The sequence below is a fragment of the Arachis hypogaea genome, chromosome 16, assembly GCF_003086295.3.
Source record: "Arachis hypogaea cultivar Tifrunner chromosome 16, arahy.Tifrunner.gnm2.J5K5, whole genome shotgun sequence".
Classification (NCBI taxonomy): Eukaryota; Viridiplantae; Streptophyta; class Magnoliopsida; order Fabales; family Fabaceae; genus Arachis; species Arachis hypogaea.
The window spans coordinates 139,967,261-140,028,208 of record NC_092051.1 but is presented as its reverse complement, the minus strand read 5'-3'; the positions used below and the strand labels follow the sequence as shown (position 1 = coordinate 140,028,208).

Below are 60,948 nucleotides of genomic sequence, written 5' to 3'. Positions count from 1 at the left end.
TTCCCCTTCCCCCAAAATCAACTAGAATTTCCTTCCCCTTTGTATTCTCTTTCTTTTTCAAATTCAACCAAAAACAAATCAGAAACAGCAGCAATAATGAAGTAACAACCCTTCCCCTTCCCCTTCCCCTTCTCCTTCCCCTTCTTCCTCAAATTCAACTAGAAACAAATCAAAAACAGCAGCAATAATGAAGCAATAATCCTTTCCCTTCTCCTTCTCCAGCCCCTTCTTCCCCAAATTCAACCAAAAACAAATCAGAAACAGCAGCAATAATGAAACAACAACAACTAACAGTAACAATAATAAAATCAGAAGCAAAATCAATGTAATAAAAAGCATAAACAGAATCAGAATCAGAGTAAAATAGAAGTATAAACAGAAACAAAAACACAAAGAAAGGCCCAATGTATTCAGAAATAAAATCGGATGACTATCTGTCTGGTGGTACACGACAGCAAGAGCAGCGTTGTAGCGGTGTGACGCTGCCCTCCCCCTTTCTTCCCTCCCCTCTCCCCATTCTCTTTCTCCCCTCTCATGGCGTTTTTATTTATTTATTTATTTTATAATTTTTTTGATGAGGGGTAATTTGATAATAAAAAAATAAAATTGGTAAAAAGGACGATTTTAAAATAAATTGAAATTTTTGGGATCATTTTGTAACGAAAAGAAGGCCAAAAACAAAATAAATTTTCAACTTTTTCGTTAGAGACCAAAATCGTACTTAACCCGTTATAATATATAGTTACCTCGTAATTAAGGGCAGAGGTTAGTATAAGTTAAAGGGGCAATGACCTCCCAAATAAAAAATTTTAATGTATAAAGGTCTTTAATTTTTATATTATTAGCCTTTTTTAGTCTTAATTTTTTTTTTTAAGTTATATTTTTATACTAATTTTTTCTTTTAAGAATCGCTCTAATTCTATTTCTGCATATAGTATCCTATGTAGCTAGCTAACATATAGTGTTGCCAAATGCACTCTAACGATCCCTTAGTCACATCTTTGAGTTCTTGTTCGACATTTTTTAACCTAGATTAGTGGTAGATCTCTAGAGAGGTGTACATTAAAAACTCAAAATGTGTTACCTAGTTAAAAAATTATAATTATATTTTAGTGAACCAATTTAATAAAATAATTTTAAAAATTATATCATATTTATTAAAATTGGTTAACCAAAACTAAATTTAAAAAACTTTAATTTCAATTTTTTAGATTAAAAATTTAATTTTAAAAACAAATTTTTGTAAAAAATCAGTTTTTATCCAAAAACTATTTTTTTGTCCAAAAAATGATTTTATTTTTTTGAAAACTAATTTTTCTATTTAAAAACCAGTTATTTTTTAAAATTAATTTTTTTATAACCGGTAAAAAATTATTTTTTACATTTTTTAATCGATTAATAACTAATTTATCATATAAAATTAATTTAGTTAATTAACTAAGATTCAATTTTTAATTAACTAAAAAACAGATTTAATTTTTAGATTAACCAAATCTTGTACAACCCTACTCTTTATAGATCTGTCTTATATGTGGCCATTTAAAAACCATTTTGGTTCTTGAGTAATCTTTTCTTTTTTTCTTTTTCTTAGCCTTGTTTTGATGATAGCTTTTTAGTGCATTTGATTGCTTAACTTGGTTTATAAGAATAAGAAAAGAATCCACAAAGTGAAAAAAGTGGTGAGGTTGCCACTTATCAAAAGACAAATCTTTAGAGTAACTACTTAAAGCAATCCTTGTCACGTATATATATTAGCAATAATAATATCAGAAAGAAATAAAGAATTTATAAAGTGATCGAACTTAAAATTGCTTTTGCTCGAGTGTTACTCGATCGATCATTTCTTCTATACAAAGCTTTCAGAAAGTTATGGAAGTCCTTTACAAGTCAATTATTATTACATTATATTATAAATTATATATATAATGAGGATTAGGGCTATCTTTGTAAATATATGTAGGCCATTTTGATCTCCGTAAATTTTATCGAATAATTAAAATAATTTTTGTAGGTAAAATATATGAGTCAAATTAATTTTTTAAATTGTATTTAACAGACTAATTTCTCTTATGTTTATTACTACAAAAATTATTTTAACTTTCTGTTAATATAAAGACTACTTTAACTTATTTAATTTACAGAGACCAAAATAATTTACATGTATAGAGATGAAAACCAAAATTAAACCATAAAAATAATCATAATTTTTAACAATGTTACGACCTTATATGGAAAAAAATAATTAGAAAACAAAATCAACCAGGCTTGGCGAATGGACTGCTTGGTTGTTCTTGAAACAAACAGAAATACTTACATAAACCAAGTTAGGTTGGTTTCGTCGTTAGCTTACTAGTTTGTTTAAATAAGTGTGAGAAGTTTGAATTTAATCTTGTTCATGCAGTAACTTATTGGTCAACGACAAATTTTTAAATAGAGCTCCAATCCGCAACGAATTAATCCTTAACTTGTCACACTAGCAGATAATATAAAAAACCAATATATATATATGGTGGTTGAGCAAATTAAATTAAACCAAAACCCTCTGCAAAGGTTTGCGAAGTATCTATCCCATTCCATTTTTGTTCTACCACTTTTTGAATTCCTTTTTGGCCATGTACTTTATTCTTTTTTTGATTCATCATGATGAATTTATGTTCCACCCCCAGTTATTATGTTTTTCATTCCTTAAAAAACATGAGCATTTCAATAATGATTCCTACTCCTTTTGAAGAAATTAAACTATACATGTATATATTTAGCCAAACGAACAAAGTTTTTCCTTCATTTATTTCAATTCTTTAAATCATGAAAACTTAGCGTAGTTGAGACATCTATATATTCATCTTTAAATTGCTAGTTGGGAGTTGAGACAAAATTTAATTTTTGATGTTTATACATAATTGTTATTGTTATTATGTTGGTATTTTGAAGTACGTACGTATGTTGTACATAATAATTGTAATACTAATAAGTAGTTGACTTCATTTCTCTGGTCAATTTCTGTTCAATATTTTATTTATGCTGAATTATTATATTTCTTAATTAAGTATGCAGAGATATTAAAATTCTAATTAAATTAAAGAAAACAGACAATTTTATCGTTGAATTAACTTTAAGGAGAGATTCGTTGTACCTTTTAATTTGACATGATTAAAATTCAGACAAGCTAAAGTTATCGTTAGGAAAGATAGCCTAATAATTAAGAAATTTATGCTAGCTTTATTTCTTTTTTCATCAATAATAAATAAAATCATAACATAACTAAATAACTAATTAAGATTTTTTTTCATTCTTAAACTATTTAAATTAGATATTATAAAATATAAAATTAAACGAAAACTTTCAAATATTGAAAGAATCAATTCTGATTAGCCATCCATAAAATTGCAAACATTATTGTCACTATCACAATCCTGCAGCCATTTGCAGTATTATATTAATTTTTTGTGCTTACAACTTGAATTAATTGCAGTGTCTAATGTAATTGCAATCATCCATTTTAATTGTATAATTAAATTATATCAATCACGTTAAAAAAAATATATATGATAAAATATAAATATATATTAAAAATAAATTAAATAATATATATTTATCAATAATATTTGAAAAATAATAAAAAATTAATTCAATATCTTAATTAGTTAATATCTATTAATTATCGTTAGAATAATTATACAATTTTAAATATAATAAATATATAATTACGAATATTATGTGTATAAAATTATAGATGTTATATTATATAAAATAATTTTAGATATTATTTTTTTAATATTATCATATATTTATATATAAAAATATAATAATTAATTTGATGACTAATTTTTTATCTATATTTATATATATATTTATATATAAATACATAATTATTACGATCGCATCACTTAATATGGTTCACAATTGAATTAATTTGAATCCATGATATAAAAAGTGAATCATGTATAATTTTGGGTGTTTATTAAAAAAAATTAACTAAATAAAAATACTGCCTTTTTCTTTTATGAAAAATCGAGAGTAAAAGAGGGCAGAACTATTAACTATATAGTTCCTAAACTTTATGAAATAGTATATACATTATTTATCATAAAAGATTGCAAACGTTATCTGAAGAATGAATAAGAGACACAGCAAAGGGATAGAGAAGCAAAGAGAGAAGAAGAGAGAGAGGAAAAGATGAAGAAAAGAAAGCACCTCTCTTTATTTGTTTGTGATCCCATTCCCACACATCCAGTGGACAACGCTCCATGTAGTATCCAGCTAATTTCCTCCTTCGACGTCGACGTCGCACCAACCAATTACTAAATTCTTTTCTAAACCCATTTATTATTCATTTACAAAGTGTGTATGTATGTTTAATTAGCACACTGTATTAAGTCAAAATAATACATGCCACACGCTTGCTAAAGTCTTTCACTCACTCCCACAAGCACTTTCTCCACTCTTCAAAAGCACCCTCATTTTATATAAACTATCAACTATCTAGTAGCATAGCCATATAGCCCTCCACATCAATGGAAAGAAACAAGTAACTAACACTAACACATTAATACTATACCTTCTTTTTTTATTCCCACATTCATTCATTTACTTTCATTTCCTTCCAAACCCAATTACCCTCACTAAACCTAATGGAGTTCGGTAGGATCGGACCCACCGACCCGGGTGGCTCTTCACGCCGTTCTACTGCTCCACTCACCGGAGCTTCTTCCGATTCCACTTCTTCCACAACAAAGAAGAAGCTCATCATGATCTCCCTCCTCGCCGCAGCCTTGATTGTCGCCTCCGCTGTCTCTGCTGCTCTAATTGCCGTCACCCGCTCCCGTGCCTCGGCCGGGAACTCGCCGAACCTCCGCCGGGAACCAACGCAGGCAATCTCCAAGACCTGCAGCAAGACTCGGTTCCCCACACTTTGTATAACCTCTCTCATGGATTTCCCGGGGTCTGAAACCGCCACGGAGCAGGACCTTGTCCACATTTCCGTCAACATGACCCTCCACCATTTCAGCACCGCCTTCTACGCCTCCACGGGCATCGCCTTCGGCGACACGGACACACGACTCCGTGCCGCCTACGAAGACTGCCTCGAACTCATGGAGGACTCCATGGATTCGCTGTGGCGGTCACTGAGCTCGGTGGCCCCGTCCTTGGATTCATCATCCTTCGGCGATGAAGCCATAAGGCCCGCCGCCGTGGGTTCCACCGAGGACGTGACGACCTGGCTCAGCGCTGCACTGACGAACCAGGACACGTGCTCGGAGGGGCTCGAGAACGCGACGGGAACACTGAAGGACCAGATGGTTAATAATTTGAAGAACCTGGCAGAACACGTGAGCAATTCTCTCGCGATATTCTCGGCCGGAAGTGGCACTGGCGATTTCTCGGGGGTGCCTATACAGAACAAGAGACGGTTAATGGGAACCGGAGAGGAGGAGAACAAATCCGATATCTCGCGAGATAATGATAATAATAATCATTTCCCGAGATGGTTGAGCAAACGAGATAGGAGATTGCTGAGTTTACCGGTATCGGCGATACAAGCCGATATAATAGTGTCGAAGAACGGTGATGGAACGGTGAAGACAATCGCAGAGGCGATTAAGAAGGCGCCGGAGAAAAGTAGCCATCGCTTCATCATATACGTTAAGCAAGGAAGGTTAGTAAAATTTCTCAGTTTTTATTTTCATTTTTTTTTCTTACTCGTAATAATAATACTCCAACTAAAAAATTTGGGTTCAAACTCTAAATATTATAAATTTAGTAAATTATTTTTTATAGACCTCAATATTATAAGTACCGTAATACCGTATCTCAATTTTAGATAAAAAGTTTTTTTTTTTTTTTCTGGTATTGGTTGAAAAATTTGGTACGTTAAGAATAACATGGGAGAGTATCGACTAAAGAGGTAGATATGGTTTCTGTGCAGAATGGGGTGTCTATCTTCCTTTTTCTCTTTTTCCAAGATAACGAACATCGCACTTTTTAGTTACCTTTTGTTTTCATTTAACGTACAAAATAATTGAAGAGGGTGATTTATATGATGGTAACAAGAAAAAGAAAGCATAGGGGTCGGTCATGACTCATGAGTCATGACTGAGGAGTTATATTATCGTTATTAAAATAATAAAAGATTTATATCCATCTGCATGCATTGGCATTTGGCAACACCCACCATGTATATCATTTTCATGAAGTCTACAATAATTTAATTTCTAGACAATATCTGTATTTTTTTAATCTTTGATTTATTTAAAGCATATTAACCTCACCTTTTTGGCAACAAAAAGGTGCAATTATTAAACTTTATTAAAAATATATTTTTTTAAAAAAGGTTTTAATAACATATTTTAATGGAATTATTGTTCTTTATTTTTTTTTATCAGAAATTAAGTACTTCTATCTATACTTTTGATTAAAAGCAAAACGAAACAAACGACAAATAATAATCAGAGTATTCAATCATGTTTGGTTCAGCAAGTGCAACTACTAGCTACTTCTTAATTTATTTTGCTCAATTGCTAAATAGAAAACAAATGAAAATCATTAATTTTCATGAGCTAGTTATGAAGTGTTTTGTCGGTTTGGACCTAGGTCCCATTACCTCACCAGAAAAAACAACTAAATTAATGTGATGTTTTCAACTCATTATAAATAATTGAATTCCGGTAATTACAATTTTAAAAACAAGAAATAAATGAAAGATTTGTTATTGGTTTATTACCCTTGCTTAACCAAGTTTAATTTTGTTGGTGTGGCCATGATGATGTATGATTGCAATAGGTAAAAGGCGTAATATGCGCACTGAGCATAACTTTTTGGATATGATGGTGATGGAATTTTCAGGTATGAGGAGGATACTTTGAAAGTGGGTAGAAAGAAAACCAACATAATGTTCATAGGAGATGGAAGGGGCAAAACGGTCATCACAGGAAAGAAAAATGTTGCTGATGGCATCACCACATTCCGCACAGCATCCTTCGGTAAATTATTCCTTTGCACCTTCCTCCATGCTTTTTTCTTACTTCTTAATTAGTCTTCCTCCTTTTCTCTCTAGTTACAACTACTCTAATAATTTCACTTTTATTTTTTCATTCCTAGTTATTTAAATGTAAATTATACTATCTAATAAAAAACCAGTTACTAAATTAATTATATATATAGAATACATATTAAAATATAATTTATATATAAATATATAATATCTAATTTTATAACTAATTTATTGTGGACATATAATATTTTTGTTTAAACGTAAATATATTAATTCCATTCTTTATACCATTTTTAGTATTCTGTAGAATTAAATTTGGAATTTAAATTTCACCAATAAATAACATTTAATAGAATTAAAATAAGAGTGATAATATCTATTATCTATTATTTTAACATTTTGTAGAATTAAACTGAAAAATATATAAAATTAAAAATATTGAAGCAAATCCATCCATTAGGTCTTGTTATGAAGGGGAAACGAAGACTCTTCTAATATGTACCATATAAACATATTAATTATGTTTGTACATACATACAATCTATCCAAAAAAAAAAAAAATTGTTTATAAAGAATTTTCCAAGAAAACAATGCATGAGACAGAGCAAGTGCAAGGTACACGTGGCAGGCGTTGTACATATTTTAGTAGGATTGGTATGTGTCAGTGGACAAGTCTATTTTAATGCCAAGTGAGAGTGTTCAGAGTTCAATGGCCAGCATATTTTTTTGGATGATTGAACAATAATGCACGACCCTATATGTTTTTATTAAAAATGAAAAATAGTAATTTTATTTCCTCCTTTTTTCAAAAATAGAATGTTCAGTTGTTTGTGACATTAGAGTATACATTATTCATTATTGATTATTGTGATAGTAGAATGCGTTTTAATCACGCAAGTCTAGTCAATTCCTTACTATTAATTCCTAACCATCAAAATCACAAAAACAAAAATGTACTAGCAAGATAATAATAATAATAATAATAATAATAATAATAATAATAATAATAATAATAATAAATAGAGTACTGAATCAATTTTACCGAAAAACAATTTTTTTTTCATTTTTAAATAAGTTTTTACTTTAAATCAATGTAATATTATTTTTTTTTCTAATACTCCTATAGTAATAACTTATTTTTAAATTTTATAATATTTTAATTATTTTCTTAACATACGGCTAAAGTGTAACAAATAGATACTTCCTTGAAAATGAAGAAAAAGTAGATAAAAAGTCTTGGTCAAGTTTTCTAGTTACTAATCATATATTACTATTGGGCTAATGGTTTCATAAATAAGATAAAGAATGGTAGATGGTGGTTGGAAATTAAACTTGAAATTTCAAGTATCATCCCGGTCAATAAATAAATAAATGAATAAAATTCAAGTATCATGACTCATCATCAGTCAACATAAAAACTATTTATTGTTAATATTTTAATTTAACAAAGCGTGACACATAAAGAAACTTGTGCGCGTTCTCTGTCTATCTCTATCTTTATAAACACAGATCATTCACTTATTGACTTTAATTATCATCATATTTTATATTCCATTATTCCATATGCGTACATGCATCATGCATGTGTCCTCTTAAGTCTCCATATTAATATTTCAATGAGAAATACTAGCATACATCCAATGAATGCCTTCAAAGTCCAAATGAAAGATAAAATATTATAGAGCTATCCTATTACGTGCATATGCATGATATATAATATAGATCTCATATTCGATTCATCGCCAGCACATTCAACTAGTCCACGGTTAAAATATTTACAAATTTTAATTTCTTTTATAACTTATTATTAAAGTACTTCCCATCTAATGATTAGTGCAAAGGAACATCTCTATCGCATTAATTGAGTTCTTAGGGATCTACCATTTTCCTTTTTTTGTTTAATTTGTATTGATGGTATTAGATATTCCTTATTTTTTATGGCTTTAAAGGTTTATCTAAGGATAAATTTTAAGGTTATTAGTAGAAATTTTTAAATTTTTTATTTAAATAAATAAATAATAAATACATTGAAAATTTTAATATTTATTCTTTTTCTATATAAACTTTTTTAATTGATAACATTAACATATACGTTTAAGACACATCTAAATCCTTAAAAAAACATTTATCCCTTCATTCATATACACATAACACTCATGTAAAAAAATATATATTATTCCAAACAATGTTCCTTTGTCTCATTCTTTACATCAAAGAAACCGAAAATAATACTTTCTCTAATAATATTGATTAGTTCCTCCTCAATCATTATTATAGAATTTCATTACATAACGCATTCCATTTATTGTGGATGTTACTAATGGTAATTGTTGTGCAGCTGCTAGTGGTGCCGGCTTCATTGCACGAGACATCACATTTGAAAACTACGCCGGACCACAGAAGCACCAAGCCGTGGCGCTTCGCGTAAGCGCCGACCACGCGGTGGTGTACCGGTGCAGCATCAAAGGCTACCAAGACGCATGCTATGTACACTCCAACCGCCAGTTCTTCCGGGAATGCGATATTTACGGCACCGTAGATTTCATATTTGGAAATGCTGCAGTGGTTTTCCAAAAATGTATTATGTATGCTAGAAAGCCCATGGCCCAACAAAAAAACACTATCACGGCCCAAAACAGAAAGGACCCAAATCAAAACACGGGCATATCCATCCACGATTGTCGGATACTACCCGCCCCGGATCTCGCGGCTGCCAAAGGCAGCGTTTCCACCTTTTTGGGCCGCCCATGGAAGCAATACTCAAGAACAGTGTACTTATTGTCTTACATGGGTGATCACATAAACCCAAGTGGGTGGTTGCCGTGGAATGGGGACTTTGCATTGGACACATTGTATTATGGTGAGTACATGAATTCCGGGCCAGGTGCGGCCGTGGGTCAACGGGTCAAATGGAAGGGGTACCGGGTTATCACGTCCACAGTGGAGGCAAGTAGATTCACGGTGGCCCAATTTATCTCCGGCTCGGCGTGGCTACCATCCACCGGAGTGGCATTCTTGGCTGGGTTGTCAACTTGATTTCCACAATAGCTTTATAGAAAACCTTGACATCCTTAAAAAGCCTAATAAACTAAAGTTGGGGAGTAAGTCACTATATTTCTCTAGTTCTTATTTTGTTGTAATTGATAAAAAGTGTAATTCTTATGGGCCTAATTTTTTCAATTGATGATAATAATAGAAATAATTGTTAGTAGTGCTATTATTTTTTTTAATAAAAATATGTGCCTCGCTTTTTTTTTTGTTCTAACTAGAAACTGAAGCCTGAACAAAAAAAAAACCTAGAAATGGAAGGGTGTATATAAATTATGAAATAATTGGAAGTGGGCGCACCCAGCAAACGTCCACCACCTTGATCAACAGCAGTTAGGCTAAACTGCTAAGCCAAAAGGGGGTATTGAGCGTCAATTTGGATAAAAAATTCAAATGGTTTTCCTTTAAATAATTTTATAAAAGTAAAATACAATAAAAGATAAACATAAATTTACATGCGTACTATATTATTGACTCCATCATCTTATGTCTTTGCAGAATAAATTGAGGATTTACAGCAAAATATACAATCGAAACCAATTTGACCCCCTCCGGGGAGGTGGAATCATTTATGTACATTGTCATGTCAAGTGTCAACCTTATTGTTGTGAACCTTTTCTTAGAAAAGTGTTAAGGCATCATTAATGAAGATTACTTCAACCGGTAACATCATAAGTTTTGAGAACATACTTGGAAAGAAATATACATACTAAAACTGAAAGGAATAGGGAGTAACGTGGAAGTTTCAAAATTATAGGGATGTTACACCATAGTGAACCGTGCTTCCGTGATTGTTCACGTTAATTTTACAACAAAATGACAATGAACAACACCTACTATAAGCATGTAAAGAATTGATATATGGGAGTGATAGTTAGCTACACCAAGAAAGAAAAACACAAGCTATACAAGAAAATATCTCTCGATGTATCAAGGTAAAGGCATAGGGAGTTCCCATTTTGGAAATTCAACTAAGTTCCTGTTTACAATAGATCCATTGTGCAACCAGAATGTTTCTGCCGAGTGGTGAAACCGCCTCACTTTCCTTTGGAGTTCCCACATAATTCCTCGCATTGCTGAACAAGGTTCTGAATCCGCAGCATAGACGAATAAGCACCTAATTTGTCGACTGCGGGCTAGTATTGCTTCTATTTCTTTGTCTGCATGAGAGAAAGAGAGATTTGATGCTGAAGGATGCATGAGGTACATTGTGTGTGGAATTTAGGAGGGCAGATCAACTCGTCGGATGGTGGGAGCATATGTATCTACTAGATTTTGATATTTTTAGTCATAGTATATACACATATTTTACGCCAATTATTCTATTGATTTTGAACCCGGATTAAGTAAAAATTAAGATAAAGTATACTTTTTGTCTTTGATATTTTTGAAAATTTTCAAAAAAGTACTTCTAAAATGGGTGAGAGGTGACAGTGGCGGTGTAGATGGTGGTGAGAGTTAGTGGTGGCAGTAGGGTGGAAATTGGGAGGCAAAGAGAGGTGGGTGGGTGAGGGAAAGAGTGATGTTGGAGGGGTTCGAGGGTGTGGTGACAGCGAAGATGATCACATGTGGAAGAGGACATGATTGTCGTGGTGGCTGTAGGTGTGTACTGTTTGGTTTGGGTGAGATGAGGAGGGTTTGAATGTTTGATGATGAAGATGGTTTTTTGAAAGGTAAAATTGGACAGGTAAAAAAAAAAGATCAGCTACCTATTGATTACCAAATTATAAGGATAAAATTGAAACTTACTTAAAATTAAGGATAAAACTGAACAAATTAAACGTTATGAATATTTTTGAAAACATCTAGGACAAAAGAATAGTTTGCCCTAAAAATTATATAAAACTACTTTTTATGGTCATCCATTCCATATCTTTGTGCCCAGTATCAAATTTTTTTAGTTTGCCACTAATGGAATTGGAAGGTAAATGAGGGAAGTATTCTGACCTGGTATAGACTCCAAATACTGCAATAATTGAGGACCTATTCGACTGGATGGCCATTTTATTGATACCTGGCTGTAATCGACAACGTTCTGGAATGGCAACTCTGTTTCATCAGATAATATAACTGGAACACATTCCTGTCAAAATGGAAATGGTTATTTCTTCCCAAGCAAGCCCCTCTATAGGATTACAAGATACAAGAAGGGATCGAGAATGGAGACAGAAGCATACCACAAAAAATGACTCATAAAAGCGGAGGGTCCAAGATGACTCCCCACGTGGAGCAAGGCAAAACTTTGCATTGCGCAAATGTTCAAAATATTCTTTCCTTCCCAACTTGTCAGGTCCGCTGAATTTCAAATCTGGACATTCCAACTGTTTATACCGTCAATACATGATGAATAATTTTTTGTATATAGTTAAGAATCCTTAGCGGGAAGAATATGTACATCATTTAAAGCATAATCCAGTCACTCAATACACACATAAGAGAAATATATACTACATTCTGAATGGTATAATGATGGACCAGAATTAAGGGGAGAGGGGGCAGAATGATGTAACCCAACGGAGAAGCCTCTCTCCCCAGATACCATTCTTTCTGATATATCATGAACCACTGTATAATCATAATACACACTTTCTTTGAGCCATTTCCATCACTCAGCCTCTGATAATTGCCTAAAGTTCCTCCCCCCTTCTGCTTACTCCCCTTGCCTCATTGATACAGCTGAAAGTTCTTACACCATAACACTTATAAAATTGGATTCAGCAGTCCGAATATAGCCACTCACCGAGACTTGCCTCATACTAAGTTGGTTACTCCACTCCATTGGACAAGAGTTTGGGTTGAAGGAAGAAAGGTCCCATTCTTCCACTCCCTCCAATTATCCACTTACCGACACTCCATTATTTTCATTATCGATTGGGTCCCAACCATCAATCCTGTGAAAAAGAACCCACTGGGTACAGCCTACAATATGGTCACATTTCTATATTAGTGGCCCCCAATCAGCCACCCCCCCCCCCCCCCTTTCTCTTTTTCCCCCATCTTTCTGTCTGAATCAATAACAAACTAATTTATACACTTTATTAAAAATGCAATCAATAAACTATGTATCTATTTCCTCTAAATAGACCTGCTTAAGTACTAATCCATGTATCAGTCTAAATCACATATAAATGTTATCAACTCAGCACGTATTCTCAAGAATGAAGAATCTTAAATCACTTTGCAGTGTCCAATGAATATGAAGTTTTACGAAAAGCTAAATTAATACCAGAATTTCATCCATGTAAATGCTAATTGGTATCTCATCCATCACAAAATGGTCTTCAGCATCATATTTACTTTATATTAAGTTTCTAGTTTATGGAGTTTGGATTAAAAGCTATCATTCTGCAGAATGCAGATCAGTAAAGTTAAAATTAGAGAACCAGTGTGTCATAGAAGACGACATACCTTTTCAGGAAATTGCCTTGCTAGCTCTATTAGCTGAAGACGGCCGGCTTTTCCTTGAGCACGTCCTAAATAATTGGCCAAGTATTTCCGCTTTGAAATAGGTAAAGGCCGGACCACAGTAGTCCCATCTTTTGTCATACCATCATCCACATTACCTGGAATGATTATATCTTTCCATGTATTAAAGGCACTTGTATCTCTCTTATCAGTCCGATCCCCCTATGTTTGAACACAGAAACACAAACTGTTAGCTAAACAAGCCTTTCCTATCAACTTGATACATAACCATTGTCTTCTTATATGCCTCAGCAGATAAAAATTATATATGGAGGCGTCAAAAGTATAAAAGATTAGAGTGCTGCTGATAAATAAATTTAAATAAAAAAAATGTCTAAATGTCTAGCAACATTTTTGTGACCAGTAAAGATTTTTCAATCTCCAAACCGAAGAACCCTTAAGAGGATGATGTTTTTCAAGTAATGCCTCTACAAGTAGAACAATAAAAGAGAATTATGAGTCACTACTAAGCATTATCCAAGCACCTAGACAACCAATCACCCTTTAGGCTCCTTGATAAAAACAATCTAATACTATATTCACAAAGGAGGTGCAGTTCCAGATACAGTGTTGCCGTTGCTAACAAAGTGACAACACTATTTCTAAACAATATTATGAAGGTTTCTTTCAAGTCCATAACAAGGACTGAGGAAATTTAAGCTTGCTTAAAGGCAGCCCGGTGCACAAGCATCCCGCGTAATGCAGGGTCCGGGAAAGGGCCGCACTCAAAGAACGTAATGTACGCTGCCTAACTTGATAATTTCATCAGTGGTTGTTTTCACGGCTCGAATCCGTGACCTTGAGGTCACACGGAGACAACTCAACCTTGCTTAAAGAATGGAAAATTCCCCAATAATATATTTGAATAATTTAACATATATTATGTTTGCTGCTTTGTTACCCAATTTGTTCTCCATTGTACAAAATGAGTTGGCAAGAGATATAAGTTAAAACATGAAATTTCATGAAACAATTTCACTTATCGTGATTCTAGTGTGCAGACAAGACTGTCATGTGAATTAGAAGTTCACCTCTGGTGTAAGAATAATGGAGCGATTTATAAATGTTGCCCATGATTTGAACAAGTGAGCCCCTGCTCCACTGAAAACCAGGGAATTGACAAGTATTAGCTATTAGGTTCACCAATATTTAAGCCAGACATTGTACATGAAGAAAGAAAGCCTGTCAGTCACAAAAACATTAAGATCTTTGTCTCTTCTTATAAAGCATCTAAACTATTCTTAATATTCAAATGATTGAATAAATCCAATATTTTATGCTATGCATTTTCTTTGACATCAATATATATGAATGATGATCATTTTAGTTTCAAGAGTAGCTTTAACAAATATTTTCTTCGTTTTACCTGGGAAAAACAAAGATGTGGTTGCGGCCTCCAGATAACCGAAAATATGGCATTTGGCTTATGACCTGATCTCATATAGAGCAGTTAACATTAGTTTTTTTTTTTTTTCTCATTTAAAAGGAAATAAAAAAAGAAAGCATATGCAGTTTCAGTCAGGAAAACAAAGAATTTACCTTGACATAGGTCTGATTAATTTCTTTGTCATTTAGACCACCCATCATCCGTGCACATTTAACATATGACGGGACAAAAAACAAATCTGCATCCTCTTTCTTTCGCGTCCGATATCTTGATGTCAGAAGTAACTTGTGTATTTTGACCTACAATTCAATATTGCACTCTCAGAATATGAAAATTCCTCCAGCAAACATAACACTTCAGTACAATGCTTAGCCTCAGACAGAATAAACAAGAAAATGATGATGCAATAGGTAACAGGCACTTCATGATATGATTTATATGGAGTGCTTTGTTGAGATCACTAGTGAAATTGGTGTGAATTCTCCAAGGTTACCAAAAAGAAAACGAAAACAGAAGCATTGAGGATTGGTGTGTGGCCACGGTGTGAAAAAGTTGGAATAGGCAGAAGAAGGGCCTCTTTGGTTTGAGTTTTCTGCTTAAGTTTATTCTATTTATAAGATTTGCGAAGGGAAAAAAAAGCAAAAACATAAAAAGCGGATTTTATTATTATAACTGTTTCTCTTTTTCTTTTCCCTTCACAAAATCTTCAAACTAGAAAAATCGAAAAATGACAAATCAAACAGACCCTAAAGTCTCTCAAATATCTAGTGCACCATTGCATTCCAATTCTAACAATATGTGAGGAATACATACAGAGAACTGATACTACTCGGGTATCTACTTCTACCAAGCACCAGTATTATATTCAATCAAACTACATCTTCAATCACATTTCTTCTGATACCAGTTCCTATGATTACAAATTTTACCAAAATAATAAAATAAAACAATGCAACTGAAGTCAGTGATACCTCTTCAAAATTAGAGAGTAAGTGTTAACTAAGACAAAGGAATTATAAAAAAAAAAATTCCAACTCAATCAAGCACAAATTCAGTAGAAAACCAATCTAGCAAACTTAGCATTATCCCGAATCTAAAATCCAAATTAACTGAAGTCAATAACTACGTTTCCTCCAAATGACGGAACACTTTATGAGAAAAAAATAACAATAAAAATGCAATGTTTCATATAAGAAGCAAACGCCCCAAATTAGCTTCACCATCCACAAAATGAGAGAATGTAAATGGCGTCAAGCAAGAAAGGAAGAAAAGGAAGTTGAAATTACCTGAGTGCCCCACTGGCCCTTCAAGCAAGCTTCCTCGGTGATCTTGCCGTCCCTACCGTACATGAGCTGATTCAAGCCGTCGATCTCGGCGGCGTCGTAAACGTAGATCTTGAGGGACAGCTGGGAACCGTAACCTTGCTCCGGCCACGCATGGGGCCCAAAGAACTGATTCTGTGACGCGCGAAGGAGGGTGGTGGTGGTGCATGGGGCAAAGGAGCGGTCGAAGAGTCTGGTGAAGAAGAAGGTGCCAACCACGAGGAGTAGGGCAGCGATCTGGTGTGTGCGGGTGCAGGGGACCTGATGGTGGTGGTGGTAGTGATGAGGTGGCATTGCTTTCGATTTGGTGTTACTGGTGCTGGACATTTAGTGAGAACTGAGAGGATCAGAAGAAGATTTGTTCAGCGTAGCGGGGCAGTGATAATATACCCATCGTTGGAAGCAAGGTGCAAATGTAAACTCCGTTAAAAGATTCGGACTAAATTGACCAAAATTAATTTTTGAAGAAAAAAACTAACGATTTAACTTGATCCTTGTTTATTTTTACAAAAGATAAAGTGTTTTTTATCTTAAAAAATGAATATTTTGATACTCAACTTTTTAATTTTAGGGTAATACAATTTTTTGTAAAAAATCTATTAAATAATAATAAAAATTAATTTTGTGAGAATTTTATTTTTAATTTGTGGAAATTTTAAACTCCCACAAATTATTATAAATTTATTTTTGACAGAATATTTTTATAGGTGGTGGTTAAATGGAGAAAGACCTGAAAATAATATTGCAAGGAAAAAAATTAATTATAGTACAAAGATCTTTTAAAAAAATAATAATGTCAGACCAAAAAATGAAATAAAATAACATTAATATTAATGATATTTGTATTGGTGATGATGACAATAAAAGAAATAAGGATGAGGATAAAGTATGCACAATAGAAATAGTAAAAGTAAAAGTTATAATAATGAGAATGAAAAATGTGGTAGTAGCAAGGTTTGGTGAACCGAACCGATCATTAAACCATTCTAATCACTGATTTATTGATTTATTAATTTAATTGGTTTAACTGTAATCCAACCGAACAAATCGTTTTAAAATAAAATAATAAATAAATTATAAAAAAACTCTCATCAACATAATAAAAAACAATTAATAAATTATCACCACAATAAAAATTATAGAACATATTTATCGCTATATTATAGAATTATAAAACATGTTTGTTTAATAGTAATAATTAATACATTGATAGCATTAAGTGTTTTCCAAGCATCCAATCAAATGTGTTTTCAAATAATGATAAAAATGTGTTTTCAAATAATGATAAAAGATGCACCATCAAATTTTTAAGTTTTAACATAGTTTTCACAATGTTAACACAAAAATTAACATGCTTTAACAAAAATTAACAAAATTTTCAACCAAATTTTAACAAGCTCAGCACAATAATTAACAACAAAATCAAGAAACTTTAACAAAATTTAACAGCAGAAAAAAAAGTAAGAACCAGCAAGAACAAGCCAGTAATCAATTTATTAGTATCAATTTATCATCAATCAATAAGCCAGTAACAGGATTAATCAGTCAAGAACAGGCCAGAACAAGCTAGAGTAGTGAGCAAAGCCAATCAACCAAGAACAAGCACTAAGCACTGACAGAGCATCCAATTAACTGAAGCACAGAGTAAAAAAAAATAGCAACACATTACTTAATCAATAATCATCAATCAATGAAAGCACAAAACACCAGCAGTGAGAACACTAGCAGTGAGCATTAAAAAACGACTATCACTGACCATCGAAGAACAAGCACGAAGAGGGTTTGATTTCTGAACAGACAATAAAAGAAACACGAAGAACAAGCAAGCACTAGATTGGAATGGAGCGAAGTAGCGAACGCCGATAGCACGAAGACGGAAGTTCTTGAGTGCAACGGAGGCGGCAACAGCAGTCTCTCACTCCGACAGACGGCGACAAGATTGGAATGGAGAAGGGTTTTTTTCTTGGTTGAGCTTCTGCTCTCTGAACTCGAAGGAAGGAGATTGGAATGGGGAAGGGTTTTTTCTTCAATAAAATCACAAAACATTCAATAATCAATCATCCTGTGATTTGATTTCCGAACAGAGCATTAAAAAGAATGAAGATCAGGTGACAGTGAGCACTGACCTTCGGTCTGAGACGACGAGCACGATGGCGAGCAGAGTTAGCAGACGAAGACGACGGCTAGCATGACGGTGAGAAGACGAAGACGTCGGACGCTCGAGGAAGAAACAACGTGCCTGCGACTGGTGAGTCTGAGAGCGAACAGGGGTCGTTGCGACGGACGTCGTGGCGGCAATAGAGGCACAAGGCGGTGGTGGAGGCTAGGTTGCGGGCAGCAGTTCGTTGTTGTTGCTCTCTGAAGTGAGATCCGATTTCTGAAGGAAGGGGCTTGGGGTTGGGGGGGCACAAGGCTGGGGGTTGGCATCTCTCTCTCTCTTTTTTAACGAAACGGCGTCGTGTTACTGAAACCGGACGGTTCCGGTTACCGGCCGGTTCAACGGCTCACATCCGGTTTTTAGTTGATCGGTTTTGGACAATAAACCAAACCGTTAAAGCTGTTGGTTCATGGTCGAACCAGTTCGACCGGCCAATCTGGTTTTCAGAACCATGGTAGTAGTAATGAATAATGATTATAAGTTGGTTATAGTATTGAAAGGAACTTTGTGGGGTTTAAAACTCTGACATATTACAAATAAAATTCCCATCAAACTAATTTTAAGTACCATTTAACGGATTTTTTAATAAAAAAAATCGTATTATCCTAAAATAAAAAAGATTGAATATCGAAGTGTTCTTTTTTTTTACAAGGAGTGTCTTGTTCTTCGTGAAAATAGATAGGAGTTAGATTGAGTCTTTGCTCGAAAAAATATCAATTTGGTCCTCCTCAATAATAAACATGGACACGTGATATCTTTCTATCAATTCATCATGTTAAACTTAACGATGATGTTTATATGTATTGTTACCTACTATGGCGTATTTATTTATGAAAGATCGTTATGCAGATAACAGTTTTTGGAACAAAACTTCATCTATTTTAATATGATTCATGATAAATAATAGAGAGCAATTAATAAATATTGAGTGAATACCCCATCCGGCCCCTGACAATTATCAGGAAAGGACAACGAGGCCCCCAAGAAAAAAAAAACACCCAATCCGGTCCCTGATAAATTTTTTGGGGGACAGATTAGTCCCTGTGCCAAAAAAATAACATTTATTTTTTTTTGGCACAGGGGTCTCGTTGTCCTTTCGAAGTAATTGTCAAGGGCCGGGTTGGGTTTATTTTTTTTTGTCAGGGGCCGGATTGGGGTTTTTTTTGTCAGGGGCCTCGTTGTCTTTCGAGGTAATTGTCAGGGGCTGATTTGGATTTTTCTCATAAATATTATAAACAAATTCAAAAGTTAATAAATATCTCATTGTCCAAAACTACATTGTTTCCATACTTACGTGAGAGCAGCAAAACACCCATCACTGTATATGATAAAATACATGGATAACCTATTTTATTTTATACTATCTATTAACAGAAAAATATACATGTTTATCGTTTATTATAATAGAAGATCTACTTAATATTTTTTTTAATGACTAATTAATTCAAAATTAAAATCCTCAAAAATCTAATTCTGGCTTTTTTTCAAGATTTGTGTTTCTATCCTTTTTAATTTTAAAATGTGAGTCCCTCTTTCGTACAACATTCTCCAAAAGAAAAGTTTAGGGGTCAGCAATTTTTGTGTTTTCTGGCCAACACTTAACTATTAAAACAAAAGTGAGTGATCTCTTACTATTAAATATAATCTCACACCATTAAAAATACTATTGATAGCCAATTGATAATTACAAAACACCAAAATTACTGGCCCTAGCATTCCTCTTCTCCAAAACTATTATTGAATTCAAAATCTATATACCACATTTGTTTCAACTAAATATGTTTTATATGAACCAATAAACACGTCCTAAATAAAGGAATGAACATGTATTTGTCTATTTGAGATAGAATAATCATAAAAAATATATATATATATCACTAAATTCAAACATTTTACACAAATTTAAAATAAAAATAAAAAATATTATTTAAAAAAATAATAAATTATAAAATGAGACATTAATTATTATTAAATTTATAATTTTTGTTATCCTGTGAATTTTGATATCTTAATTTAAGTTTAATTAAACACTTGCAGAGTTGCAGTCGCATATTAATCAGAAGAAGACAATGTCGTCGCGAATCTGAATAGCTCACCATGGACGATGAGAGATAGAGAGAGCGGCTGAGGGATGGCTGAGGCAGCAAACATGATGGGTAAGGAGGGCAGAGGCAAAGGATTTAGGGGGAGGGAGGAGAGTAGGGCAGGGAGAGGAATGATAGTCAATTGTTCGATGGTCATAGTTTTTTTTATCTCCACATTTTTTTATGTAAACCCTCAAACTCTGTAATTCCATACCTACTTTACTATTTTTCAATAAAAAATAAACAAGAAAAGGAAAAGAAGCACAAACCAAAGCATTGTTACAAAGAAGCTCTTGATTTTTATATTCACCAAATAATTTGGGAATCAACACATGGGTGCTGTGAAGCCAAGGTGTATTTATGTTAGGAAGATGACAATTTTAGGATTCAAATTCTTGATACTATATATAAAATTTATTTGTTTCATTCAATTTCTTTGCAACTATCACTTTTACGTTGTGAATCAACATTCAAAAGGAAAAACAAAAAGGAAAACTTATTAACAAATACAATAAACAAAAATGGTGATAATAAAAACTTGCATATGTGCATAACTCGTTCTAAAAGACTACTGACAGATGAATTTGAACATGCTGCTGGAAACCTTGAAAACACAAAGATTCAGCAAATATATATAAACAACAAAAGCTATGAAAAGGTGGAAAAAATTGAACTCATAAAGAAGAAAGAGTTTTGGTTTTGATAACAGGTGGAGAACTAACAGTAGAATTATCTGTCCAATTCTTTTCACCCCAATGCCATAACATGCTCTCCCAAAAGCAGAAATCCTCAAAGCACGTCTTTAAACGTGGGTCTTTAATCTTAATTTTCCAGTGACCATCGCTGTAGTTTGCTTTCTGCGCCTGCCTCCGATCCCACTCTAATGCAGCCTTTTGCTTTGACCTAAGCAAACAGTACTTGTGCAAGTTTTCCGGCATGGCATCATGCACCTTCCACCATCTTGCATGAGCTACATTACTGGCAAACTCTTGCAGAATGTCCACATTCCAGTTACAGTCGTAATCACGGAAGCAGAGCCACGGCTTATTACCTAGATAGTGGATGACATAGAGGATGGGAGGTTCCGCTCCAAAGAGGCGAGTTTTCATGACCTTTTTCTCTTCCTCATCACCTTCCCAAAAATGTTTCAAGAAGTTCATATGCTTTGGAATCCGATGCCACCATGTGAAGATTTCATTCAGATAACCCTGGTCGCCTCCGTTGTAAGAGACTATTTCATTGATGTGATCCATCAGCAGTTGAAATGTGCAATTTGATGGCTCAATAACCATCACACCTGAGTTGAACAGCGTAGCATTGTTCCCTATGGCTGAAATTTCAGGCATCTGAAAAAGGAAATCAATGTTTCTGAGTATAAGCAGATCAGCATCAATGAAAATGATTTTATCATAATCTGTTAGCTGCCAAAGGCGGAATTTGCTGTAGTTCCACTCATTATATGCTTCGGGTTCTGCTTTCGGATTCCTGATTCTTTGGATTGTATGTATCTTCCATCCAGCAGCTTCCAAACCACCCCTGTGATAGTCACTAATGCTCTCATCAACTAGAATCACAAGATCACGGGTTGAACCAGCCATGCGAATACTCTGAGCTGCAGTTATGGCCCCACATACATAGACGTGTGCCGAGTGTAGGATGGTTGCATAAGCTTCTCGTTGTGGTCTTTCCGAGTAAAAATTTTCTGCAAAAGGGATTTAGTCAGTAGCAGAACAACATATTTAGTCGAATCGTAAACTTCAAAAGAAACAGAATAACATGTCTTCCAATAGCCATATTGGCTTTCTGGAATACGTCAAGATTGAAAAATACATCGCACAATTTTAACTGCAAATAACTGCAGACTCAGTTAACTTAAAAGTGTACGCTTAATCTGATATGAAGCACCAAATGTCCAAATCTATTGAGATGGTTTGACATGCATGTTTGATATTGAAATAACAAATAGTACTGTTCAAGGTGTATAGTTCTTAAACAAAAGAGTGATACCATGTTCACTGTAATTTTGGGTACATTGTGCTTCTTTGTTGTCATTTTTACTTGGTGTAAACTTTATATGCACTATGGGAAGAGTGATCCTTTTATTTGTATGTATATCTTTAGAAGAAGAAAGTGGACTACTGCATCAAAAACCTTAAAACATGTGTTCCTAAATGAAGATGCAAACAATTTAGAGGGAAAGTGAAAAAGAAAAGACAAAGCACAAAACAAAGCATAGCATACAAACATGAAAAGTTAATTGAGTAAAGGTTTGTTCTGGTCCTCAAGATTGTGGTCATGATTCAAATTAGTGCTCGTGATTTCAAAATAGCAATTTGGTCCCTGAAGTTACACTTTGTGACTCACTTTGGTCTTTCTCTAACAAAAAATAAAGGACCAAAAGTGAATCTCAAAGTCTTACTTTAGGGATCAAGTTGCTATTTTGAGACATAGTAGACCATTTTGAATCATGGTCACAATCGCAAGGACCAGATGAACCTTTACTTGAATTTAATTCATAAGTTGTAACCAACCTTTAGCCTTCAACGGAACTGCAAGTTCACATGAACCAATTGGCAGTTGCAACTTGTCTCTAAGTGTATTCAGATTGGGTTCATAAAGCCAAGCACTCCCTTCGCGTTTTACAAGTTCTTTGCAAGTAAAGAGATTTGGGATGGGGATGCAATCGGTTACCAGAAGCATGTGCACTGGATGTAATCCTTTCGAAGAGGCAGCAAGTCTTGCTGCTTCAATTTGCAGATGCAGACGAGCCACATCTCTAGACCAGTGCCCTGACTTGTTGCAAGGAAGCTTGATGGCAATAAGATCAATCCTTGGTTTTCCAGGTACCTGAATCTTAGGCAGTGTTGGACACTTAGGAAACTCGTATTCCTCTTCTTCATCTATCCATTCAGGATACAGGACTTCCCAGGTTATGTTATTTGAAGCATAGTTCAGTTCTAAGGCTATGTGCTCTGCTTCTGGTAGGAGCTCTTTCCAGTGATCAATCTCACTTTCATTGAAGTTTAACAAACCAACACCCTGATATGTGTCCTTATCCTTCAAATATTTAAGAACTTCAGATATTTGGTCCCATTCAATATTTATAGTTGATAAGTAACGTGGATCAATACCATCAGGCTCCCTATTCCATTTACTAACAAAAGTTTGCCTGCAAAAATAATAACAGGTTCACGATTTCAGGGATTCAATTTCATAGTAATTGAAGTTGACGAGACAAGGCATTATGTCAGAAGGATGCATGCTATAAAGTATACAGGGAGATATAATTTTTCATTCTAACTTAATGCTCCATGTGTGCTTGGATTTGGTGAATATTGCAGTTGAATGCCTATGTGAGCAAACTGCATCTTTTCCAAGGGAAAGCAGATTTAAAATGGAGACTATCACAATATCAGGAAACAACCAATGGTCAAGGTAACTGTGAAAACATTGTGAAAGACAATTAGCCATACCGTGAAATTGTGTTTGATATATGATCAGTATTATAAACAGCTGGAGGATGAAAAATTGTGACTAAAGTTCCCAGTACAACAATGACCAAAACTAGTTTCCAATTAGGCTTGCAATTTATATTCCTATCTTGAAATGGAGCATGCAATGCCTTTTCAACATCCTTAAAATCTCTACTTCTTTGAGACCTAACTCTCTTGTTCGTATCTTCACTGCATCAAAAAGAAAGATTGATTCAGAACGTATAAATGTAAAAGATAAAATCCTAGCATAGTCCAAAAATAAGCAGAGATTTAAGAAGTTCTGTTTCAAGAGCATGTTCAAGTTTTATGTCATCATCAATATACGCAAGGAAGCTGTATACATAAAGATGGGAAATTCCTTCATCATTGTCCCTAATGACATTAACATTAAAACAGATTGGCAAAGAACGAGGCACCAATGCCCACCCTTCAATTATAGCTGATTCAGAATCTTGAATCCAAATGAATTGAGAATGGTTGATATAGTATAAAATTGTTGTTGGATTTTGGTTTTCGGTTTTTCCTAATCTTTTGGAAGGAGTATCTCTTATCCATGAGTATACCTGTAACGTCTTTCTCTTCTTGTTAATCATACTTCTCATTTTCTCCAAAAAATAAATAAAAAATAAAAATTGTAACATTTGCCCGTTGACTAAAAATTTTTACTTTGGGAACCACTCAAAGAAACTGAGAGAAAATACCACTCTAACCAGTACAAAGCAAGAAGCAAAGTCCAAGGCACTCTAGTTTTGCTAAAATACAAAAGGGAGCAGCAAAATCTCCTATTACATTTATGAGTTAATCCTATAAACATGCTTTGTTTTAGTATAAATTCTTAATTATGATTTTGCAAATTTAGTTAACTGATATGACAGAAATATTTTTTCATTTGCAAGGAAGTTTACAATAGCAAGAGTCAGTTCAGGTCAACAAAAGGTACTCTCCAACACCCAGTTCCAATTTTGTATCTTAGGACTATTTGGAACCAAACTTCATCCTCAACATGCTTAGGTATTAAGGCTGCATTTGGATTCAGTCTCACAAACAAAAATACAGAGAAAATAGACATATAACTTCGTTTGGTTGTGGAAACAAGGACAGGGACAGAAACACAAAATTTATCCTCGGAGACAGAAAATTCTTGTATTTTCTTGTACTTCCTAAAAGTGAGGCCAGGAAATATTCTCTTCTGTCTTTGTCTCTCCATCTCTATAGAGAAAAAATCCAAACAGAGTCTAAGAGTGCCATCAAAATCCAATCCTCAGTTTCAAATTATTAAAGTTAGTTCTTACTTCCAAAGTTAGTTCATATTTCTATTTATTGCCATGCGCAACTATGATCAAAGCATAACATTAGGTTCCAATCAAATAAACAAGTACAAAATAAACAAAAACTCACAAGAATTTCACACTTGACGATTGATATTTATATGTAGGATTTTAATAATATGTACAAATCAGTTTTCCAAAATTAGACGTAGTAATCTAAAACTCTATTTATACCTTGATTCACAAAATTAACCATACAAACACAAAATTAGGCAGCTAAGAAAAAAAAAACTAATGAGGATCCTTTTCTTGTTTCAACACGGATCACATTAACTATAAGAAGAATGAGTAACCTTATGGAAGTTGACAACCGGTGACGTGGCTCCACGGTGCCTGGGGAGGGTCCTCTCATCTCCGATTTTGCTCAACCGAAAACCAAGCCACCATCTGAGACTTCAATTCTATCAATGTAAACTCAGAAACAATAATAACAATAATTAATAATAAAGAGAACTTTTGAGGCGGGTTTAGAATGAGACCAGGAAGAGAAAAATGGTTGACCGAGAAATCTGCGAGAATCTGGGAGCAAATTCAAAATGATAGAAGGTTTATTTTTCTTGGAGAGAGGGAAACAAAGGGGCGGTTTGAAATGAGATGAATAGAGTTGACTAGGCTGAAGAGAAGAAGCTCCCAGATGGGATCAGCATTCAGCAATGACGGTGCAGGGTGCCAGCGGCCATGGCAAGGACCAAGGAGCTGTTGATTCGTATTTTAGTTTGATTTATTATTATTATTATTATTATTATTATTATTTACATATTAAAACAATAACCAAATTATTTATTAGTATAAAATATATATTAATATATAAATATATTAAAAATAACTTAAACATCACACAAATTTATATAAAAATCTATAATATTTAATTTAATAATTTATTTTTATATATACATAATATTTTTATTATTATTATGTTATAATTAATTAGCAAAAATAATGCACAAATTATTATATTATATTACGTTTAGTATATATTTTAATAAAAATATTAAAAATATTTTTTATAAATTTTTTGAAAATATGACTTATTAGTCATATTTTATATAAAAATAATATTTTATAAAAAAATTTAAATTTTATAATTTATTATTTAATAATAATTAAAACAAAATATTTTCATATCAAAATAATTATAAAATTTTGATTAAAATATCATCTTATATTTTATTATTAATCATTTTAAGTATATATTAAAATTATCAACTAAAATTAGTTATTAATATAAAATATATATTAAAATATAAATATATTTAAAATAAATTAAATTATACATATTTATATAAAAATATATTAATAATTAATTTTAATATATAAATATTATTTTTGTTTTATTATTGTGTCTCATGCCACGACTTGTGTATGAACAAACTACTGACAATAATGTTACATAAATTTTATTTATTTATATTATTATTGTGTTATGTCACGTTTTATGTGTGAATTAACAATTATATAAGACAATCTGAAAAAAAAAAAAAAGCTGTTGATATAAAAGTAAGAGATATATACTTACATAAGTTTCTTTTAAAATTCTTTTTGGTAATTAACTTATATAATTAAAAAAAATGTTCATGTATTATTGCTAAATGATTAATAAAGGAATAATAGAATGACCTAGTTTTAGAGCGTGAGTCATTGACCAAACATTAATGATTCTGACACCTAGTCACCTACCCCAAATTTTATACTTGGGAAAAACTTCTATTCTCATCTACCCTGATTTTCCATCATTAAATTTCTATTTGGATAAACAATAATGATTATATTTGTACAACCAATAATGTGAAAAAAAACTCTTAAATGCTTGGTGTTGGTTTTCTTTCTTTACATAACTAGAGAATGAAAACAAAGTTTATAATAAATTAATATTGAAGTATAAATTGATAAAAAAATATATTTTAGAATAATTTTATTTTAGTTATTTTTTATCTTATCCAAATTCAAGTTTGGTTTAGTAACTATATAAATTTGTTGTATTTTGTAAATAGATAAAATCACATTTGAACCGTGTTTATATATATATAACTTTTAAAAATATTATTCTTATATTAAAATTAATTATTAAAATTAGTCATTAATATATTTATATATAAATATATGTGTAATTTAATTTATTTTTTATGTATATTTTTATTTTTATTTTATATTAATAATTAATTTATACGTGATATGGTTAAACAATTGCACTAGAAATTGAACCATAAAGGTTATTAAAAATTAGAAAAAAAAATTAGTATTTTTCAAATAGACGATAAAGATGTTTAAAAGAGAAGAAGACGAGAACCCAATCAAGCCTACAAATATTGGCCCTGTATCAAGTCTCAATTGCAAGAGGCCAACATTAGAGAGTGACTTGTTTTGTTATTGATTTCTTGGTTTGTTACTTAGTTTGTTTGTAAAGTCTTAGCGTTTTTATTTAGACATCTTGTTTGGGCTACTGAATTTATGTTCTTAATCTTTTGGCGCGGATATTGACAGGAATTGATTGAAATTTTAGTATGGGCTCATGAACGTACACCTTTGGCTAATTTGATTCGCTAGAGAGATAAATCAGTGACTCTTTCCATTGTGCAAGCGAGATTGGTTGGATTAGTTTACTTTCTGTTAGAGCCATTTTTGTACATTCGATGTACTCTACGGATAGAGAAATATATAGAGTTGAACATAGTAAAATAAAAAATTGAAAGATTTCGTTAAAATTGTTCGTTTGGAAATTTTCGAAAAAGCTAATCATGGTATGTACGTGTTTTCCGGTTAGAACCTCTAAGAGGTCCCAATGATTTGGACTTAAGTAGACTTAAAAAAAACATACAGCCTTGGCAAAAATATTATTCTGTAAAATATATGACTCATGCTCCTTTAGATTTTTTAAATTCTGTGAGTGGCGTAGCTACCGAGATCTGCTATCACTAACCCTAAAATTAAAAGCTTATATAATGATTGAAAAAAAATATATACATATATATTTTTTTACGGGCAAAATACTATAATAAGCCAACATCAATCCAAATTTACCTATATGAGCCAAAATGAAAATCGATACAGCAATGAGCCAGATCATATTTTTATGTAATTCGAACCAGGCTAGTTCGAACTTTGGTGCACGAAATTGTGATCTCCAGGCTCGAACAAATCCTGGTAATGGCTCCAAAGCTTGGTGCTCTGATCTTAATTCATAATTGTCACAACTTCGATACAACTAACCAGCAAGTGCACTGGGTCGTCCAAGTAATACCTTACGTGAGTAAGGGTCGAATCCCACGGAGATTGTTGATATGAAGCAAGCTATGGTCACCTTGTAAATCTCAGTCAGGCGGATATAAAATAATCATGGAGTTTTCGAATAATAAATAATAGAATAGGGATAGAGATACTTATGTAAATCATTGGTAGGAATTTCAGATAAGCGAATGGAGATGCTTTTCGTTCCTCTGAACCTCTGCTTTCCTGCTATCTTCATCCAATCGGTCTTACTCCTTTCCATGGCTGGCTGTATGCAAGGGCATCACCGTTGTCAGTGGCTACATCCCCTCCTCTCAGTGAATAATATGCTCACGCACCCTGTCACGGCACGGCTATTCATCTGTCGGTTCTCGATCATGTTGGAATAGGATTCACCCTCCTTTTGCGTCTGTCACTAACGCCCAACAATCGCGAGTTTGAAGCTCGTCACAGTCATTCAATCATTGAATCCTACTCGGAATACCACAGACAAGGTTTAGACTTTCCGGATTCTCTTGAATGCCGCCATCATTCTAGCTTACGCCACGAAGATTCCGGTTAAGAGATCTAAGAGATACTCATTCTAGCTTATTTCATGTAGAACGGAAGTGTTTGTCAGGCACGTGTTCATAGGGGAGAATGGTGATGAGCGTCACACATAATCATCACCTTCATCACGTTCTTGGGTGCGAATGGATATCTTAGAAGCGAAATAAGAAGAATTGAATAGAAAACAGTAGTACTTTGCATTAATCTTTGAGGAACAGCAGAGCTCCACACCTTAATCTATGGAGTGTAGAAACTCTACCGTATGAAAATACATAAGTGAAGGTCCAGGCATGGCCGAGATGGCCAGCCCCCTAAAACGTGATCAAAGGATCATAAGGTAATCCAAAGATGCCTAATACAATAGTAAGAGGTCCTATTTATAATAAACTAGTCACTAGGGTTTACATGAGTAAGTAATTGATGCATAAATCCACTTCCGGGGCCCACTTGGTGTGTGTTTGGGCTGAGCTTGAGTGTAGCACGTGCAGAGGCTATTTGTGGAGTTGAACGCCAGTTTCTGTGCCAGTTTGGGCGTTCAACTCTGGTTTTGGATCCTTTTCTGGCGCTGGACGCCAGATTTGGGCAGAAGGCTGACGTTGAACACCAGTTTACGTCGTCAATTCTTGGCCAAAGTATGGACTATTATATATTGCTGGAAAGCCCTGGATGTCTACTTTCCAAAGCAATTGGAAGCGCGCCATTTCGAGTTCTGTAGCTCCATAAAATCCACTTTTAGTGCAGGGAGGTCAGAATCCAACAGCATCAGCAGTCCTTTTTCAACCTCTGAATCTGATTTTTGCTTAAGTCCCTCAATTTCAGCCAGAAAATACCTGAAATCACAGAAAAACACACAAACTCATAGTAAAGTCCAGAAATGTGAATTTAACATAAAAACTAATGAAAACATCCCTAAAAGTAACTAGATCCTACTAAAAACATACTAAAAACAATGCCAAAAAGCGTATAAATTATCCGCTCATCACAACACCAAACTTAAATTGTTGCTTGTCCCCAAGCAACTGAAAATCAAATAGGATAAAAAGAAGAGAATATACTATAAATTCCAAACTATCAATGAAACAGAGCTTCAATCATATGAGCGGGACTTATAGCTTTTTGCCTCTTGAATAGTTTTGGCATCTCACTCTATCCATTGAGGTTCAGAATAATTGGCATCTATAGGAACTTCAGATTTCGAATAGTGTTATTGACTCTCCTAGTTCAGTATGATGATTCTTGAACACAGCTTCTTTATGAGTCTTGGCCGTGGCCCTAAGCACTTTGTTTTCCAGTAATACCACCGGATACATAAATGCCACAGACACATAATTGGGTGAACCTTTTCAGATTGTGACTCAGCTTTGCTAAAGTCCCCAATTAGAGGTGTCCAGGGTTCTTAAGCACACTCTTTGTTTTTGCTTTGGACCTTGACTTTAACCGCTCAGTCTCAAGTTTTCACTTGACACCTACACGCCACAAGCACATGGTTAGGGACAGCTTGGTTTAGCCGCTTAGACCAGGATTTTATTCCTTCAGGCCCTCCTATCCACTGATGCTCAAAGCCTTGGGATCCTTTTTATTTGCCCTTGCCTTTTGGTTTTAAGGGTTATTGGCTTTTTCTGCTTGCTTTTTCTTTTTCTTTCTATATTTTTTTTTTCGCCTATTTTTTTTTCTTTTTTCTTCTTTTTTTCTTTTTTTTTTTTCTGCAAGCTTTGTTCTTTGCTGCTTTTTCTTGCTTCAAGAATCATTTTTATGATTTTTCAGATTATCAAATAACATGTCTCCTAGTCATCATTCTTTCAAGAGCCAACATATTTAACATTCTTAAACAACAACTTCAAAAGACATATACACTGTTCAAGCATACATTCAGAAAACAAGAAGCATTGTCACCACATCAATATGATTAAACTAAGTTCAAGGATAAATTCGAAACTCATGTACTTCTTGTTCTTTTGAATTAAAACATTTTTCATTTAAGAGAGGTGATGGATTCATAGGACATTCATATCTTTAAGACAAAGTTACTAACTACTAATGATCATGTAGTGAAGACACAAACATAGACAGGCACATAACATAGAAAACGAAAAACAGAAGAAAGAAGAACAAGGAATGAATCCACCTTAGTGATGGTGGCGTTTCCTTCTTGAGGAACCAATGATGTCCTTGAGCTCTTCTATGTCTCTTCCTTGTCTTTGTTGCTCCTCCCTCATTGCCTTTTGATCTTCTCTTATTTCATGCAGCATGATGGAGTGCTCTTGATGTTCCACCCTTAGTTGTCCCATACTGGAACTCAATTCTTCTAGGGAGGTGTTGATGTGCTCCCAATAGTTTTGTGGAGGAAAGTGCATTTGAGGCATTTCCGGAATCTCATGGTGATGAGGTTCTTGCGCCTCTTGAGCTCCATGACTGGGCTCTCTTGCTTGCTCCATCTTTTTCTTAGTGATGGGCTTGTCCTCTTTGATGAGGATATCTCCCTCTATGTCAATCCCAGCTGAATTGCATAGGTGGCAAATGAGGTGAGGGAAGGCTAACCTTGCCATAGTGGAGGACTTGTCAGCCACCTTGTAGAGTTCTTGAGGTATAATCTCATGAACTTCCACCTCTTCTCCAATCATGATGCTATGGATCATGATGGCCCGGTCTATAGTAACTTCAGACCGGTTGCTAGTGGGAATGATTGAGCATTGAATAAACTCTAACCATCCTCTAGCTATAGGCTTGAGGTCCAATCTTCTTAGTTGAACCGGCTTGCCTTTGGAGTCAATCTTCCATTGAGCTCCTTCTACACATATGTCCATAAGGACTTGGTCCAACCTTTGATCAAAGTTGACTCTCCTTGTGTAGGGGCGTGCGTTCTCTTCCATGTATGGCAAGTTGAACGCCAACCTCACATTTTCCGGACTAAAATCTAAGTATTTCCCCCGAACCATTGTAACATAGTTCTTTGGATCCGGGTTCTTACTTTGATCATGGTTCTTGGTGATCCATGCATTGGCATAGAACTCTTGAACCATTAGGATGCCGACTTGTTGGATGGGATTTGTTAGAACTTCCCAACCTCTTCTTTGAATTTCATGTCGGATCTCCGGATACTCATTTCTTTTGAGTTTAAAAGGGACCTCAGGGATCACCTTCTTTTTGGCCACAACATCATAGAAGTGGTCTTGATGGGCTTTGGAGATGAACCTTTCCATCTCCCATGACTCGGATGTGGAAGCTTTTATCTTCCCTTTCCCTCTTCTAGAGGATTCTCCAGTCTTAGGTGCCATCAATGGTAATGGAAAAACAAAAAAACTATGCTTTTACCACACCAAACTTAGAATATTGCTCGCCCTCGAGCAATAAACAAAAGAATAGAAGTAGAAGAAGAAGAAATAGAGGAGAGGGAGAGGGTGATGTGGTTCGGCCAAGAAGGGTATAGAGGGGTTGTGTTGTGTGAATTTGATGAAGAATGGAGGGCTATATATAGGGAAAGGAGGGGGGGTTAAGGTTCGGCCATATGGGTGGGTTTGGGTGGGAAATTGGTTTTGAATTTTGAAGGTAGGTGGAGTTTATGAGGTAGGTTTATGGGGAAGAGTGGATGGATGTGAGTGGTGAAGGTTTAGTGGGGAAGAGAGATTGAGGTGATTGGTGAGGGGTTTTTAGGGAAGAGTGTTTGTGGGGTTGTGTGAAAGAGAGTGGTGAGAAGAAGTGAGTGGAGGTAGGTGGGGATCCTGTGGGGTCCACAGATCCTGAAGTGTCAAGGCATTTACATCCCTGCACCATTAGGCATGTAAAAATGCCTTTGTATCCAACTCTGGGCGTTCAGTGCCAGGTTGGTGGCCATTTTGGGCGTTCAACGCCCATTTGTGTGCCATTTCTGGCGTTGAACGCCAGAACCATGCCTGTTCTGGCGTTCAGCGCCCAGAAGCTGCCCATTTTGGGCGTTCAGCGCCAGAACCATGCTCTGTTCTGGCGTTTGAACGCCAGGCAGATGCTCCTCCAGGGTGTGATTTTTCTTCTGCTGTTTTTTATTCCGTTTTCAATTTTTATATTTATTTTGTGACTCCACATGATCATGAACCTAAGAAAACATGAAAAACAATAAAAATAAGAATGAGATAAACATTGGGTTGCCTCCCAACAAGCGCTTCTTTAATGTCAATAGCTTGACAGTGGGCTCTCATGGAGCCTCACAGATGTGCAGAGCTTTGTTGAGACTCTCCAACACCAAACTTAGAGTTTGGATATGGGAGTTCAACACCAAACTTAGAGTTTGGTTGTGGCCTCCCAACACCAAACTTAGAGTTTGACTGTGGGGGCTCTGGTTGACTCTGCTTTGAGAGAAGCTTTTCAAGCTTCCTCTCCATGGTTGCAGAGGGAGATCCTTGAGTTTTGAATACAAGGGAGTTCTCATTCCATTGAAGGACTATTTCACCTCTGTCAACATCAATCACAGCTCTTGCTGTGGCCAGGAAAGGTCTTCCTAGGATGATGGATTCATCCTCTTCCTTTCCAGTATCCAGGACTATGAAATCAGTAGGTATGTAAAGGCCCTCAACCTTTACTAATACATCTTCTACTTGTCCATAAGCCTGTCTTCTTGAGCTGTCTGCCATCTCTAGTGAGATTTTAGCAGCTTGCACCCCATAGATTCCCAGTTTCTCTATTACAGAGAGGGGCATGAGGTTTATTCCTGAACCAAGGTCACACAGAGCTTTAAAGATCATGGTGCCTATGGTACAGGGTATTATGAACTTTCCAGGATCCTGTCTCTTCTGAGGCAATGTCAGTTGATCCAGATCACTTAGTTCATTGATGAACAAGGGAGGTTCAACTTCCCAAGCATCAATGCCAAACAATTTAGCATTCAGCTTCATGATTGCACCAAGAAACTTGGCAGTTTGCTCTTCAGTAACATCCTTATTCTCTTCAGAAGAGGAATATTCATCAGAGCTCATGAAGGGTATAAGGAGGTTCAATGGAATCTCTATGATCTCTAGATGAGCCTCAGAGTCCTTTGGTTCCCCAGAGGGAAGCTCCTTATTGATCACTGGACGTCCCAGGAGGTCCTCCTCCTTGGGATTCACGTCATCTCCTCTCCTCAGAGGTTCGGCCATGGCGCTTATGTCAATGGCCTTGCACTCTCCTTTTGGGTTCTCTTCTGTATTGCTTGGGAGAGTACTAGGAGGGATTTCAGTGATCCTTTTACTCAGCTGGCCCACTTGTGCTTCCAGATTTCTAATGGAGGACCTTGTTTCATTCATGAAACTTACAGTGGCCTTAGATAGATCAGAGACTAGATTTGCTAAAATAGAAGCATTTTGTTCAGAGTTCTCTGTCTGTTGCTGAGTGGATGATGGAAAAGGTTTGCTATTGCTAAACCTGTTTCTTCCACCATTATTAAAGCCTTGTTGGGGCTTTTGATCCTTCCATGAGAAATTTGGATGATTTCTCCATGTTGAGTTATAGGTGTTTCCATAAGGTTCACCTAAGTAATTTACCTCTGCTATTGCAGGGTTCTCAGGATCATAAGCTTCTTCTTCAGAAGAAGCCTCTTGAGTACTGTTGGATGCAGCTTGCATTCCATGCAGACTCTGAGAGATCATATTGACTTGCTGAGTCAATATTTTATTCTGAGCCAATATGGCATTCAGAGTATCAACCTCAAGAACTTCCTTCTTCATAGGCGTCCCATTGCTCACAGGATTCCTTTCAGAAGTGTACATGAATTGGTTATTAGCAACCATGTCAATGAGTTCTTGAGCTTCTGCAGGCGTTTTCTTTAGATGAATGGATCCACCTGCAGAAGTATCCAATGACATCTTAGATAACTCAGACAGACCATCATAGAATATATCCAGGATGGTCCATTCTGAAAGCATGTCAGAAGGACACTTTTTGGTCAACTGTTTGTATCTTTCCCAAGCTTCATAGAGAGATTCACCTTCTTTCTGCCTGAAGGTTTGAACATCAGCTCTAAGCTTGCTCAGCTTTTGAGGAGGAAAGTACTTGGCTAAGAAAGCCGTGACCAGCTTATCCCAAGAGTTCAGGCTGTCTTTAGGTTGAGAATCCAACCATAATCTAGCTCTGTCTCTTACAGCAAAAGGGAAAAGCATGAGCCTGTAGACTTCAGGATCTATTCCATTAGTCTTAACAGTATCACATATCTGCAAGAATTCAGTTAAGAATTGAAAAGGATCTTCAGATGGAAGTCCATGAAACTTGCAGTTCTGCTGCATCAGAGAAACTAATTGAGGTTTCAGCTCAAAGTTGTTTGCTCCAATGGCAGGAATGGAGATGCTTCTTCCATGTAAATTGGAATTAGGTGCAGTAAAGTCACCAAGCATCTTCCTTACATTATTATTATTTTCGGCTGCCATCTCCTCTGCCTGTTCGAAAATTTCTGAAAGGTTATCTCTGGATTGTTGTATTTTAGCTTCTCTTAATTTTCTCTTCAGAGTTCTTTCAGGTTCTGGATCTGCTTCCACAAGAATGTTCTTATCCTTGCTCCTGCTCATATGACAAGGAAGAATGGACAGAAAAATAATAATAATAATAGAGATCCTTTATACCACAGTATAGGGATCCCTTTGTGAGTGGAAGAAAAGAGGGGGAGACAAGGCACGTGATGTAAAAGAAGAAATGCAACTGTACGAATGGAAGAGATGTGAGATGAGATGTTAGGATATGAATGAATAAATAGAATGAGATGGGGGAGGAATAATTTTCGAAAATTATTTTGAAAAAGGGTTAGTGATTTTTGAAAATTGGTTTTTGAGAATTTGTTAGTAATTTTCGAAAATTAAGTTTTAAAAATTAAAATAATTAATAAATTAAAAAGAAATTTTGAAAAAGGGAAGAGATATTTTTGAAAATGAGAGAGAGAGAGTTAGTTAGGTGGTTTTGAAAAAGTTAAGAAACAAACAAAAAGTTAGTTAGTTAGTTGAAACAAATTTTGAAAAGATAGGAAGTTAGGAAGTTAGAAAAGATATTTTGAAAAGATATTTTTGAAAAAGATAAGATAAGAAGATATTTTTGAAAAGATATGATAGAAATTAGTTTTTGAAAAAAAAGATTTGATTTTTAAAATCACAATTAATGACTTGATTCACAAGAAATCACAAGATATGATTCTAGAACTTAAAGTTTGAATCTTTCTTAACAAGTAAGTAACAAACTTGAAATTTTTGAATCAAAACATTAATTGATTAGTTATTTTCGAAAATTTTATATAAAAATAAGAAAAAGATTTTTGAAAAATATTTTTGGAATTTTCGAAAATAACTAAGAATTTTGAAAAAGATTTGATTTTTGAAAAAGATTTTGAAAAAGATAAGATTTTCAAATTGAAAATTTGATTTGACTCATGAGAAACAATTTGATTTTAAAATTTTTTGAAAAAGTCAATCCAAATTTTCGAATTTGATGAGAGAAAAAGGAAAAGATATATTTTTTTATTTTTGAAATTTTTATGAAAAAACATGAAAAATATGCAATGCATGAAATTTTTAGATCAAAACAATGAATGCATGCAAGAATGCTATGAATGTCAAGATGAACACCAAGAACACTATGAATGTCATGATGAACATCAAGAACATATTTTTGAAAAATTTTTAATGCAAAGAAAACATGCAAGACACCAAACTTAGAATTCTTTAATGCTTACGCACTAAGAATTCAAGAATGCATATGATAAACATGAAAAGACACAAAACAAAAAAATCATCAAGATCAAACAAGAAGACTTACCAAGAACAACTTGAAGATCATGAAGAACACTATGAATGCATGATATTTTCGAAAAATGCTAGATGCATATGCAAGTGACACCAAACTTATGATACGACTCAAGACTCAAACAAGAAACAGAAAAATATTTTTGATTTTTATGATTTTCTAATTTTTTGGATTTTTTTTTCGAAAATAGTATGAAAAAGAAAAATAAGGATTCCAAAATTTTTAATATGAATTCCAGGAATCTTGCATTCTTAGTCTAAAGCTTCAGTCCAGGAATTAGACATGGCTCACTAGCCAGCCAAGCTTTCAATGAAAGCTCCAGTCCAAAACACTAGACATGGCCAATGGCCAGCCAAGCTTTAGCATGTGATTCAGACATGACATGCCTGACATGCCCTACAGTCGTATAAAGTGATGGTTGGAAGCCTTAGTCCAAACGAATTTAGACATGGCTTTACAGCCAGCCAGGCTTCACATGCTTCATGAAACACTAGAATTCATTCTTAAAAATTTTGAATAAAATTTTTGAAAACATTTTTTTTAATTTTTTATTTTTTTTTTATTATTTTTTTTCGAAAACAGATGAGAAAATTTTGAAAATATTTTTGAAAATTTTTTTAAAAGAAAACGAAAAGAAAATTACCTAATCTGAGCAACAAGATGAGCCGTCAGTTGTCCATACACAAACAATCCCCGGCAACGGCGCCAAAAACTTGGTGCACGAAATTGTGATCTCCAGGCTCGAACAAATCCTGGTAATGGCTCCAAAGCTTGGTTCTCTGATCTTAATTCATAATTGTCACAACTTCGATACAACTAACCAGCAAGTGCACTGGGTCGTCCAAGTAATACCTTACGTGAGTAAGGGTCGAATCCCACGAAGATTGTTGGTATGAAGCAAGCTATGGTCACCTTGTAAATCTCAGTCAGGCGGATATAAAATAATCATGGAGTTTTCGAATAATAAATAATAGAATAGGGATAGAGATACTTATGTAAATCATTGGTAGGAATTTCAGATAAGCGAATGGAGATGCTTTTCGTTCCTCTGAACCTCTGCTTTCCTGCTATCTTCATCCAATCGGTCTTACTCCTTTCCATAGCTGGCTGTATGCAAGGGCATCACCGTTGTCAGTGGCTACATCCCCTCCTCTCAGTGAATAATATGCTCACGCACCCTGTCACGGCACGGCTATTCATCTGTCGGTTCTCGATCATGCTGGAATAGGATTCACCCTCCTTTTGCGTCTGTCACTAACGCCCAACAATCGCGAGTTTGAAGCTCGTCACAGTCATTCAATCATTGAATCCTACTCGGAATACCACAGACAAGGTTTAGACTTTCCGGATTCTCTTGAATGCCGCCATCATTCTAGCTTACGCCACGAAGATTCCGGTTAAGAGATCTAAGAGATACTCATTCTAGCTTATTTCATGTAGAACGGAAGTGTTTGTCAGGCACGTGTTCATAGGGGAGAATGGTGATGAGCGTCACACATAATCATCACCTTCATCACGTTCTTGGGTGCGAATGGATATCTTAGAAGCGAAATAAGAAGAATTGAATAGAAAACAGTAGTACTTTGTATTAATCTTTGAGGAACAGCAGAGCTCCACACCTTAATCTATGGAGTGTAGAAACTCTACCGTATGAAAATACATAAGTGAAGGTCCAGGCATGGCCGAGATGGCCAGCCCCCTAAAACGTGATCAAAGGATCATAAGGTAATCCAAAGATGCCTAATACAATAGTAAGAGGTCCTATTTATAATAAACTAGTCACTAGGGTTTACATGAGTAAGTAATTGATGCATAAATCCACTTCCGGGGCCCACTTGGTGTGTGTTTGGGCTGAGCTTGAGTGTAGCACGTGCAGAGGCTATTTGTAGAGTTGAACGCCAGTTTCTGTGCCAGTTTGGGCGTTCAACTCTGGTTTTGGATCCTTTTCTGGCGCTGGACGCCAGATTTGGGCAGAAGGCTGACGTTGAACACCAGTTTACGTCGTCAATTCTTGGCCAAAGTATGGACTATTATATATTGCTGGAAAGCCCTGGATGTCTACTTTCCAAAGCAATTGGAAGCGCGCCATTTCGAGTTCTGTAGCTCCAGAAAATCCACTTTGAGTGCAGGGAGGTCAGAATCCAACAGCATCAGCAGTCCTTTTTCAACCTCTGAATCTGATTTTTGCTTAAGTCCCTCAATTTCAGCCAGAAAATACCTGAAATCACAGAAAAACACACAAACTCATAGTAAAGTCCAGAAATGTGAATTTAACATAAAAACTAATGAAAACATCCCTAAAAGTAACTAGATCCTACTAAAAACATACTAAAAACAATGCCAAAAAGCGTATAAATTATCCGCTCATCAAACTTCATCTTCAAATAAATCGAACCAGAGCAGTTCGAATTTCAAAGAAAAAATTGAAAGTAAATCGAACCAGCCTGGTTCGAACTAGGAATGCAAGTAATTCGAACCACACCAGTTCGAATTATGGGTAAATGAGGTCATCATGTAATTCGAACCACCCTAGTTCGAATTACACTTAAGCTGGGTTGTTAGTAATTTGAACCACCCTGGTTCGAATTACTAGTGATTGCGCTATATAAGGAGTTCGAATCAGCCTCATTCGAACCATTCTCACCTTCCCCTGTCCCACCAAATCTCAGAGAAAACGACACAGATTCTCTCCGAGAAAGACCTGAACGGAATACTCTGCTCATGGGGGACGATCCGGCACGGTTATATCGCTTGGACGGAGTCGCCCATATAGCTGGGGTCATCAACGAAGAGGTTAGTACGGAAATAACTTTGTTTTACCGGTACATGTGAGTTAGTGGTTTGGCATGCGAGTTAGATGTTGGTTTAGTTGGTGGTTTATTTTAGTGGTTTATGTTAGTGATTTCTGTTAACGGTTTATGTTAGTGGTTTTTGTTAGTGGTTTATGTTGGTGGTTTATCTTAGTGGTTTATCTTAGTGGTTTATGTTAGTGGTTTATCTTAGTGGTTTATGTATGTGGTTTATGTAAGTGGTTTACGTTAACGGTTTACCTTAGTGGTTTATGTTAGTGGTTTATGTAAGCGGTTTAGTTGTGGTTTTATAATGTTAGATCTTTCATGTCAGTAGCCTATGCTGGTTTCTAATTTAAGTTTTTTATGCAAATGGTTCTCGTTCTTGGATTTTTAAGCGGCTATACATAGTAAGATTTTTTGGTTTATCAATTATCGTGTTGATTATGTTTGTCACCGGTAATTAAGCTGGTTCTAATAATGCGGTTCATTTCTTCCGCAGCCTCAGCGATGCATCAGGAGCATGCGGCGGCAGCAGGGCATGGTCCTGGATGACAGATACGTTCCGTACCTGCAGATGGCTGGTCTTTACCATCTTGCAAGGCTGAACGATAGATGGTTCCGGTTGGACGAGGCCCTTGTCAGTGCGTTTGTCGAGCGATGGCGTCCGGAGACGCACACGTTTCATATGCCGTTCGGAGAGTGCACGATCACACTACAGGACGTGGCATACCAACTGGGTTTGCCAGTGGACGGACGTTACGTCAGCGGCTGCCTATCAGAGTTCCATATATACATCGAGGGTGGCCGTCCAGCCTGGGTTTGGTTCGAGGAGTTGCTTGGAGTGGTACCTCCTCCTAGCCAGGTTCAGAAGTATGCGGTCAACTGCAGCTGGTTTCAGGAGACGTTTGGTGAGTGCCCGGAGGGAGCTGATGAGGATACTGTGCGTCGTTATGCCCGTGCGTACATCATGATGTTGTTGGGCACGCAGCTTTTTGTGGACAAGTCGGGCAACCACGTTCACATCAGATGGCTTCCGTTTGTAGCTAGGCTGGAGGAGATGGGGACCTACAGCTGGGTTCTGCAGCACTGGCGTGGTTGTACCGGTGCATGTGCCGTGTGGCGAACAGAAATGTTATCAAGCTAGCGGGCCCACTTCAGCTACTTCAGTCATGGATTTTCTGGCGATTTCCTCGGTTTAGGCCTGCAGGATTTGAGACGTTCAGCTGGCCATTGGCCTCGAGGTACTTTACTAAGCTTTGTCTATTTCAATTTACTACACATAACCGCGTGTTCATTCATAATGTATTGGATACCCTAAGCACACATATAAGTAGTGGTAACACATGTGCATGATGCAGGTGGTCAGGTTACATCCCTTCCAGTAGCGAGAAGGGTCCTAGAGTTCAGATGTGGAGGCTCTGGACAGACCGGTTGCAGGATAGAGAGGTCAGTATGTTACTTAATAAGTTTTTTTATTTAACCACGATTTACGAGTTGGGATCACGAGTTGCCCTGACATTGTATCGTTCTGGGTGCAGTTTATCTGGATGCCGTATAGTAGCCCCGAAGTACTTCAGGTCGTGCATCCCGAGGTTTTGGAGCCTCGGCATATGGTGCTGTGGCGGTCTGTTACATCGCTTATCTACTTTGCCGTCATAGAGTGGCATCAGGTAGACAGGGTTCTTCCGCAGTTTGGAGGGGTGCAGCCCCGTCCACAGGCCGCCCTGAACATCGACTTTCTGATGTCGAAGGACGGCAGAGGCAGCGATCGATGGTTCCCGTCCCATTTGCAGAAGTGGCATCAATATTGGGACGACCGTACGGAGAGCGTGCTGAGATTCAATGTTGTTGCTGACCCTGGTCCGTCGCATCATTTCTTGGATTGGTGGAGTCAGCACGGGAAGAGGTTTTTGTCTCCGGATCCGCAGTTGGACGATCCGAGAGCCGTTGCTATTCCTGTTGAGGCCTCACAGCGGGGAGCTGGGCGAGTACCTGAGATGGATCGGCCTGACGACGTGCCGGACAGGAGGCGGGTTGATAGGAGAGCTCGCGTGGGCACACGGCGTAGCCAGCGTGACTGGGGGTGGCTTGAGCGTGCTATGGAGGCTGGCGACGAGGCCGGCCCAGCTGGGGGTCGACGTCGACATCATCCTGGCAGAGGTAGAGGGCGTGCTGCGGTTCATGCCGCTGCACCTGACCCTGAGGACGATGACGATGATCAGCATGGGCCCGAGGGCGGGGATGGTGCAGGGGCGGCTTCAGTTGCTGGTGGTAGTACCCAGGATGGGGTGCACGGAGGTGAGTGGTATGGCTCAGGGATGGGTGACGGGGCTGACTCATCCATGTTCGTCCGTATCCTAGTGGATCTCGGACGACCCTCTCTTGCACGCCTCTTGGCAAGGTCCGGAATCACTGTGGGCCCGTCGTAAGGTGGCCAGAAGCCCTTCGGTATCGGCGGTGTGAATCCCATCTGGTAGACACTGAACACTGAACGAATCTGGTACACGCTGTGAACATAAGAGGACCAAGTAACCCGTGAGTAGGCGCAGCATGCAAGTGCGTGCTGGCACGGGAAATGAAGCGCCTGGAAGTACCCGCAGTCACAGGTCCGAGAGGCAAGCGATACTCTGTAGGTACCCAATGAGAAAGAGCCCGTCGGAGTCGTCTCGGCTACGGTGAACTCGGAGTTGTCCCGGTCATACAAAGTCACCGTGAAGCACCTCGCGGTCTTCAAGTTGGCCTCTATACACTTCACCAAGTACTGACTGAATTGCTGTCCGGTTCCCATCTGGGCCTCAGCCTCTCTCCCCTTGCGAACAAAAAGTTCCGCAAGCCTTCCATATGTGCCAGAACTAGAACCACCGACCGCCAATGCAGGCTCAATTCCGCCAACCTCGTCACCGCTGTCATCCTCAATCATATCCGGCTCGACGTCGTCCTCCTCTACATCACCCAACACTCCGTCTCCGACGCCAATCGGTGCAACTCCCTCTAAAGCGTGCGGCAGAATATCAACTGATCCTACCACATCGCCTACTCCATCATTGAGATCAACAGCAAAAGACGGGGACGCTACTGGTTGGACCGCTGGCTCGTACACAGGGATGGACGAAGAAGCAACGGCAGGCCTGGAACTAGAACCGGCTGCCGCGGCTTCAGTGGTGGCATTCCGGTTCGAACCCCCTGAGCTGGACACCACATCAACCAGCTTTGCCAACAACTCTGGTGTCCTCACCTCAGGAAACTGCCTCCGACATAGAAACATGACTTGCAGGTCCTCATCACTACCAATCGTGAAGCAATCATACTTCACGGTATCCTGCAAGACAGTGATTGGAATGCGATAGAAAAACTTCTTCACTCGCTTCGCACCTTCCAGACCAAGTTTTATCAGCACAGATCTAACAAGCTCATCATAGCTCGTCGTTGGTTTCACAACAATACAGAGAGGATCCTTATCTGTAAACTTCACACCGGAGCGAGTTCTCCTCTTAATGGATCCTCTGTGGTGAACCAAAACCCCAAAACTCTCCTCACTAGCTATCTAACACCCTCTAATGAGAGCAACTCACGTTTACAACTATATATATACTGCACTGTCTAACCCTAAATCGAACCGGACTGGTTCGAATTGATTTTGTGTAATTTGAACCAGCTTGGTTCGAATTACTTCCTGCAGCGTCTCCCCATATAATTCGAACCAGCCTGGTTCGAATTATGTGCTGCAGTTTCTTCCTTAGTAATTCGAACCACCCTGGTTCGATTTAGTTGAAACGACGTCTCTCTTAGTAATTCGAACCACACTGGTTCGAATTATTAATGAATTGAGTTCGAACCATGCTGGTTCGAATTATATAAATATAGGCTTTGGCCCATTGCTGAAACAAATTTCACTTTGGCTCATTTAGGTAATTTGCAACTTCCCTTGGTTTATTCTAGTTTTTTTCCCTTTTTTTTACTTCTTATCTCTTTTAAAATATGACTCCTCTGTATATTATTCTCATGATTTTTTGTTGAATTATGTTAGATTATAAATTATACCCCAAAAAAAAAACTATTACATAAAAAACAAAAAAAATTATCTACGTTGTTATGTTTATAAATATCAGTAAACATGTTATATATGGACGTGTAATAGTCATGACTCTTATAATATATATATATATATATATATATATATGTAAATCGATAAAGTAAGAATATTTTTGTTGAGTTATAGTGTTCGTATATTAAGGGATAAACAAAAAAGTTCGTTTTGTCTTGTTCTGTTCTACCAAAAATTTTTGCCTAACAGTGGCTGGCGAATTAACTTGCCAAATCTCTTTTTTTATTTTATTTTTACTATTAAGAATTAAATAATATAAATTATCCAAAAAAAGTATTAAATAATATATATAATTTCACAACCATCTTAATAAATTTATAATTTTTAAATTCACAAATATTAAAGTTTTTATAATTATAAATATGTAACAAACATAATCATAAACTAAGTTTTTTGAAACAAAATAATAAAACCAACATTGTCCAAATAAAGTAAAATAAATATTGTTTAAAATATATAATTAAACATCTACAAGTTTAGAACATAATCAATCAAACGTAAAATATAATCAAAAACACTAAATTAGAACATCTTCAAAAAAATCCTAATCCCGACGGAAAAGCCCGCCCTGCCCTCACCAAAACCTACCAAATCCTGTGGTTTAAGCGGCGCGGGTTAGGCGGGATTTTGATGTGTGGCGGTCTCAATTTTTCCATTTGACCCGTTTTTTTGGCGGGTTACGCGAGCCAGCCCGCGGTTTTAGCCCTGTTTGCCACCTTACGCATATCATTATATTCCGTTCGACACACGTGTCTTCTTATCAATTGTGTATTACTAAAAAAAATAGAAAATGATTTTCCAAACATGTTTAGACACACATAAATACTATCACGTATGGGCGTGTTTTATAAATCCCGTAAAATTAGCAAATAATTAATCAATAAATTAATTTTTAATAAAAAATAGAAATACGAATTTTATAGTTTAATTGGATAGATCTAATCAAAAAAAGAATTTTGACACTAATTTTCAAGAATTTAACTCAAAATTGGACTAAATGGATCAAATCGGTCGAACCAAACCCGAACTGGACCCGTGGGCCCAACCAATTCACTAACTTAAGTGAGCTTCAGCTCATCCTCCCTCTTCTTCATGCCAAGAACGCTGAAGTTCAGGACAAGAGAGGGGGGAAGAACACTCCAAAGCACCAAACCCTTGGATTTCATTCAAATCCACACAACTTTTCACTCCGAGTTCCAATTGCCGTACCGTTTGTGGCCACACGTCCGCAATGACGAGCTCTATAAAATCCAGTACATTGTAAGGTAAGAAAACTACTTTTTCAGTTTCAATTTCCTCTTCTAAAATTCAAAAATTTCATAGTTTTGGGGGTGTTGAGATTTTGGTTAATTGGATGTTTTAGGATCAAATTGACTTGAAGAATTAGTGGACTTTTGCTAAATTGAGGTACCTTCAAGGTAAGGATTATTAACCCTAGTCAATCCCTTGATTTCATGTGTTAGGTATTGAAATTGGTATATGTATGTGATAAATGTGTTAGGTGTGTGTTTGCTGAATTTTGGTGTTGAGGCTTGCAATCTTGCCTAGTGGGTTGTCTTGGGTTATACGAGAAAATCGGCCAATGTATGGTTTAGGTTTCTTGTATTTAATATATAATGTCTTGTGAAAACTTAAATTAGATGACCATAGGATAGGTTGGGAACGCATGTGTATGTTGAATGTTTAGTGCTTTTGATGATATTGTTGCTATTGATTGAGTATTTGCTGGACGATTATTGTTTGATGATGCTAGGTTGTTAGGTGATGAGTTGATAATGTTGATATGAATAGATAAAATTGGAAGGTGGTATATTGATGATTTTGTTGACATTATTGGAAAATTTATGTATATAGTTGTTTAAAATTGAAGAATGATTGTATATGGTAATGTTTGATGGATGTCATGTTATTGGTGTTGGGGTGCTGAATATATGTATATAAGGTTGGAATTGAGTTTGGTTTTTAATGAAACTTGGGGTTTAAGGTTCTTGTGAAAAATTGATTTTTAGCCAAAATTCGACGAGCCATAACTTGGCTTCTGGACCCCCAAATCGTTTTAAACTTATTTCATATGAAAATTGGGTCCGTGAAGTTTATGCCGTTTGAAAAACGGATGAAAAATATTTTAAAACGAGGAAGTTATGCGCGTCAAAAGTTTGGAATGTAAAACTGAAATTCTACAGACTTAGCCATTTTTTTACTAATCTGCACTGTATGCGTACGCGAATCCCTCCATATGCGAAGGGTCATCTCTGTCTGGCATGTACGCATTAGCAAATGAACATCTTGTGTTTCAAACCCAATTTTGAACCTCTAAACCCCTATTTTCCTTCTTTTAGCCATAGATCTTAATAGTATGCCTAATAATAAGATAGAACTAGGAAATGGTGGTAACTTGAGGGTGAAGTAAGGTTGAAAAATAATGAATTATGTATGAAAAATGCAGAGAACTGAAGTATATGTGATGCCATGACTGTAAAGGATGATTATGCATTGGTTATAAATAATTATGAATGAATTGGGAAAATGATGATCACTGAATTGGATTGTAAAATTGAAGGATTATGAATGAATTATAATGATAATGAAATTGAAATTGATTGTGTTATGTCTCCGGTAAGATGCAGTGGTGTCATCCGCTTACTCCGGGTAAGAGGCGAGATTGACGGGTAAGATGCAGTGGTATATCCAATTGCTCCGGTTAAGAGTTTGAAGCTTTGGGTAAGATGCAAGGGTGGAATTCTGTCGCCACTTGTTCTGGGTTGAGAATTATAACACCACCTGAGTAAGAGGCAGGGTGAAGCTGTCATCTGCTCCGGGTACGCGGGTAAGATGCAAGGGTTGCGGCATTTCCACTTGCTCCGTGTTTGGTGTTCTATCCAGGGTTAGCTACCAGACATGTCGGGTTTGGCTTTATAACTGAAAGATGAGACTCATCAGCCATAGGATAGCCATGCATCATATGCATATTGTTTGAATTGCTTATTTATGCTCTAATTAGGAATGCCTATGTGACTTTCATATGCTTACTTGTATACATGCTACTTGTATTACTTGTATCCTAATTATGTTTGTTATTGTCTGCTTGCTTGTCTGTGTGATTCTATTGGTGTTGGAGGTTTTGGAGGAAAGAGGATGATGGAGAGTTAGGTTAAAGTATTTGGTTAAGTTTAGGAATCCTTAGAAAACCACCCTTATTTATGGTTTCAGTTTTATAATCTGAGTGTCGGAGTTCTAGGATTGCCTCTGACATTCCGAGGACCTTATGTTTTATGTACGTGGCACCTTTACCATACTGAGAATTCCCAGTTCTCATCATATACGATGTTGTTGTTTTTCAGATGCAGGATGAGAGGTATCTCGATAGGCGTATGGAGCTCTGCAGCGAAGTGGATCTTTTGGGACTTTATCTTGGTGTATAGCTTATATATGATTATATGTATAGAACTCTCTTGATAACTTGTTTTACTTTTGTACCTCTTAGAGATTTATGGAGAACTAGGATTTTATATATGTATTTCGGACCTTGGGTTATGTATATATGTATGTAAATATTCTCTATTCTTAATATATATATATATATATATATATATATATATATATATATATATATATATATGAACTCTAGCTTTCTTCGTACGCAAATTACATTATTTCTGAGCGTTGCGCTTTTAATTTTGCGATTTTGTTTTACTTATTTTTCAAGGCTTCTTATATATTATATTCTTTCTATTAAATATATGTATATATATTTTATTTTTGAGGTCATAATACCACACCACATCTGTTTTACGACTTAAACATAAAGTTCTGTGTGGTAGAGTGCTACATGTTCAATCTTATACATGTATTCTTAAAATAATTTTAGAGATAATATATTATTATTTATTAAAATAAAAATTAATTTAAATATTTTATATAATTAAAAAATATATAAAATAATTAAAAAATTAATATTTTTAATATTAATAAAATATTAAAATATCATTACAATTTATCTAAAAAAAATTATATATTTTATATATAAGTGGTGTCTTTTATTTTATAAAACTTTAAAATCCGTATGTTCATTATATCCGTATATCATACATATAAATATATCTTTTTTTATTATTATTATTTTATGACACTGACGTACACCATTATCCAAAATTATTATTGATAAATTACCTTGTAATAATAAAAAAATATTATGTGTAAATTAAAATTAATCACTAAATATATATTATTTAATTTATTTTTAATATATATTTTATATCAATAAATAATTTTAATATACACCTATTATAATTCATGCAACAATGGTCACACCAAATACCCGAAACTTATCCTATGCACTTACCCATGACAAATATGTTGTGTAGGAATTAATATATACATGATATACATAATGAGTAAACATGCATTTTTAATAAAAATAAATATGCTTTGTATCTTCTTTAAAACATGGTTCCTATGTGCTCTATCATCCAAAATTGTTGTTAAATTACATGGTATGTCAGAAATAAATCAAATAATCACACACAAAATTAAAAACTTATCCATTACACTTGTCTATCAAAGATAAATTTTGCATAAATTAATAAATATGATATTTTTTATTAAAAAGTAACAAAAAAAAAAAATAAATAACTGCTTAAGAAACAAGGCAGTTTTGTTGAATGTTGTTCTCAAATTCTTTTTAAGGTAACGAAAATTTTACTTGATGAGTATGAGTCTTCATCGCCGTTTTTGTCATGATACCTGCCACTTTATTTGCATCTCTCAAGATTAACAGAAGGTCAACATGCACATTTCCAATACATGATGTCTTGAATTTTCAGCACGAAAAGATCAACAAAACCAGAATTATCCTAAAAATTATTGATAAGAGTAAAAGAATTCACACAATCTATTTTACAAATAACATCTTTTTTTTTCAAGTCCCAAACTAGAAGATATCCTCTCCAAATAACAAATAACTCTCCTTGCAGAATATTACGACTCTCAATTGTTCCCAAATATCCTCATTGCTAACTTTCATTCCAATTTCTACTAACACAGGCAAAACTAATATGATCATCAATACCAAGATAACTTGTATCACAATTAATTTTAAAAGTACCCACCGGAAAAAGTCCATGAGCCACTAAAAGTAGAAGGGATAGAAACTCGTTGTAACTCAAAAACATTCCGAAGTTCCTTTTCCAAGGACAAAGTCATACTAGTCACCTTATTCAAGGCCGAGACTCGCGTCGACGAAAGATCTCATTATTTCTGGAATGCCAAATCCACTATAGACCAGAAAAAAATCTAAAAGGGCGCTCTTTGCTATGAAGCAAGAACCAGTTCATCAAATCCAAAGGTTGATCAGAAATTTACAAAGCTTGCCAAAGTAGCTGAGCTTTCGAACAATCCCGAATACAATGAATAACTGATTTCTGATCAGAAAAATATCGTGAACAACTGTCCATCGATGAGATGCCCCTCCTAAAACAAAAAGCAGTAGTGGACAGAGCCTCCCTAAGAAAAGCCAGGCCAAAAATTTATGTTTTTTTTCGGAATAAGCTGACGTCAAAGCCAAATCCAATGCCATTGGTCCTCCCAACCAAACTTCTTCTTACTAAGCTACAAGTAACTCCTATGAGAGTCATAAACCTTTGACGCCGTACTAGACTAAAACCATCATACCACTGAACTTGCTTGTACATCCGTTTATAGAAAATAATGTTACCTTGCAAAAAAAACTGGTTTAGAGGAGAATAGATATTCTGAAGGTTCCACTGTCCAGATGATCAAAGATTCAAGATCCAGAAATCTGAATAAAAAATGTGAACATAATCCATCTCATGACAAAGCTGCCATTCTTTCCTCCAATTAAAAAACCAAAAGTTTTGGTTTAGATCCCCAATGCACCAAACAAAGTCATCCTTCAAGAGATCCCAATTTTTACATATACTCTTTCAAACATAGGAGTCCGTGTCTCGAGACCGACAGAAATAGTCTTCAGGAGAGAAATGGTATTTTTCTACTAACAATTGAACCCATGATTTGTTTGGATGATGAAAAAATTACCAAACTAGCTTCCCAAGAAGAGTAACATTAGCACAAAAATAAATCTCGAATTCCCAAGCTACCAAACTTCTTCGGGATGACCAACACCTTCCAACTAAGCAGATTTATGCCTCTACCATCATCTTGATCTTTCCAGAGAAAGCTCTGCATCAAAGATTCTATCTTATTGGATATCCCTTTAGGAAAGAAAGATACCTGCATGCGGTAAGAAGGAATCGCAGCCACTACTGAATTGATCAAACATAGTCTTCCCGCCTTGGTAATCAATCTCCCTTTCCAGCTGGCCAGCCTCCCCTGAATCTTGTCCAAAACATTATTGAACGCTGCTCGCGTTACCCGAGAGTGAATAAGGCTAACCCTTAGATACTTGTCCATATTCTGGACAAATTTGATGGATGACACCACAGTAAAAAATTTCTTTTCTGGTCGCTGAGACATTCTTAGAGCATACCGCTTTAGAATTCTCCACATTAACCTTCATCCCAGAGGCTTTGCAGAAGTTATCCAAAGCAACCATTACATTTTGAATTTTTCATTTTTTAGTTTTACAGAAAAGAAGCAAATCATTGGCGAACATCAAATAAGAAATTCTTGGACCCCCTCTAGAAATGGCAACCAGCTTCCACAAGTCTCTATCAACTTGATGATTAATAAAGCAGGACAATCTCTCCATACACAATACAAACAGATATGTGACATCGTGTCTCCTTGTCTGAGTCCCGGCCTAGTAGTGAAGCTATTTAATCTCTCCCCATTTCACAGGATAGACAACGAAGAGGCAGTGACACAATGCATAATCAGATTGATTATAGGGGTAGGAAATCCAAAACTCCTAAGGGTATGCTTCACAAACCTCCAATCAATTCTGTCATAGGCTTTCTCCAAATCAATCTTAAAGGCTAAGGGTCTTTCTTGGATTTTTTTTCTTCATGAAGTAGAGAACCTCTTATGCAATAATGATGTTGTCAGGGGTTCCCCTCCCTGGAATAAAATCTCCTTGAAGGGGCCCAACAATGTCTGTGAGATGAGGACGAAGTCTATTGATTAGGACCTTTGTTATAACTTTGTAAACCACATTACAAAGATTGATAGGTCTGAAATCCTTTATGGAAATCAGGGCTTCTACCTTCGGAATAAGAATCAGGAGAGTTTCCATCATTCTCGGATCAATATCCATACCAGAGATCGCTTGACTAACTATAGTCTAAACATCAAAACCAATAATCTCCCAATATTCTTTGAAGAAGAAAGCTTGAAACCCATCAGGACTCGACGCCTTAAAAGAATGCATATTAAAAATAGCTAACTTAATTTCCTCCAATGTAACTGGTGCTATAATCCTCAATCAACTGTCACTCTTTTTGCCACATAGAAGAATCTTCCATCACTTCTAGCCACTTCTGTAGGAAATTAATTTGGCACTCCAATTATCTTTTCCTAACAAAAATGTTGCTAAACACTTTAGAATTAAACTCTAGAGAGTACTTTTGCACTTCCAAAAGCTTGCCAGGCACCTGTCTATAGCTAGACCACCATGATTGAGTCACAATATCTCTATACCCTGGATGGGTAGCCCAAGCCACAATAAACCGGAAAGGTCTATTCCTTTTCGGCTAGGGCCCCATTTACAGCGAACTAAGACGGAACAATGATCAGATAGAAGTCTATTTAGTAGATAGCCATCTACTATTGATACAAACTCGATCAAGCTTTTTTTCACCTCAACATAATTTTTCACCCTTCTGTACTGAAAAAATCGTCTTCCGATAGTCTTTAAGTCAAACAGATCGCTATCCCCTAATGAGGTAGCAAACTGATCTGCACATCGACTTGAAAAAAGACAACCCTTAAATTCATGAAAAGAAGAGGACTTCATTAAAATCATCAAGAATGATCCATAGCCCACGAAAAGATGAGGACTGATGATGCGTGAGCATCTTTCCTATCTTTTCCTAGTGAATTTGGACTTGAATTGCTAAGTTTAATCAAGATTTAAATATATTTTAGCCACTATGAATGCTACTTTGAGTTGTGTGCAATTCTATTTATTTCAGGTAGCATTTTGGACGAATTTAACAGAGTTGGAGCCAAGGATGGAGCAAGGAGAGATTGGAAATCAAAGTTGCCAACTCCACGCCAAACTTGGATTTCCCAAGTTTGGCGCCACAATAAGAAAGCAGTTCTGCCATCTCCACGCCGAAGTTGAGTTTGGCGCCAACACAAGGATTCCCAAGAAGCGCTTGCATGAGACTCCACGCTAAACTTGAAGCAACACAAGTTTGGCGCCAATAAGGGAAAGCTCTCTGCCTAGTTCACGCCGAACTTGACTCCCTCCAAGTTCAGTGCCAGCATCAACACCTCCAATGTAATACACGCATAACCTCCACGCCAAACTTGAAGCACCTCAAGTTCGACGCCAATATGACAATTCCAAGGAGAAATCGTACTGCCTCCTCCACGCCGAACTTGAAGTTTTTCAAGTTTGACGCCAACCTTAAGTGCAAGAGTGGTTCCCATGTACGTTCAAAGGCTATACAAATCAACTAATTAAGTTTTGATTTAAACTTTTATTAGTTTTAGAATTAGAAAAATATATTATTTTAGTTTTAGGAAATATATTTTACATTAATTAGGATTAGATAAAAAAGGGAAAAGAATTAGCCCTTCGGGTTCATCTCTCTTCTCTTCGACATCATTTCGCAATTTACAGTTTTTACGAATCCTAGTTTTCTCTCTGAACCATGAGCAACTAAACCTCCATTGTTAAGGTTAGGAGCTCTGTCTATTGTATGGATTGATACTATCATTTTTCTATTTTAATTCATGTACTGATTTATAATTCAAGAATTGTTTTTGTTTTTTATTTTATGAATCTGGGTGGAACGGAAGTATGACCTTGGTTCTAATTGAGTTCTTGTATAACTTGGAAAAGCTCTTTACTTGAACAACAGCTTGAAAACATATTCTCCTAAATTCTAATTATCTGGACTTAACGGGATACGTGACATATAATCCTCTTATATTTCGGTAATTAGGGTTTTTGTGGCATATAAACTAGAATTGAACTTCACCCTCTAATTGAAATTAAGTGACTAAGGAATTGGCAGTTGATGAAGGTTAGAGGAGACTAAAAAGGTCTAAGGAATTAGGGTTTAGTCACTTATAGTTTGCCATGAATTAAATCTTGCATGATTAAAATAGTTAGTAAGAAAAGTTAATCTGGAAAATAGATAACTCTGAAGCCTTAAATGTTTCTCCATATATTATTCACAACTTGTTTATTGCTTGCTTTCTGATATTATGAATTTACTTTTTGATGCGTTTGAACTCAAAACACCATTTTCTGTTTGTCTAACTAAATATAAATCACTTAACCATTGTTGCTTAGTCCATCAATACTTGTGGGATCGACCCTCATTCACTTGAGGTACTACTTGGTACGACCTGATGCACTTGCCGGTTATTAGTTTGTGGGTTATAAATTTCGCACCAAGTTTTTGGCGCCGTTGTCAGGGATTGACTGTGATTAACAACTATTAGTTGTTTGATTTCTTAGATTAGGCGTTTTTGCTTTAATTTCATTTAACTTATTTTTTTAAATTTTCGGAAAAAATTGATTTATTTTATTTAAATTTTTTTCTCTTAATTTCTGAAATTAAGTTTGGTGTCCCCTTAGTTATTTTATTCTTCCTAGTTATTTTACTTATTGAGTTTAAATTTTATACTCCTTTTTACTTATTAGTTATTTTATTTTCTTAATTATTCAGTTTATTTTCTTTATTTTATTTTTCTTTTATTTTCGTTTTCTTTTATATTTTATTTTATTTTTATTTTTATTTTTCTTTATGTTCTTTCTTCTTTGCTTGCCTGTTTACCACATGGTGCGTTTAATTCTGTTTGGTGTTTTGTGCTAAGAAAAAAATAATGGAGAGAGATCACATGAGTTACTACTCACACCCAAGTAGTGATTCATATTATTGTGGATGGAGAAACTATCCAAATTTTGGTTGGCAAAGTCAAAACTAAAGAAACTTCAATGCTCCATGTTCCAACTATCAAGAACTACCATCTCCATATTCATATCAAGAACCACCATCTCCATATTCATACCAAGAACCACCACCTCTCTTTCCATATCAAGAACCATCATCTTTTTACCCATATCAAGAGCCACCATCTCCCTATTCATACCAAGAACCATCCTCTTTTTACTCTTATCAAGAACCATCATCTCCTTCTGATTCATATCAAGAGCCACCATCTCCTTATTCATATTAAGAACCATCATCTCTTAAGCTTCTCATGAAAGAATTTATACATGATATAAGGATGAGTATCAAAAATGTAGAGAAATATGTGGAGTTGATTATCAAGCCCCAGAAAGAGGAACAAGCAAATTCCTTCCCAAGAGATATAATGCAAGATCTTATGGAAGAAAGTGAGGAAATCAATCAAAGGAATTCATACTCCAGTGAATTAGAGAACTCTCCACCCTCACACATGGAAGAAGAGGAAGATGCAAAAACAAAGGAGGAAGATGCACAAACAAAGAAGGAAGATACACAAACAAAGGAGGTTGTAAGGGATGAAAACAATTATGGGAATTTACACTCTAATGAAGCAGAGAGTGGCATAGAGGGTGAGTTTTTTGAACCACCAATTCAAGAAGTTCTTGATGAAGGGCACACTCCAACCATCACAAAACACCCAAATTTTGAAATCAAAGAAGTTAAAGCAACCAAGGAAAGCACTGAAAAGGGAATTGTGACCAAGAAACAGAAGAAAATATCCAAAAAAAAAGAGAAGGTCAGCAAAAAACAATCCAACCTCTACCCCAACAAGCAAGGTGAGTCAAGCTAACCACAATAAAAGAAAGCTTGTTAGGAGAAATTTATATTAGGGTCACTAATTTTCACCTCTCCCCCCTTGGAGACATTTCTTTTAACCAACTGGAAGAAGAGGAAGAAAATTCAACAATCAAGTGTCAAGCTAGTGACATTAAAAAAGCGCTTGTTGGGAGGCAACCCAACTACTAGTATCCTTGGTTTTGCAATTACTTTGGTTTTAATTTTATAGTTATTTTAATTTTAGCATTATAGTTATTTTAGTTCTGGTTTTAAATTACTTTATCTCAAATTTTTTTTAGAATTTTTCTTGTTTTACATGTGTTTTGGTCATGCAGAGTGATTAGAACAGGAACAGGAGCAATTAAAAAGAATTTTTGACACCCTGGAATTTTTCTTTGCTTGGGGACAAGCAAACTTTTAAGTTTGGTGTTGTAGGGTGCGCTCTCTGTTTACCTTATCATTAGTGGCACCATGGGGAGATGAATGTTCTTCATGGAGGAGCACAGTCGGAGGAATGAGAGGGCCACCAGCATAACTGAGGTGGTTGAGTTCCTTTCATTCTATTTTCCCTTCGGTTCTTATTTTGTTGTCTTCTGTTTTCTGTTGTTTGATTGCCTGCATGATCTTTAATACTTTCAATTCTTGATTTAGTTTCATTCTGTTTTTTTGCTTTTAGTTAAAAAAAAAAAATTGTCTCATGTACCGCTCACTGAGCTTGAATCTAAAAAGAAATGAAAAGGAGTGATATATTGCATGAGAAATTGAGTTTATATTTAAGAGTAGTCTTATTTACTTAAATATGGTGGTGTTCTCCGTGATTCTGAATGCATGACATGAATAGTGCATATTTAAATTTGAATTAAGGAATGTTGATGTATAAGGAACAGGAGTTTAGAGAACTATTATGAATTTTCTGAAGTTAGTGAAAGTTGATCCTTGAAGCAAAAAGAAACAGCAAAGAAAGAAATAAAAAGCAAGGTCCAAGGCTTTGAACATCAATGACTAGGGAGGTCAGACATGATTAAAAGCTCAAAGAGTTATTTTCCTAGTCATATGCTTGTGGATTCTTGTGTCAAGTAATCCTTGAGACAGAATATTTAGAGTCAAGACCAAATGCATTTTGCATAGTATGCCAAAGGCTTTGAGTACCACTGTCTGGGAGTAACTAAAAGAAAAATCAGTATTTCAAGAGAGTTCCCCAGTTAAGTGCTTGTGGTGTTCTTGTGTCAATTAAACCTTGAGACAGAACATTTAAAGTCACGGCTAGGCTCAAGGTGCAAAGCACCAAGTAATTGAGAATTAAGGGATATCTGCTGTGTTCAAGGATTAAACTGAAGTATAAAGATCAGAGAATTCATAATATAATCTGGATTCTAATTCCGAATAACAATGACACTCCTCTGATTCAATGGAGAGTGAGGTGCCAAAACTGTCCAGAATTACAATAGATAAACCCCACTTTAAGAAGAGACATGAGCATAACAGAACTCTCACCTCTCATGCAAATTCACATCTTAATCAAGTACTAATTTTGGTTGCTTGAGGACAAGCAACAATTCAAGTTTGGTGTTGTGATGCGTGAGCATCTTCCCTATCTTTTCCTAGTGAATTTGCACTTGAATTGCTAAGTTTAATCAAGATTTAATATATTTTAGCCACTATGAATGCTACTTTTAGTTGTGTGCAATTCTGTTTATTTCTCCAAGTTTGGCGCCACAATAAGAAAGCAGTTCTGCCATCTCCACGCCGAACTTGAGTTTACTCAAGTTTGGCGCCAACACAAGGATTCCCAGGAAGGGCTTGTGTGAGACTCCACGCCAAACTTGAAGCAACTCAAGTTTGGCACCAATGAGGGAAAGCTCTCTGCCTAGTTCACGCCGAACTTGACTCCCTCCAAGTTCGGCGCCAGCATCAACACCTCCAAGGAAATACACGCATAACCTCCACGCCAAACTTGAAGCACCTCAAGTTTGACGCCAATATGACAATTCTAAGGAGAAATCGTACTGCCTCCTCCACGCCGAACTTGAAGTTTTTCAAGTTCGACGCCAACCTTAAGTGCAAGAGTGGTCCCCATGTACATCCAAAGGCTGTACAAATCAATTAATTAAGTTTTGATTTAAACTTTTATTAGTTTTAGAATTAGAAAAATATATTATTTTAGTTTTAGAAAATATATTTTACCTTAATTAGGATTAGATAAAAAAGGGAAAAGAATCAGCCCTTCGGGTTCATCTCTCTTCTCTTCGACCTCATTCCGCAATTTACAGTTTTTATGAATCCTAGTTTTTTCTCTGAACCATGAGCAACTAAACCTCCACAGTTAAGGTTAGGAGCTCTGTCTATTGTATGGATTGATGCTATTATTTTTCTATTTTAATTCATGTACTGATTTATAATTCAAAAATTATTTTCGTTCTTTATTTTATGAATCTGGGTGGAACGGAAGTATGACCTTGGTTCTAATTGAGTTCTTGTATAACTTGGAAAAGCTCTTTACTTGAACAACATCTTGAAAATATATTCTCCTAAATTCTAATTATCTGGACTTAACAGGATACGTGACATATAATCCTCTTATATTTGGGTAATTAGGGTTTTTGTGGCGTATAAACTAGAATTGAACTTCACCCTCTAATTGGAATTAAGTGACCAAGGAATTGGCAGTTGATGAAGGTTAGAGGAGACGAAAAAGGTCTAAAAAATTAGGGTTTAGTCACTTACAGTTTGCCATGAATTAAATCTTCATGATTAAAATAGTTAGTAAGAAAAGTCAATCCGAAAAATAGATAACTCTGAAGCCTTAACTGTTTCTCCATATATTATTCACAACTTGTTTACTACTTGCTTTCTGATATTCTGAATTTACTGTTTGATGCGTTTGAACTCAAAACACCATTTTCTGTTTGTCTAACTAAGTAAATCAGTTAACCATTGTTGCTTAGTCCATCAATCCTCGTGGGATCGACCCTCATTCACTTGAGGTACTACTTGGTACGACCCGGTGCACTTGCCGGTTAGTTTGTGGGTTATAAATTTCGCACCAACTGAGTCACAAGATAATCCCACAGAAGAATTCTGGTATTAAAATGAGGACTACCATAAATATCATTACACCTCCAAATCACATTATCTAACTAAACCTCCATCATAACACACTGATCAAAAGCATATACCCACTTGCAACAAGCATCCGACATTGTAGAAAGGAACTATATGCCCCTTATGCCTTGTTGCCTCCACTGTACCAATAGAATGATAACCAAACCTTTTTCAGAATAGTTTCAAGTGTTGAAAAGAACAATGAGTTTTAACCACAATAAAAAAGACAAGTTTAAATTTTCTTACAAACTCTTTGCAATTCACCCCGGCTAACTTATTAGATGCATCCATAATGTTCTAAACTATTATATTTAAACTACTATAATATAAAGATAGAATAATAGAACAGCAATGAATATAAAATTGGTTGATCAACCTCAAAATGAGGCTTGAATCACGGGACAGACGCCCTCATCCTTGCCTTCCCTTGTTGCATCATTCGATGGCGAGACTTCCATCCCCAGTGGTATTGCCGCTGCAGCAACCTTTGTGGAAGCGTCCACCATTATTCTTCCATTCTTCTCCGTCGACGAGCTCTGCAAGGACGGAGGTCTTAGCCGTTTCTGGAGGGATGAGCCGCGGAGTGCTGGGGTCTAGTAAGAAGACGGCATCGCAGGCGCATCTCCATTCCTCACATGCGACCTACGCTGCTAGAGCATGGTTCGAGATCCAATCCTAGCTCGTGAAGAAGCGGACCCGTCAGCAAGAGGAGCATGCAACATGGGCCTTGCTTTCCTATCCGAACCTTTGTTTGAGTATTCCCTTCATTGGGCCTTAAAAATTTGCTTTTAGCCCATTTTATATTTCTCCTTCCTTAATACTTACTCCCAATCCACTTCTTCATTCTTGCATGTCTCTTCAACGTGAACCTCAAGCAAGTTATTAGCCAATAGATCATCATTCATATTAGGTCTGTGATCCTCGCCAACAACTACGCCTATGACAATATCATCTGTTGTATTTGATTTTTGAATTTTTTTTATCATTAATTGGCGTTGACTTTTCACCAATCTGGGTCTTGACGGCGCTAGAATCAACACCCTTTCCTTCCGCGGTGATTCTACCCAAGCATTGTGCCTTATCATGACCATAAGTTGCACAAGAAACACATATCAGATTTAGACTTTCATACTCCACTGCATGAGTTACCCCTTCCACAATAATATTCTTGATCACCGATAATCCCAGATTTATTTGAGCACATACTCAGGTATATCTTCCTCTCTCGGCCAATTTAGTGGCTAGGTCCACTTTGATCGGAACACCTATGGCATAAGCAATACGCATCATAACCTGCTCTTGGTAGCACCAGATTGGAAGTCCCGAAACCCGAATCCATACAAGCGTTGACCCAAAGGACTCTTCACATGGCCAAAAATCTAAATCCCATGATTTTATAGCGACACAATGCCCCTCTATCAACCATGGGCTACTAAGCATGACTTTATCTCGATCCTTAACGGCATCGAATTTTAATAGAAAATACGCAAATTTCACGCCTACAAGATTGAAGCCACCTTTAATGCGCCTGACTATCCGAAGCTTATGTGAAATAGCTGTGTAACTGTAGTTCTTGTCCAAGACCTTGATCACTACGACATCTCTATAAGGTTCTGCCAAGCAGAGCTTTGCCTCTTTTGTGAAGCTAACACACGGAGGTTGGGAATCACCCTGCTTACCTACTACCGTCGCTGTACCATCCCAAAAAAGAGATCCTACAAGTGCAAAGGCCTTAGATCTCTCTGCACCAATAACTTTATCTATAAAGGAGACATTTGAAGCCTTTGAAAAACCCTCCCAAAAAGAACCCTCCTTACCACCAGGTGCACACCCACCCTCACTCTCTCCCTTATCTCTTTCGACGGCATGACCGTTATCCTCCCCGTGTTTCGCCTTCAAACTTTTCCCTCCTGCTCTCTCTTTCACTCATTTTTTCCTATTTAATTTTAATATATCAATGAACATGATATAATTTGACACCTAACCTAGCACTGAGAGCTTTGCTGAGAGCTTTTTCATTCAGTGTTGTTGTTGATAATTTTAAATCTAATAGAGAGCTTCATTGAAAGATTTTTGAGAGTCATTTGAAGTTTAATATTGAAATGAAGATTTTAAAACGTATTTTTGTGTCAAAGAGTAGACATTGCAAATGTCGAGTGTGTTGTAAAATGAGGGCATCTTTACATGCGTTAGGTAATAAAACTAATTTTTGCTAGATTTAGAACAACTTAATTAAATTTGACTGTAAAAAAAATTGTATGTACAACATTATTGATATAAAATATAAATATTAAATTAAATAAAATAATTTTATGGTATTATCTTTTTAACATTATTAAAAAAATTATGAGAATTAGCATTTGAATTCAAGCCTTGGTCCTACAAATTAATATATTGACTTACTAGAATTAATTTCATGCATTAATTCATGCAAGCTCTTTGACTTAAGAAACCATTTCAACTTGTAGAATCATAAAAATATTATTTACACATTAAAATTAATCACTTTAATTATTAAAATAAAATATATATTAAAAATAAATTAAATTATATATATTTTATATATAGATATATAATAATTAATTTTAATATACATCTCGCATGTAGAATCATACCCTGCCCATCCTTTGATAAAATATAAGTTGCTCTACGCGAAATTTCCCTGCGTAACTTGTTGGTTGTTATCACTTATCAAAGGATAATATATTTTAACATTTAGGAATGCAGAGCAGTAGATCAATAGATGGCAAACTTCATTAAAATAATTTTACGTTTGATTTTTTATACTCTGAATGTTTTAAAATAATTTTTCTTTTTTCTAATACATTTAAAAAAAATTTAATTAAATTTATATTTAATATATAAATATACTGATAAAAAAATTTCAAAAGATATTTATAACAAATACGTTTTTAAAAAATTTAAAAATACAACAAAAAATTAAATATTAAATATATATTCTATAAAAATATTTTAGAGATTAGATTTTAATATAAATTTGTATCATCGTTATTAGAAAAATAGGATTTTTTATTCTTAAAATTTGGTAATTTTATATAAAGTGAATTTTTTTAAAAGAAATTATTATGAATTATCAAATTTTTTTGAAAACTAAAAACAAATCTAGAGATTAAATTTTGTTCTGAATTTTTTTTGTGTATTTTGTAAATATTTAGTCAAACAAAAATTTAGATAAAATAGATAAGTCATTTGCTAAATACAAATTTTTTTATCACTTACAAAAAATATAATAATTATTGATTATTTTT

The 60,948-nt window shown here is 35.5% G+C and overlaps 3 protein-coding genes across 10 annotated transcripts; 1 reads left to right on the top strand and 2 right to left on the bottom strand.

Annotated features, from left to right (window-relative positions):
• The first annotated feature begins 4,070 nt into the window (after window positions 1–4,070).
• On the top strand, window positions 4,071–10,208 carry LOC112755331 (probable pectinesterase/pectinesterase inhibitor 61). Its single transcript, XM_025803352.3, has 3 exons — window positions 4,071–5,656; window positions 6,844–6,980; window positions 9,330–10,208. Exons 1-3 carry the CDS (start codon window positions 4,632–4,634, stop codon window positions 10,025–10,027), a joined length of 1,860 nt encoding a protein of 619 aa, XP_025659137.1. The 5' UTR covers window positions 4,071–4,631; the 3' UTR covers window positions 10,028–10,208.
• Window positions 10,209–10,764: 556 nt separating this feature from the next.
• LOC112755330 (probable glucuronosyltransferase GUT1) lies at window positions 10,765–18,651 on the bottom strand. 6 transcript variants are annotated; one of them, XM_025803345.3, is made up of 10 exons: window positions 18,340–18,651; window positions 17,970–18,237; window positions 16,178–16,550; window positions 15,044–15,190; window positions 14,871–14,935; window positions 14,536–14,605; window positions 13,448–13,666; window positions 12,217–12,360; window positions 11,987–12,122; window positions 10,765–11,199 (listed from the first exon to the last, which is right to left on the bottom strand). In XM_025803345.3, the coding sequence occupies exons 3-10, from the start codon at window positions 16,538–16,540 to the stop codon at window positions 10,970–10,972; spliced, it is 1,374 nt and encodes a 457-aa protein (XP_025659130.1). In that variant the 5' UTR covers window positions 16,541–16,550; window positions 17,970–18,237; window positions 18,340–18,651; the 3' UTR covers window positions 10,765–10,969. The 6 variants fall into 6 exon arrangements, with proteins under 6 accessions (XP_025659130.1, XP_072077432.1, XP_029149803.1 ...); XM_072221331.1 differs by having other exon boundaries at window positions 16,178–17,845; window positions 18,340–18,629; XM_029293970.2 differs by having other exon boundaries at window positions 10,765–11,304; window positions 18,340–18,629.
• A 2,314-nt stretch (window positions 18,652–20,965) lies between these two features.
• Window positions 20,966–26,003, bottom strand: LOC112755328 (putative UDP-glucuronate:xylan alpha-glucuronosyltransferase 3). Of its 3 annotated transcripts, none has more exons than XM_025803340.3 (5): window positions 25,757–26,003; window positions 25,571–25,678; window positions 23,929–24,138; window positions 22,987–23,624; window positions 20,966–22,157 (listed from the first exon to the last, which is right to left on the bottom strand). In XM_025803340.3, the coding sequence occupies exons 2-5, from the start codon at window positions 25,627–25,629 to the stop codon at window positions 21,130–21,132; spliced, it is 1,935 nt and encodes a 644-aa protein (XP_025659125.1). In that variant the 5' UTR covers window positions 25,630–25,678; window positions 25,757–26,003; the 3' UTR covers window positions 20,966–21,129. The 3 variants fall into 3 exon arrangements, with proteins under 3 accessions (XP_025659125.1, XP_025659127.1, XP_025659126.1); XM_025803342.3 differs by having other exon boundaries at window positions 25,571–25,664; XM_025803341.3 differs by having other exon boundaries at window positions 25,571–25,670; window positions 25,757–26,000.
• Window positions 26,004–60,948: the final 34,945 nt, after the last annotated feature.

Bases quoted from the DNA above. Each gene is read 5' to 3' on its own strand.
- LOC112755331 (XM_025803352.3), top strand. From the start codon at position 4,632: ATGGAGTTCGGTAGGATCGGACCCACCGACCCGGGTGGCTCTTCACGC. The intron at 5,657-6,843 runs GTTAGTAAAATT...TGGAATTTTCAG, and splicing joins ATATACGTTAAGCAAGGAAG to GTATGAGGAGGATACTTTGA. The intron at 6,981-9,329 runs GTAAATTATTCC...ATTGTTGTGCAG, and splicing joins ATTCCGCACAGCATCCTTCG to CTGCTAGTGGTGCCGGCTTC.
- LOC112755330 (XM_025803345.3), bottom strand. From the start codon at position 16,540: ATGTCCAGCACCAGTAACACCAAATCGAAAGCAATGCCACCTCATCAC. The intron at 14,606-14,870 runs GTAAAACGAAGA...CCTGGTTTTCAG, and splicing joins CACATCTTTGTTTTTCCCAG to TGGAGCAGGGGCTCACTTGT. The intron at 13,667-14,535 runs GTGAACTTCTAA...GTTCAAACATAG, and splicing joins CCATTATTCTTACACCAGAG to GGGGATCGGACTGATAAGAG.
- LOC112755328 (XM_025803340.3), bottom strand. From the start codon at position 25,629: ATGAGAGGACCCTCCCCAGGCACCGTGGAGCCACGTCACCGGTTGTCA. The intron at 23,625-23,928 runs GTATGGCTAATT...TTATTTTTGCAG, and splicing joins ATATCAAACACAATTTCACG to GCAAACTTTTGTTAGTAAAT. The intron at 22,158-22,986 runs GTTGGTTACAAC...TCCCTTTTGCAG, and splicing joins AGTTCCGTTGAAGGCTAAAG to AAAATTTTTACTCGGAAAGA.